This window comes from Lathyrus oleraceus, chromosome 2 (genome assembly GCF_024323335.1).
Source record: "Lathyrus oleraceus cultivar Zhongwan6 chromosome 2, CAAS_Psat_ZW6_1.0, whole genome shotgun sequence".
NCBI classification, from domain to species: Eukaryota; Viridiplantae; Streptophyta; class Magnoliopsida; order Fabales; family Fabaceae; genus Lathyrus; species Lathyrus oleraceus.
In genome coordinates, this window is record NC_066580.1 from 383,701,852 (window position 1) to 383,773,940 (window position 72,089).

The 72,089-nt window shown below is 39.8% G+C and overlaps 3 protein-coding genes across 6 annotated transcripts; all 3 read right to left on the minus strand.

Moving 5' to 3' along the window:
- Positions 1-9,287: 9,287 nt before the first annotated feature.
- Positions 9,288-14,659, minus strand: LOC127119622 (clp protease adapter protein ClpF, chloroplastic). 4 transcript variants are annotated; one of them, XM_051049889.1, is made up of 9 exons: positions 14,499-14,659; positions 13,800-14,214; positions 13,483-13,542; positions 11,864-11,958; positions 11,486-11,658; positions 10,794-10,906; positions 10,020-10,065; positions 9,840-9,880; positions 9,288-9,755 (listed from the first exon to the last, which is right to left on the minus strand). In XM_051049889.1, exons 2-9 carry the CDS (start codon positions 14,121-14,123, stop codon positions 9,612-9,614), a joined length of 996 nt encoding a protein of 331 aa, XP_050905846.1. In that variant the 5' UTR covers positions 14,124-14,214; positions 14,499-14,659; the 3' UTR covers positions 9,288-9,611. The 4 variants fall into 4 exon arrangements, with proteins under 4 accessions (XP_050905846.1, XP_050905845.1, XP_050905849.1 ...); XM_051049888.1 differs by having other exon boundaries at positions 13,474-13,542; XM_051049892.1 differs by having other exon boundaries at positions 9,958-10,065; positions 13,474-13,542.
- A 6,402-nt stretch (positions 14,660-21,061) lies between these two features.
- On the minus strand, positions 21,062-22,096 carry LOC127119624 (acidic endochitinase). The gene has a single exon (XM_051049894.1). The coding sequence runs from the start codon at positions 21,944-21,946 to the stop codon at positions 21,062-21,064; it is 885 nt and encodes a 294-aa protein (XP_050905851.1). The 5' UTR covers positions 21,947-22,096.
- A 178-nt stretch (positions 22,097-22,274) lies between these two features.
- LOC127119623 (uncharacterized) lies at positions 22,275-30,033 on the minus strand. Its single transcript, XM_051049893.1, has 15 exons — positions 29,845-30,033; positions 29,189-29,577; positions 28,782-28,859; positions 28,480-28,535; positions 27,463-27,582; positions 27,278-27,348; positions 26,543-26,636; positions 26,190-26,393; positions 25,212-25,463; positions 24,494-24,602; positions 24,270-24,337; positions 23,486-23,555; positions 23,328-23,402; positions 23,146-23,237; positions 22,275-22,628 (listed from the first exon to the last, which is right to left on the minus strand). Exons 2-15 carry the CDS (start codon positions 29,504-29,506, stop codon positions 22,553-22,555), a joined length of 1,683 nt encoding a protein of 560 aa, XP_050905850.1. The 5' UTR covers positions 29,507-29,577; positions 29,845-30,033; the 3' UTR covers positions 22,275-22,552.
- Between the last annotated feature and the right edge of the window lie 42,056 nt (positions 30,034-72,089).

Sequence of the window (72,089 nt, forward strand, 5' to 3'; positions counted from 1 at the left end):
AAGACACTAGGTAGATGCAGGTTACAAGGTAGTGGGTAGTTTGAAAGGTAATGGAATATAAATGCACACTTAATGATGATTTTTGAATGGAGATGCATTAAAAGATTTAAATTTTTCTGCAGAAAAACAAAATTTTTGAGTGATGCGTCGACCATACCTCTGCATGCGTCGACGCATACTGTTTGATTTTTGAGAAAATACAGAAAATATTAAGCGTGCGTCGACCATAGCCCTGCTGCGGTCGACTCATACAGTCAGAATTTCAGTTTTTCACTATTTTATACATGCGTTGACAGGTTTGATGCATAATTAACATGCCATACAGCAATAAACATCCAAAGAGATACATCATGCATATATATACGATATCATTATGAGGTATAACTATTTTAACCATGAGACTTTGCAGAGAGAAAGAGAGAGAGAGAAGGGAACAGTATCACCTCGATGCCGGAGTGACTTGGTGAACAATAAACTTGTGCTTGCAACAACATCAGCTTGTTAGAAGTACAAGATTATAGTCTTAAATGGAATAAGGTAAAACAATAGTTTATAGTGCCCGTTCCGAAATATCGAGAATACCAAGTTCTCGGCGGATATGAAAGAAAGGTTCAGTGGCTAGCGGCTTTGTGAAGATGTCCGCTAGTTGATTTTCAGTATTAACATGTTCAAATACAATGTCACCTTTCTCTACATGATCCCGAAGAAAGTGGTGTCGAATTTCGATATGTTTGGTGCGAGAATGCAGCACAGGATTCTTGGTCAGGTTAATGGCACTTGTATTGTCACAAAAAATGGGAATACGTTCAAGTTTGAGGTTAAAATCCAATAGTTGTTGTTTAATCCATAGGATTTGGGCACAACAACCACCGGCGGCAACGTATTCCGCTTCGGCGGTTGACAAAGCAACTGAAACCTGTTTCTTGCTATGCCAACTTACCAAAGAGTTTGAAAATAAGTGACAAGTGCCACTGGTGCTTTTCCTATCCGATTTGCAACCGGCAAAATCGGAATCGGAGAAACCTACCAATGAACAATCATTGCCTTTGGAATACCATAGTCCATACTTCGGAGTACCGGATAGGTATCGAAGTATTCGTTTGACAGCTTTTAGATGGGATTCCTTGGGACATGATTGATATCTTGCGCACATGCATACGCTAAACATAATATCGGGACGAGAAGCAGTAAGATAAAGGAGTGATCCAATCATACCTCTATACCGTTTTACATCTACTTCCTTACCGTCTTCATCTTTGTTCAAGTTTGTACAAGTAGGCATGGGGGTGTCTATGGCTTTAGCTTTTGCCATGTCAAATCTCTTGATAAGGTCCAAACAGTACTTTGTTTGGCTCACGAAAGTCCCTTCTTTGAGCTGTTTAATTTGCAAACCGAGAAAGTATGTGAGCTCCCCCATCATACTCATCTCGAATTCGCCCTGCATAAGGTCTGAAAATTCTCTCACAAGATTCATGTTAGTAGACCCAAATATAATATCATCTACATAAGTTTGCACTAATATCAAATGCTTTCCTTGACGTTTAATGAAGAGGGTTGTGTCAACCTTTCCTCTTGAGTAACCTTGATCGAGTAAGAATTTGCTTAGTCTCTCATACCAAGCTCTAGGAGCTTGTTTGAGGCCATACAAAGCCCTTTTCAGTTTATAAACATGATCAGGATACTCATGGGATTCGAAACCCGGAGGTTGTGCGACATAAACCTCTTCATTTATGTGACCGTTAAGGAACGCACTTTTAACATCCATTTGGAATAGCTTAAAGTCTTTCGCAAAAGCGAAAGCAAGGAGAAGGCGTATAGCCTCGAGTCGGGCAACCGGCGCATAAGTTTCCTCATAGTCGATGCCTTCCTCTTGGTTATACCCTTGCGCGACTAAACGCGCCTTATTACGGGTTATTACCCCGTTTTCGTCCAGCTTGTTCCTAAACACCCATCGGGTGCCGATTACTCGATGATCTCGCGGAGGAGGGACAAGGTCCCAAACCTCATTTCTGGTGAACTGATTAAGTTCCTCCTGTATTGACAAAAACCAGTGTTCATCGAGTAGGGCTTCTTTAGGGTTTTTAGGTTCCATTTGCGAAACGAACGCGAAGTGATAACAGAAATTACTTAGCTTAGATCGAGTTGTTACACCCTTTGAGATATCTCCGAGAATGTTGTCGATTGGGTGGTCTTTGGAAGACTTCCAAGCTTGAGGGAGATCATCGTTTGAAGGCGGATGAACTACCTCGGTTTCCTTATGGTGTACATCTTTGTCCTCCTCAATTTTGACTATGTCGGGTTGATCAATCCTCGGCTCGCCACCTTTGAGTATGTCTTCGGTAGATGTACCTGCACCATGAAAAACGCTACCCTTTCCGACGTTTCTCGGATTGGATTCATCAAACGTGACATGTACAGACTCTTCTACAGCAAGTAATCGTTTGTTATATATTCTATATGCTTTGCTAGATTGAGAGTATCCGAGGAAGATACCTTCGTCAGCCTTGGAATCGAATTTTCCCAAGTTTTCCTTTCCATTGTTCAATACAAAACATTTGCAACCAAAAACATGTAAGTGAGAAACATTTGGCTTCCGCCCTTTTAAAAGTTCATACGGTGTTTTGTTTAGAATGGGGCGAATGAACACCCTATTCAGAACATAACAAGCCGTACTAATGGCGTCGGCCCAAAAATATTTCGGTAAGCCACTTTCGTTGATCATTGTTCTTCCCAATTCTTCCAAAATTCGATTTTTACGCTCCACAACCCCATTTTGTTGAGGAGTACGTGGAGCAGAGAAGTTATGATCAATACCATGGTTACCGCAATATTCTTCAAATAAGTGATTTTCGAACTCACCCCCATGATCGCTTCTAATTGCAACAATGTTTGTATTTAGTTTATTTTGGGAAAGCTTAGCAAATCTTTCAAAGGCGGTGAACGTATCGCTCTTGCTTACTAAAAAAATAGTCCAACAAAATCGAGAGAAGTCGTCCACTATTACGAAACCGTAATAGTTTCCTCCTAGACTTTTAATCCTAGATGGCCCAAATAAATCCATATGAAGAAGCTCGAGAGGTCTCGTTGTTGAAACAATATTTTTGGATTTAAATGAGATCCTCGTTTGCTTCCCCTTTTGACAAGCATCACAAAGGTGATCCTTGGTGAACTTGATTTTGGGGAGACCTAGGACTAGATCTTTTGAGACTACTTTGTTTAGTAAGTCAAAGTTAACATGTGATAAACGCCTATGCCATAACCATGAATCTTCACTCATTGTTACAAGGCATTTGTCACTTGTTAACGATACTTCATTTAAGTCAAGCATATAAACATTGTTCACACGCAGGCCATTAAACATACTCTTCTTATCATCATTGTGTACAATTTTGCAACAGTCTTTTGAAAACGATACATTGTATCCTTTGTCACATAATTGACTGATGCTAAGTAGATTGTGTTTAAGACCTTCGACAAGCAATACGTCAGAAATAGTAGTAGAAGAGGGGTTACTTACACTACCTTTACCAAGTATTGCTCCACGGTTGTTGTCACCATAAGTTACATATCCCTTCTTCTTAGACACGAAGTCAATGAAGAGAGATATGTCTCCTGACATGTGCCTTGAGCATCCACTGTCGAGAACCCATCTTCTCTCGGTAGTCTCGAGGCATTGTACCTATGGCAATATAATTAACAAGGGAAGGTACCCAATGGCTTATTGGGTCCTGAATGGTGAGGAACGAAATGGTTGCATTTGGGCATCCATTGATAAATGCCTTTAGGAACTAAAAATATCCTAAACCTACATTTAGCAATGGAGTGGCCTTTCTTGCAACAATAAAGACAAGAGAGATTTACGTTTTGATTACTTTTGCTATCTTCATCCTTTATAACATATTTATATTTTTGATATGGATTAACCATACTTTTTCGAAAGTTTGATTTGTCGATAGCAAAGGTAATCTTGGGCTCAAGTGCCTTGTCAAGTTTGGCCTTTAGGTTTCTTACTTCACCTTGCCAAATGTAACAAGTATCACACCCAAAGTTCATCGTTCTACTTCTAAGGTCCTCATAACTTGTTTTTGTGCTTTCCACTATAGAAGCTTTAAGTGCCTCAAGTTTCCGTTCGGATTCTTGAATTTTATGTTCCAAATGAGAAAAAAAATTCTTATTTGAGGCAAGCCTTTTAAAGGCCTCTTTCGCTTCACAGTGTAAAGTATCAAAAGCAGTTTGCAATTCATGATGAGACATACTAGAGGATTTTTCATATTTAGCATGTCGTACCTGTTTCTTTTTGTTCTTTTGATGAGCAGAGAGACATAGGTTTGCATTTTCATCTTCATCACTAGAACTTTCATCATCGGAGGAGTCGCTATCGCTTTCCCAAGCTATGTATGCTCTCCTTGGCTTTGACGGTTTCTTGTGTGATTTGTATGATTCTTTTTCTTTTGTCTTCTTGTTCATCGGACAGTCCGGTTTGTAATGACTCGGCTTTCCACACTTGTAGCACGACCCTCTAGTCATTTTTCCTTTTGAGTCATCATTTTTAGAGTACCTAGATTGTTTCCGGAAGTTTACCAAGTTCTTCTCGGAATGTTGGATGCCGTTCTTTCTTACGTAACGGTTGTAGCGTTTAACGAACAGCCCCATATCTTCACTCTTGTCCTCTTCTTCTTCGTCGCTCGATGAATAATCACTTTGCTCTTTTGCTTGAGACTTTGAGGAGGAAGTCTTTAGAGCTATTGATTTCTTTTCACTCACCTTTGCTTTGTCCTTCTTATCTTTCTTTTCGTGTTGTTCCAGGCTCAAGAGAACTTGTTCGTGCTCTTGTAGTTTACCAAACAATGTTGTCAAGTCCAATGTGGTAAGATCATTTGCCTCTTTGATGGCGGTCACTTTCGGCTGCCATTCCCTGTTAAGACATCTCAAGATCTTATTAGTAGCAATATCATTGGAAACAGGCCTACCAAGTGAATGTAATCGATTGATGAGATGAGTGAATCTCTTTTGCATGTCAGCAATGGTTTCCCCTTGCTCCATGAAAAAGAGATCAAACTCTTGTGTTAGTGTATTGATTCTAGCCAACTTAACATCGTTCGTCCCCTCATGGGCAATTTGTAGTGAATCCCACATGGCCTTAGCAGTAGGACAATGGGATACACGATAGTATTCATCTACACCTAATGAGGAGATTAGGATATTTTTGGCTTTCCAATCATAATTGTATTTCTTTTCATCATCATCGGTCCATTGTGCTTCGGGCTTAGGCACCAATTCATTGTTCTCATTGGTCATGGTTATTTGAATTGGACCATTGAGAATAACGTTCCATATTTTTCTATCTATTGAATTTATGTGCACCCGCATACAGTCTTTCCAATAACTATAATTTTCACCATTGAAAACGGGAGCTCTATTATAAGCCCCTTTAGGTTCGTTAGCCATTTTCTATCAAAGTTATATTTTGAAGCACGAAGTGAACCGGAGCTCCTGATACCACTTGTTAGACTATGGCACGGATCTAGAAGGGGGGGTTGAATAGATCCCAATTAAAAACTTGAGTCGGCGCTACCAATTAAAAATTGGTTTTGAAAAAATTATTTTAAGTGCGGAAGCGGCCGAGGAAAATTTTAGTCTAAAACGAACCGTTATGGAAAACCGGATATGCGTTAAGCTAATGGATTAGAGATAAAGTGAAATACAAATCACTACACTAATTGCACAATCAATGATATGTTTCACTTACTCGGAATCCCAGTTCCAATGATCCAAAATACCAAATCAAACTAGTTACAAACTTAAGACAACTTTGGTTTAGGCAATTTCTCAAACACTTGGTGTGCATAAACACTCCAAGTGATATTTGTGTTGAGTAAGTAATTCAAATTTATCTAGTACAATATACTATTGTACTTTGGATTCAAACAGCAGTTTTAATTTCTTACTCAACTTATATCAACGTTTGGTAAAATAGCTTAAACTAAAATCACTTAATTTTTTAAGCTGAAAAACGATTATGCAGAAAATTAAAGAAGACAGAGATTTGATGAGGCAGTTCCCCCGCCGTCCTCGCTTCGGGGTACGTCTGCCCTCAATTCTAAACTTCGAATTGAGATGATTTAATTAGATATCACCTGTGAAATTTAACGGTTTATACAAGGATTGCAAAGCAAGTAAACAATAGAACTCCCAATGTGTTGAATGATGCTTCCTATCCTTGCTCCTTGATTCAAGATGAATCAAGACCTTCGATCGTTGTTGCTAGACCTCCGATTCCAGCCCCTTTGTTGAAGAATCTTCCGTTCTTCAAACCCTCGGCCCGACTGATCTCAAACACAACGAATCGAACCCGAATCCTTCACTTCAAGATCACCGAATCCGCTACTAGACTGATGAAGACTTCCTCTTCTCAATCACCTTCGCTCAGCTGAATATTGATGAAGCAATTCGTCCAAAAAACCCAAACACAAACCGGTATTGGAGGACAAAACCCTAACGGTTTTATTCAAGAAAGAACCTGCCACAAGCTTCAACCCGAACCGGATTCTCCAATCTTGGCTTCGAACCTTATCGCCTTTAACCGATCACGAAGCACACCAAAAATGGTTGTGTGTAGTTGATGTGTTGTGAAATGTTGAAGATGAAGATGATGAATCTTATACACCTTTTTCACTCTTTCTTGTTTCCTTGAACACTTGAATTCAAATATGCAAATTTTAGTTGATTAAAGTGTTTTGACTTCTATTTATAGTAACTAGCAAACCAACCAAAAATAACAGCTTTTCAAACAGTGGAAAGTACTCAGAAAACTGAGTTTACGCACGAGCGGTCGACCATAGGTCGGCGTGCGCTGACCCGTGGGAAATGCGCTGACCCCTATGGTCGACTCAAAGGTTTCATGCGCTGGCCCGTGGATAGCATCACTATGCCATGCGCCGACCTGTGGTCGACTCAAGGGTTTTATGCGCTAATCCGTGAGCTATGCGCCGACCCTTATGGTCGACTCAAGCACGCATGCGCTGACCAATCTCCAATTTGTCTGAGTTATGCGCTGACCCGTGAGCTATGCGCCGACCCTTATGGTCGACTCAAAGTCTTCAAATCTGCAGAAATTTGTGTTTTGTGATTTTCATGCATTTCGTCATGATCACACTTTGTCCACATATGTTTTTAATAATTATAAGGGATTTAGATAAGCATAGGAAAGGATATGATGGGTAATGTGTTGCATTTGTTTGTAGACGTGCATGGTGGTCATTTGTCATCATCGAAACTTGCGATCGTATGTTGTCTGACTCTTTGCCTTTACAAATGATGTTATTCCCATTGCATTAAGAAAAAGGAAGATAACTTGCACTCAATATCCCATTGAAAGATTTATGTCATATGAAAAATTATCACAAAAATACAGGGCATTTGTAGCAGCACTTGACAACACAAATATTCTAAAAAAATATTCAAGAAGCACTTCAACCGCTCGAGTGGACAACAACTATAACATAATAGGTTAAAGCATTTATTGAAAATAACACTTGGGAAATTATTGTTTTACCAGAAGGGAAGAAACAAGTTGGATGTAAGTGGATATTCTCAATCAAATACAATGTTGATGAGAGCATAAACCAATATAAGGCTCGATTGGTGGAAAAGGATTTCACCCAATCATATAGCATAGACTATGAAGAAACATTTGCTCCAATGGCCAAACTTAACTCAGTGCGAAGAGGAAGTATACATGAAAATTGTCTCGGGACTTGAATAATTCAGCACCTTAAACAAGGTGTGCAAGCTTCAAAAATCCTTGGATGGTCTCAAGCAATCCCATAAAAAGTGGTTTGAAAGACTAACTAGAGTTATAAAAAAGGAGGGATTCATACAAAGCCAATCAGATTACACTATGCATGTTAAACACTCGTTGGAAGCAGACCCTGCCTTTAGCACGAGCAAGAAGTGCTATAGCACTGGGCCCCAAATTTTGAGGGACTCACATATTTTTTTTAATTACTACAAATATATATTTTACACATGTTATTTTAAAAATAGATGTTAAATCATAATGTTTTCAAAATCTATTTTACATTTGTTTGTTAAAAATAGGTGTAAAAATATTTTTTTTCAAAATTTATGATTTTGTACGGTTTTTTTGAAAAAAAACGATATAAGTTCATATTCTTTTAGGCCAATTTTTTAAATTAGATCGAGGCCCCCGAATTGATTGAACCGACCCTGATTGAAAGAGGAGGTAACTTTATTCATTATGTATGTTGATGATATTGTTATCATAAGAGATGATCATGAATAAATTAAACACCGAAAAGAACTCTAAGCTAGAGAGTTTGAAGTGAACGACTTAGGGAAAGTATTTATTAGGTATGAAAGTAGCTGGTACAAAGGAGGAAATATATGTGTCTCAAAGGAAATACACCCTAGACTTACTCCAAGAAACCAAAATGCTTGGGTGTAAGACTGCCAACACTCCTAAGGAATCAATAAGCAGATGCAGCTCTAAAGAAAATCCTTAAGCTAACAAAGGTAAATACAAAGTCTAGTCGAGAAATTAATCTACTTAACTCATACTCGATCTGATATTAGATTTGTCGTGAGCATGACAAGTCCTGTTGAAGCTCACATGATACTTGTGAGCAGGATTCTACAATACCTTAGGGGTACACTAGGTAGAGGTCTTCATTTCAAGAAAAATTCAAATAGGGATATTGAAGTATACACTGACTCAGATTGGGTTGGTTGTATATCAGACAAAAAATCAAGTACTGGCTATTGCTCTTTTATGTGGAGAAACATGGTTACTTGGAGAAGCAAGAAACAACCTGGGGTAGCTAGAAGTGGTGCAGAAGTTGAGTTTAGGGTCATGGCACAAGGCATTTGTGAAGGAATATGGCCGAAGAAAATACTTGATGAAATTGGAATTCAAACCAATTACACCATAAGGTTATATTGTGACAACAAAGTTGCCATCTGCATCGCAAAAAATCCAGTTCACCATGAAGAACAAAACACGTGAAAATTGACTGACATTTCATAAAGGAGAAAATTAACAATGGTATTATAAGTATTGATCATGTATCATCGTGCAATCAAACAATAGACATCCTAACTAAAGCTCTCTCAATAAATATATATGAAAATATCCTAACTAGGCATGATAGATATCTACCACCCAGATTTAAGGGAGTGTTGATTCCGAAGTCAAAATTGGATCTTTAGGGTTCTAATTATCCAGCTATTAGTAGATAATAATTAGGATTAAAACTTTAAGCAAGATATGTTGGAACATTTGTGAATTATAAACACAACCTCTGTCATTTTATAATTACCATTATGTACAGACATGTGACGGAAGGCAGGCTTTAAGTAGTTAGTACCTTTCATTACTGATAAATCATACAGAATGAAATAACCTTAGACAGAGGTAGCCACTAGCCATCATTGTATGAACAACTCAAGGAAATGCTTTCTGGTCAATAAGTTGTCTACTTTTCTCCATTGCGGTTCGACTAATTCTTTCAATATATCGTAACAAAATTTTCAATCTCAAATCACCAGAAGCAGGCATGAGCATTGCATATAGTCCTCCTCATATTAGTAATTTAAGCTTTCTGTCCATCTTCATCAAAGGGTATTTCGTGGCGTGGTTTGTTGTACTTCTCCCGCAGTTGCTTTATAGGGATGAAATCTCCAGCTGAATCCATTCCATAGAACAGAAAAGACATGTAGGGGTGATCAAATCTTCCCTGAAAACAGCAAAAGCACCAATTCAATAACAGAAATAATACATATTTCGTTTTTTTTTATCAAGTATAGATCCATCCACTTACTTTGTCTGGTTTGTCAGGTATTAAAAGATTCTCCTCTGCAACTGAAAAAAATGGGAATAGTCAATCTACATTTTGTTTGTTTTCAGCAAGAAACCAAGAACATGGAATTGTAAAGTACTGAAAAGAAATTGTAGGTGAGAGTAACAAGATGTTTGTGAATGACGATAATTCCAGTTTTACCATACGCCACCAGTAGATCTGGTTCAGCACGTACGTCAACAAGTACCTGGACATTTCAAAATAGGGAAACCGATTAAAGCTCCGAACAATTCTTACTCAAAGGCATTCCGAATGTTAACACAATAAGAAAATTGATGAGGCAATATATCAAGAAACAATAGACACATTTACAATTAGATGTTCTTGTTTTCATATAAGCATGAAAATGATGTTTCATCTTAAAGTTTTAAATTTGGGTTGAGTTTAACTCATCCCTACAAAACCAGCTTGTAAGGTGAGGATTACCCACACTTATAAACACAACAAGCGTCATATCTCTAAGCAATGTGGGACTAAATCCACCCCTTCAAACCCAACACAATGAAGGTGTTGGGAGCTGCAATGAAGGCAAGTCAAAGTACCACAATTAAGACGACAAGTGGCGGACCGCAATTAAAGCGACAAGTGGCGGACCGTAATTAAGGCGGAAATTCTAACCGGTATAATAGAAAAAATAACATTAATGATTTCTTGGTATTGCAAAACGATTTATATTTTGATACAATTTTTTTCTCCAAAACGACTTATAAATAAAATGGAGGGAGCAGTAAAGTAGTACCTGTATTGTCTGATATATATGGCAGGTTGAAGTATTTTGAGTAATAATAAGAATTGAAGAATAGAAGACACATCAAATGCTTAGAAAGTTAAAATAATTTGATAAGAATTAAATTTGACCACATAGAAACAAAATAATTCATACAAATGCAATTTTTATCCTGAAGATTACCAAACCTGATAAAATGGTTGAGTGGAACCACGAGACAACTTTTTAACTTGTGCATTTTCCATCCATGAATTTGATTCACTGCATACTGGATCCATTCCTACAATTATAGCTCTATAGCCTGCAAGGTATATCGAGTAATAAACTATAAGGAGGGAAAAAAAAGTCATATTTTCTACTTTTATTAGATATTAAACATATCAATGTGTTGCCAATTAGATTTCCCCCCAGTTTTATAGAGATTCGAAACTCCCAAAACCAGTCCGGGTTTGTATTTGCAATTATAGCACCATAATTATAATTCTTGCTATTGGAAAGCTTCATAGTACAACCAAGAATCACCTTGTTGTTGTCGTGTTACATTGCACATTTGAGGTTTTCAAAAACCGAGCCAAACCAGCTGGTTCCAGCAGTTGAACTGGTAACCAGCCAGTTTGCGATTGGTTTGACTGTAGTAGTACTTTAGTCTGGTTGAATCGGATTTAACCTCTTGAATTGCATTTGGATCAACCAGTTCTTAATTTTTGCATTTTTTATACTCTTTTAATTATTTATTTGTTTTCTGGTTCAATCATGGTTGAATCGATTGAACCATGGCCAAAGGTCGCTCAGCCTCAAACTCAGGTCCAATTTCCGGTCCTATTTTAAAAGCATTTAAAAATAATTTGTTGTATTGATAGGAGAGATTTAAATTACTTACCAAATATTTTATGCTTTACTTTCTGCCCCAATCGAAACACATATTGTGCATTTTCATGTGCTAAGGCTTTAGCTGACACAGCCAGAGACTCTGCTTCGAGTTTGGAAATTTCATCACGTAATTTAGCAGCCAAGGCATAATCCTCATTCTCAATAGCACTCTGAAGGTCTGAACTGCAAGAGAAATAGGATTATTCTCTATCAATGTTCAAGCTGACCAACAGATTATGGGGATGAAAAACAAAAAATCAGCCGCCAATTAGAGTGTGCTTGTTTTCACATTATCGAAATTGGAATTCACACACACATACACACATGCACACACACGCTTTATCATTGAGAACAAGTAAGCTAAATACAAATGATGAAGAAATCTCACCGAAGACGTATAATACTTAGACCTTTATCTTGTGCATCACTTTTTGAAGACAATCCCCTTTTTGACTGTTGTTGCTTAATTACCTCTTCTTCAACCTTTCATAAATAATATATACCAAGTAAGTTTCTAGCCATTCAATGCTCCAATACCAGAAAAAATGGATGACTCGGAGACATATACACAGAGCGACATATTCTGACCGATAGACATACCATTGATTGAAGTTATCAATAGGCAAGAATCATACACACAATTCAAGGGTAACAAAACAGATATAGATAAATGAAATCACTGACAGAAACTGAGTAGTATAAGTGCATGTTCTGATACAAGGCGGGGATGTGAAAAGTAATTTTCCTCCGGGAAAACGTTATTTTATTATAATTGATTACTTTGTATAAGAATTGTTTTTGCTTCCAAACTTCGATTTGACTAGAATGCTAAAGAATAAATCTTAAATTAGGTTGAAAGTTTTACACCAAATTCTGCATCGTACTTGCATTTCAAGTAAAATTGTTATAAATCACTTCACTTCTAACTTGTTTTTAATGAAATCAATTTTACAAAATCGAGTTCATTGAAAATAACATCTGCTAATGCACACACGCGCGTAGGGGTGTTCGCGGTGCGGTTTGGGCGGTTTTTACGATAAAAATCATCCGAACCGCAAGAGAAAAAAGCATGCGGTTCGGTTTGGTTCGGTTGACTTTTAGAAATAAAACCAAACCAAACCAAACCAAACCAATGCGGTTTGGATTGGTTCGGTTGGTTCGGTTTTTTACAATATTTTTATTGAGTCATACATACACCGATAGAGAACAACGTAACTTTGTATTTAGTCATTCATACATTACTAAATAACATAAAAACTTATCATATTTAGACAAAAACTTCGCATTCAATATACACAAAATTAGATTAGACAAAAATGGAATAAAAAATATATATATAATAGTAGAATAAAATAATATCAAAGACATTATAATAAAACATAAAAAATATATGAGATGAGAGATTAGAGAAGATGAAAAAAAAAACATATGAGATGCGGGATTGAGAAGAAATGTGCGATAAAAACGTAATTGGAAGAGAAAATAGTAACATAAAAGATAAAAAAGAAAGAACATAAGAGATGAAATATTAGAGTAGAAAAAGCGAAACGTACATGGTAAAGAAGATGAGAAGAATGTGCGATACTACTGGGAGAGATTTAAGAAGGTTGAAATTGAAATCCTAAGTGTGAGTAAGAGAAAATCATTTTTAATTGTAAGGTTAAGGCATACTAAGTTTGAGTTTTGGATTGGATGTGGGATAATTGAAGTTTGAGTTGTAACATAATGCGGTTTGGTTTGGTTTAGTTCGGTTTGAAAAATACAAACCGCAAACCAAACCAAACCGTGCGGTTTTGTTAGAGAATGACCCAAACGGATCCGAACCAAATGCGGTTTTTTGCGGTTTTGGTTTGGTTTGGTTTGCGGTTTTCTATTGGTTTGGTTTGGTTTTGAACACCCCTACACGCGCGCACACACATAACCACTTCAAGTAGGTCTTGTAAACATAATAATCCACATAGCTTGGTATAGAATACTAGAACAGTATCAGTATCTTACTAATCTAACCTCAGTAAGTTTGTTTCGCAGCTGCTGTGCAATGTCATACTCTTCCATGTTTAAAGCACACTGACATTCAAAAGTTCCAAACAAACGAAACATTAAGAATTCTTCCACAAATATTTATCATTGTTTTAAATTTGCGGTCTGCAACTGCAATTGCGGCCGCGATATAAAAGGATTTTGAGGTATCCGCATCCGCATCGCAACCTCACTTTCAACCACACCGGACGCATTTTCCGGCAATACAAAGGTTCCTACCGCAACCATAACTGCAACTGCAATTTAAATAGATGCTATTTATAAATGATTAAAACCAGCTAAACCTGCACTCTAGTAGCTAAATCCAGCTGAAAGAAGAACATCAAGATATCCTCATTAGCACTTTCACTCTGCTCTACACTTGCATCCAACCCTTGTTCTCCTCCTCCTCTAAACATCCAACCCGCTTCAACCTTAAAACCACTTCTTCGTCTCGACACAAAAGGGTACCCAATGAAGACTAAGCTCTGCACACACTTGTTCCAAATCAAGTGTTTTCCAGCTGCAGACGCAACATGCGATCTTTTAAATGGCTCAAAAGGTGAAGAACCATAGATTCTGCTCTTTCCACATGTTGCTAGAGTGCTCAATGACACACCCTGCACCATTTTTATGACGCCAAAAATTGATGCTTCAGCCTCTTACCCTAAAAAGGGATATAGAGAAACACAAATTCACCCTTTTCTGAACACAATATTCCTGCATTATTGGCAATACATGAGTTCAAAATATGAAGCTTCAAATCATCAAATTATTTTTAAAAAAATCAACTTTAATTATAACTACGTTAATATCCACACATATTTGCAACATGGTTTATCAAATTAAACTAAAAAAATCAATTACCCCTTAAAATTACAAATTTTTATTGACAAATTAGAGGATTAGAAGCAAAAAATAACATGTGGGTATTGTATGAAAATTTTGATTAACAGAAATTCATTGATATGATTCAAGTGAAACAACTGTTCAAGAAAATTTACCAAAAGGTTAGCGGAAAAGGAAGTAGAAGCAGAAGATTCGATGGATTCCCAGTCACAGAAACAGAAGCGTGGAAAGGAAATGCGAAAATGTATTTGTATTTTCAATTATTCTTTTATATTTCTAAATTTTTCTAATAAAATCCTAAAATTATGATTGGTTAAGGTTTAGGGAGAAAATTTGAAGATTATTCTTTTATTTTAAGGATAATTGTGAATTGGATTTAATCATAAACCCATGTTTCCTAAGTTAATCTTTAATTTCTTTTGCTCTGATAATTTAATTGCTGAAATTTTACCCTTCTAATAATAGGTGGAACGATTGAGTTCAAAGATAATAATACTCTATGATATTAATGCACAATTATTAACTTAACTATTTTAATTGGATAAATTTTTAAATTAATCATTCAAGTATAAAAACACGTAAATATTTTTTTTCATTTTTAGAAAGTCAAACATAATTAAAAAAAAATTAAGTTATTTGAATATTTATTACCTTCATCTCTTTTCTTAAAGTAGAGTGAGTAAAATTTCAAGCACTTTGTTGGTCGATTTAGATAAATATAAATAAAATGTTCTTAGGAGAAGCTTTTATTTGGTTGAATCCATTGATTTGTGTGATTTTAGGCATAGATTTTAAGTCACTTTCCTCTTTTATAAATTATTACTCGTAGAATTGAGGATTCATTATACTCTTTCTATTAATATAAGTTTCACTTATAAAAGAAATCGAATTTTAAACTCTACAATAACTTTCACTTATAAAAGAAATCGAATTTTAAACTCTACAATAACTCTTAGGAGTTTCTAGTGAATTTGATTTTTTCAAACACATTCTTATATCGTGTTAATCTTGTATTTTACAACCTCTTAAACACAATTTATTGGACTAATAGGAACGGTCACTTAATTTATCAGACATATGATAGATATGGTAAAGTCTATGAGAGGACACGTAAGAGGAGTGAGAAGAGAATGACTCACACATAAAACAAATTCTGTTAAAGGCTGCACATGGGCCAGGACAGCTGGCAACAGCAAAGTGGTGAGAGAATGTAGGATCTGAGTGAATAAATGATGAGAGCAAATCTTAGATTTATTACGCATGAATTAAGTGGAGAAATCCCCCTAGGAGAGTCAGGCCTCTCGAAGTGCCTATTTTCAGCTTTTTACTTCATCTTTTCTGCACTTTTGTATTACTAGATTCCCATTTGAACATCTAGTATTGAATCACAATTATTCCTCATAATCATTCTGTGTACTTGTCTTTTATTTTTCCTAAATACTAAATTGATTCTATCAATTTGGTATCTAGAGCCTTGGTTACGTCTATTTGTGAATGGTCTGTACGCGAAGAATCATGGAAAACAGAGTAGACATGATAGAATAGAGGATGGACCGTTTTGAAGGAACGATGGAACAAATCCGCCAGCTGCTGATGGAGCAACAATCGACACCGCAAGTTACAGTGGAGCAGATTCGTCAGTTGATTCAAGAGCAATCGGGTCGGAATCACGGTAGAAATGGAAGACCACGGAGGAGAGGGGAGGACGACGACGAAGAAGAGGAAGAAAGCGACCGGAGTACGATTTCGCGAGAATTGCGACCAAGACATCACCGTCATGGTGGGGAAGCGGATCCCGTTTTTTCGGAAGCAGACGAAGGTTAGAGATCCCAATTTTCAAAGGAGAGGATGCGTATGGTTGACTCGTGCGTGTTGAGAGGTATTTTCAGTTGAATGGGGTGAGAGTACGAGACAAGCTAGAAGCGGCGGTGTTGGCTTTGGAAGACAAAGCTTTAAATTGGTACCAATGGTGGGAGGAACATGCACCATTGAAGACGTGGGAGGAATTTAAGCTGGCTGTGATGAGGAGGTTTCAACCGGGTCTCTTACACAACCCGATAGGACCATTGCTGAGTTTGAGGCAAAAGGGGACGGTGGTAGAATACATGGAGAAGTTTGAGATGATGGTAGCTCCGTTGCGAAGGGAAGAGATGGGTATGTTGGATTCCATTTTTTTAAATGGACTGAAGGAAGAGATTCAGGCAGAACTGAAGCTTTATGAGAATCAGAGTTTAGCTGAACTCATGGATAGAGCATTACTGATTGAGGAGAAAAATGAGGTTTTCATAAAAAAGGGAAGTTCATGGAGGGATTGAGGGGGGGACTCTGAGGATGAAGGATCCTGGAGATTTTGGAGGAGTTAAGAAAGAGAGTGAGAAGACTCATAGTGGGGGAAATGAGAAATTTAAGGGTAGAAGGCTGAACCCTGCTGAATTAGAGGAAAGGAGTAAGAAGAGGTTGTGTTTCAAATGTGGGGACAAGTGGAATAGAAAAAATGTGTGTAAATTCAAGCACATGAGTTTGAAATTGTGTGAAGATAGTAGTGAAGAAGAGGAAAAAGAAGAGAACTGAGGAATACAACAAGAGGAGACAGAGGAAAAGGTGGAAGAATTTCAGACTTTGCAGTTATCGATGCAAAGTAAGGAGGGTTTTACTTCCAACAAATCTTTCAAAATATGGGTGAATGTGAAAAATAGGGACCTGTTAACCTTGATTGATTCTGGAGCAACCAGCAACTTTATTGATTCTAGGTTGGTGAAGGAGTTAGGATTGAATGTTGTGGAGACCCCTACTTATGTGATTGAGGTGGGTAATGGAGAGAAAGTAAAAAATCAAGGGATTTGTAAAGGATTGACATTTCAGATGCAAGGAGTGGAATGTAATCAACATTTTTTCTTGATGGAATTGGGAGGGTCAGATATGGTGCTAGGAATGGATTGGTTAGCTAGCCTAGGAAACATTGAAGCTAACTTTGGAGAGTTATGTTTGAAGTGGGAACAGAAGGGCCAGGTATACAAGATACAAGGGGATCCTGCCTTGTGTACCAGACAAGCATCTTGGAAGTCTATAATTAAAGTTTTAAATGATGAAGGAGTGGGGTTTTACTTGCAGACCCTGAAAACTGACACAGGGGAGCTTCCACAGGAGTTAACAAAATGGGGAGATGTGTTGAATGGTTTTGAAGAGGTGTTCAATTTACCTGCAGGCTTACCTCCTATAAGGGAGCATGATCATGCTATTAGGCTTAAAGCTGACGCGGTTATACCTAATCTCAGGCCATATAGATATCCATTTTTCCAAAAAAATGAGATTGAGAAAATAGTAAGGGGTATGCTGCAAGCTGGCATCATAAGGAATAGCACCAGCCCATTTTCAAGTCCAGTTTTATTGGTGAAAAAGAAAGATGGAGGATGGAGGTTTTGCATTGATTATAGGGCTTTGAACAAGGTAACCATTCCTAACAAGTTCCATATACATGTAATTGAGGAGCTATTGGATGAGCTCGGAGGTGCTATTATTTTTTCTAAGCTGGATTTGAAATCGGGATATCATCAAATTAGGATCAAGGAGGAGGATATAGAGAAGACGTCTTTTAGAATCCATGAGGGTCACTATGAGTATCTAGTGATGCCGTTTGGTTTAACAAACACTCCCTCAACATTCCAAGCTTTAATGAATGAAGTCTTGAGGCCTTTTCTTAGAAAATTCTGCTTGGTTTTCTTTGATGACATATTAATATTCAGCAAGAGTAGAGAGGAACATAAGAGACATATAATCATGGTTCTAAAGGTGCTTCAGGATTAGAAACTATATGCCAACAAGAAAAAATGCTCTTTTGGCCAGAAAGAGGTTGAATATTTGGGACATATCATTTCTGGACAAGGAGTATCAGCTGATCCCAAGAAGATAGAGGACATGCTCAAATGGCCCAGACCTAATGAGTTAAAAGGATTAAGGGGATTCTTAGGCTTAACGGGATACTATCGGAAGTTTGTAAGAAATTATGGGAAAATTGCTTGGCCGTTAACACAATTACTCAAGAAGTATAGTTTCAAGTGGAGTGATGATGTTCAAGTAGCCTTTGAGGGATTAAAAGTAGCCATGACCACCATACCTGTTTTAGCTATGCCAGATTTTGAAAAAGAATTTGTGTTGGAAACTGATGCTTCGGGTAGAGGAATAGGAGCTGTCCTCATGCAGGAAGGAAGACCTATTTGTTATATGAGCCAGACTTTATCTGACAGGGCTCAACAGAAGTCAGTTTATGAAAGGGAACTTATGGCTATTGTGGTTGCCATTCAAAAATGGCGGCCCTACTTACTTGGCAGACATTTCAAGGTGCACACTAACCAGAAAAGTCTCAAATTCATCACTGAACAGAGGATTATGGGGGAAGAACAGCAGAAGTGGTTGTCCAAACTTATAGGTTTTGACTTTGAGGTTAAGTACAAACCAGGAAGGGAAACACAATGTTGCAGATTCTTTATCTAGGCAGATGCAGTATGCTCACATTACTACCATTCAATGTGAAGTTTGGGAAGGGTTGGAAGATGAAATTCAAAAGGATGATAAGCTGGAAACTATTATGCAGGCATTGGTTTCAGATCCTCATAGCCATAAAGGGTTTCAACTGAAAGGAGGGAGGTTGTATCATGAAGGTAGAGTAGTAATTCCAAAGAACTCACTAAGAGTAGCTTAGATTCAAAATGAATTTCATGATACAGCTGTAGGAGGACATTCAGGACACTTGAGGACTTACAAAAGGATTGCTAGTGTGGTATATTGGGAAGGAATGAGGAAGAAAATTCAGGAGTATGTACAGGCTTGTGAAGTGTGCCAGAGAAACAAATACCAGACATTTACACCTGGAGGATTGCTCCAGCCTTTACCAATACCAACACAGATATGGAGTGATATATCCATGGATTTTGTTGGGGGGTTGCCTAAAGTCCAAGGAGTAGATACAGTCATGGTAGTTGTCGATAGGCTGACAAAATATGCTCATTTTCTCCCTGTCAGACATCCTTATACAGCAAAGGACATTGCTGAGTTGTTCATTCAAGAAGTGGTCAGATTACATGGATTTCCTAGCTCTATAGTATCTGACAGAGATAAAGTATTTCTAAGCCAATTCAGGTCTGAATTGTTTAAACAGGCTGGTACCAAGCTAAAATATAGTAGTGCCTACCACCCTTAGTTAGATGGGTAAACTGAGGTGGTCAATAGATGCTTGGAGACTTATTTAAGGTGTGTAACTGGCCTTAAACCCAAGCAATGGCCTAAGTGGTTAGCTTGGGCAGAATATTGGTATAACACCAATTATCATGCTTCTCTAAAAACCACACCCTTTGAAGCTCTATATGGGAGAGCACCCCCTGTGTTAGTAAAAGGAGACACTCCATTTTCAGCAGTAGATGAGATCAATAAGTTGACTACTGAGAGAAATGTGATGCTAAAGGAATTACAAGAATAGTTGCTTAAGGCTCAGGATGTTATGAGGAGTCAAGCCAATAAGCACAGAAGGGAAGTGGAGTATGAGGTGGGAGAGATGGTTTTTTTGAAGATCCAACCCTATAAAATGAAGAAACTTGCCAAGAGGGTGAATCAGAAGTTGAGTCCTAGATACTATGGACCTTATGAGATACTGTAGAAGATTAGGGCAGTAGCCTACAAGCTAAAGTTGCCTGAAGATACTAGAGTACATCCTGTTTTTCATGCCTCTCTTCTAAAGAGAGCTGTCACACCTTCTTTGGAACCCCAGCCCCTACCAGCATGTATGAACGAGGAATGGCATCTTGAGCCTACTCCTGAGAAGATTATAGAGGCTAGGAGAAATGAACAAGGGGAATTAGAGGTTTTAGTGAAGTGGAAAAATCTCCCTGATTTTGAAAATTCTTGGGAATTAAGAAACAAGATGAAGACAGAATTTCCAACACATCTCCTTGAGGTCAAGGAGAGTTTTGAAGGGGGGGGGGGGGGGGGGGGGAGGGTATTGATAGATATGGTAAAGTCTATGAGAGGACACGTAAGAGGAGTGAGAAGAGAATGACTCACACATAAAACAAATTCTGTTAAAGGCTGCACATGGGCCAGGACAGCTGGCAACAGTAGAGTGGTGAGAGAATATAGGATCTGAGTGAATAAATGATGAGAGCAGATCTTAGATTTATTACGCATGAATTAAGTGGAGAAATTCCCCCTAGCAGAGTTAGGCCTCTCGAAGTGCCTATTTTCAGCTTTTTACTTCATCTTTTCTGCACTTTTGTATTACTAGATTCCCATTTGAACATCTAGTACGGAGTCACAATTATTCCTCATAATCATTATTCTGTGTACTTGTCTTTTATTTTTCCTAAATACTAAATTGATTCTATCAACGTAACACTTCAAAATTCCAACAAACCTAATATACATGATTTCAAAGAGTGTTTATTGTGTATTTGTCGCGTCGAGATTTTAGATTCGAAATTTAAAAATATTTTAAAAATTTTGCCAAAATATTTGAGTAAGCCATAAAGTGTATTGAAAATCCACTTATTTTTTCCAGGAACATAGACATTCATTAATAGTAAAATACATATCTAAATAAAAATAAAAACTTGTTTAGAATAGAAATTAGTAATATACTTCATAACAAAACATTAAATATTGATTAATTACACACACAAGCAAGAACATTACATAATACAACAAATATATATTCATAGGTGTTTACATTTTAGACATGATTCTTGATGGAAGAACTGTATCCACTCTGAGTATCATAGTACCTAGACCAAAGCATAACACCTCCATATTTTGAAGAATCCTTAATTGCTGGAAGCACTTTAGAAGTAAGATCAGTTGCAGATATGAATCCACTACCTGCTGCCTCAGGAGAAGCAGGCAGCCCCAAGAAGATCTTCTTTGCTGGAATATCAGATATCCATTGTTTCCATGCATCTTCAAGGTTGCTAATTGCACCTCCACTATATTGACAAGGAGGGTTGTTGTAGAATTGAACCCAAACACAATCGAAAAGACCTGTTTTTAGGGCATTTCCTATCCAAGCATCAGGAAAAGGGCATTGAGGAGCTGCTGTCAAGTACACATTTTTGCCGTATCCTTTAAGGTACCTTGCAAGATCATCCCAGTACAGGTTTGTTCCTCCTTCGATGTCGAAATCGATGCCATCAAGAACGGCGGGGCCGAGAGGACGAGACGGAGACTGTCCTCCTAAGAAGTTGTTCCAAAGGTAAGTTGCTACTTGTTTTGCGTCCTGAGAGGATGCGAGTGAGTAACTACCGGCGCCTCCTCCGATTGAGAGCAAGACCTTGATCCCTTTGGCTTGACAAGATTTAATGTCAGGGGTTAACTTTGTGCAAGCGTTACTGTATGGATCACAGTGTCCGGCTAGGTTTATCATTGGTTTTTGGCCATTTCCAAAGGATGGAAGAAAGGCTAAGATGACAAACTCATAGTTTCCTGTGGCGCATGTTTGTGCAAGGGTGCCTTCATTACCATTTTGACCCCAGTAGATTGCTATGCTCCCAGCATTAGAACCATATGTTAATGCTAATAGTATCATAGAGAAGAATGAAACTGAGTTAGCCAACTTAGCCATTTTCACAAAATCAAACGTTACTAAAATTAAGGTGTTTATAGTTTGAATAACTATTGATGTTAGAGGAGGCTATTTATAAAGTGACAATTAACATAACATGCTTCTAATCCTGAACATGTTTGTTTGTTTATGTGATTTGTTCTCATGCTTTAGTCCAAATTTGCATTAATTGATGTTGATGTTATATAAACAGCGTGCAAATTAGCCAGTATTTATTTATTCACTATTGTTTCTGATTTTTCTTCCACTCCACTCTTTGCTAATACAGTCAGCATACAAGTCAATACAACTTTAATCCGGTCGATATTTGTCAAACACTTTGGAGAGATTACAGAGATCAAAATAACATTGAATTTTATTCAGAACTCACTTAGGAGAGATTACAGAGAAAAAATTACAATATTATATTACTTACAGAGAAACTCATCAACGGTTGGGAAAAATATATATCAAAAGGTAAAACTTGATTCTTACATACACAGATATATAGATCCTCTTCTGCCTATAACAAGTGAGATTGTGAGAGTAATTGGCAAGGCAAGTAATGCAGAAACTACAATTAGTGATGCTCTTTATCAACTGATCTTAGATATGTGGATGAAATGCTCAAGGTCTTTGATAAACATATTTTGTTCTGGGATCCACAATAAGACCCTTTCCTCCATTCACTTCTAAGTCGTGCCTATAAAATATTAGCTCAAAACAAATTATAACCAATAATATAAACATAAAATTATATATTGACAAAAATATGATAACAAATTTCGACAATAATATAATGGTCAACACAGTTTAAATTAGGGATGGCAAACGGGGATGCTCGCCAAACAAAAGTCTGTAAAAAAACGGAGCGGGACAGACATAGTTAAGGGTGCGGGTGTAAAATCTTGGCCCGCCGCGCAAATATGCATGATATCTATTAATCCTAATTTGTGTTTAAAGATAACACCTGAAATTGTGGTTAATTATGTTTAATGGATGGTTAACAAGTTGTGACATCATGTTATATCCATTAATCATCACCTAAGCATAATTAACCATGTATTTTTTAACTGTGTTGACCATTCAAATTGTTAACGAAAATTGTTGTCGCATTTTGTGTCAAAATAAACAGTTCTAAATTAAACTACATTTAGAAACATTTCATGGAATAACTTTATGAGAAACAGAGACGACAAATGAAAACATTAAGACTCAACTGAAACACAAAATCTGGAATTGTCAACTGCTCACGCGGTACATATCTGAAGAGCTGCAGAAGTCTATCAACATATACCACTTTCTTCCAAACCTAGAAATCAAATACCATCGGATATAACACAATTAGGATGTTCTCAAATAGGGATAAATCAACTAAAGTAATTTGATTTTCCTATCATACCACATTGTTCACCAGTAACTGTAGAGCTAATACTGTAACTTTAAGTCCTAAAGTTGGGTGAAGAATATATATTGCCTGGAAATATCAGACTGTGAGATCAGAACAAAGACTACAAAGGTCTAACAGTACTACATCGGGAAAGCATAAATACTGCTTACATGTAGGTTTTGCTGGTGCTTCCGTCCAAGTATTTGTTGTAATCTTTTCATCCAACCTAGGTCTGGTTGCCTATGCATACAAAAATAGACAATTTATAAAAGTACAAAAATAGGGTGGAGAACGGTGACAGCTGATCTCTAGGAAACCATATTACTTAGCAAGCATTGCACAAAGTTTGAAGCTACCAATTATAGAAGCTACTTGTAAACCATTTAGCACGAGACTTTAGATTGATGATGTATCAAATGTCCAATATGTGTGTGTCAGTGTCAAACACCAACATATGTGGTTAGTTCAATCATTTATATTTTCTCAAATTTTATTACCGTTGTTTCCCTGTTAGTGTCGTGTTCGGTGTCTGTGTAAGTAGGTACTAGTGATACAGCAACTAACTCTCGATGTATGGGCATTGTTATATGTATTGTCCAGCAACTAAAAAAGGTACTAGTGATACAATTACATAAAAAAAGGTGAATTTAATTAATTTTAGAAGGTGTAAGTAGGTGTTTGACAATTACATAAAATGCCCATACATCGAGAGTTGAATTTCTAGTTCTCTTATATTTCTGATTGAATAAAAGGTGAATTTAATTAATTTTAGAAATGAAAATATTTTTTTATTTAAGTAACCGAACAATACATATAACAACTAAATCCCCTAATTAAGGTTTAGTGTTAGTCAATTTCTCTCAACCATCCAACGTACGCATATTTCATACCTTCATTTTTAGCATACGAGAGTAAACCAATCTTAAATCCTAAATATCCATTATTAACACTTACACTTGTAGAGATGCGGCAGAATGAGAGTATACAATAGTATAAGGCTTCTGTATTATTGGCTCGAACTCCTGAAATGTAACAATAAGAAATTTTCAATATATTTGAAAACATAACAGGGTGAGGGAAAAAATATGGATTCAAAGTTAATGATCTAATGAATGAGTCAGACTTATGCATGACAACAGTAAAAGATGCCAAGCTGAAGGGTGCAAAATATGAATCACCTTCACCACATAAAGCACAAATCGCTCCAGATCAAGACATCTAAGCAAAAAATGAGCCCCCACAACAACCATGACAGGACGACCCTCACTGTCCACCCCTCCACGATAGCTGAAAAACACAAACATTTTTTAAAATAAATGTAAATTTCATTCTGAATACATGCATGAAAACTTCATATCAATTGGTTAAGAAACAAAAAGATATTAAACTTTAAAGAGCATAAAACTTCATTATTTGCTTATCAACTATTAAAATATTTTATGTTCTCTTATGTGGAAGAACATCACTGGCCTCATTACAGGACTGCATTATAAAGTCTTTAAGATTTTGGTTATGAAGCCAACAAGAATTGAAGAATGTACGAACCATATGTCAGTTTATCTTGTATTGTCCAAACGGCAGAAAATTCCTAAACCCAGAAACCTTACATTTCATTAATTGCATTAGAATCAATCACATTTATGGTGAATGGTACTAGTATTACTGAATCATCGTTGATTAGTACTGATTAGCTCTAACTTACAAGATGATTTCCCTTATATGATTAATGATTAATACCACACATAAAAGATATACACATGTATAATGTTTAGTAACACATTTTTATTCTCGATTTCATGAATCCAAAAACAATGAAGTAGGCAAATATACCAAGTAATTTGGCTAAAAGTAATCAAAGTATTCAAAAGAAAGGCGATGAAATAGAAGGACCCTTACACAATCTTCATCTCTGCAATTTCAGATAGATTTAAGGATTTTGCTTTAGAAAGATATCTAGAGTGCAGAGAATATTCTTCAGCGGCAGACAATGTTGGTCCACCTAGGTCACCGAATCCAAGTAAATTAGCAAAATTCCAGCCTCGTTGTGCTTGAACAGTTTTCTCCCACTGTTCCAGACGTCTTTCATCAGGGTCTTTAATCAAAGACATGAAGGCAGGATCTAGAAATGAATCTAAATATGATGAAGTCCTATAAAAGCAACATTAATCAGGAATATTCATTAAGTAAAATTTTAATAATGGACATCCCTTCATTCAAATACAATGGAAAAACTAATGTTTGGGGAAACGATAAAATAACTTTCTATTATTTTTGTTGCAAAAGTGAAGCAGAAATCCTCATGGTCATTGATAATGCTGGAAATACTCTCTGACAAGATGAAGCACAGCAGCATTGTAAAGAACAAATAGAAATTTTTAAATTATAATGTAAAACCACATTTTGGTCTGACGTTTTCTTTTTCTCACTTCAGCCCTTGACATTTTTTTCCTTTTAGTCCCAGACATAAACAACCTTTCTTTATTTTATTTAGTCCTCTTGACCTTGTTATTTAATAAACGAAAAAATGTTCATGTGTCATGTTAGGATAATGTGGCATCATTCTCTGCTAATGTGACAATTTGATCTAAGATAACATGATGAATACATTATACAAGGTTGTCAAACTCAATAATCTAGGTAAACTTGTGGAGCATCTTTATACTATTTTTAAAAAAAATACCTATACATATATACAATCTTACAATATAATATAATCAGAAAAAAAGAATCATGCCAAGTTGAGATATATAAAATATGAAAAAATAAAGTAATCTTGAATGAAATATAAAATATCTTACTAAAATATAAAATATAAAAAGTAATCTAGAGTGAAATATAAAATAGGAAAAATTCTCTTACTAAAAATTTACTGACCTGCGAAACACACCAACATCACTAACAGGAAGATCAACTGGTTCTCGAGATGGTTTTGGACCCTTTTTTTTAGGCAAAGGCTTTATTCTGATTTTACGCTCATCTATGGTAGTCTCGCCATTCTCATCCCCAACATCCGCAGGAAGCTTTAACAAAGCCACCTCCTCCTCGTGTTTATCCCGAGGAAAGTAAAGTGTAAGCAACCTACATGGTAAAAATGCAAACTGTAACGGGAAAGAATGAATAAGTAATCCAGAGAGTATGCAGTGAAAAGCAAATAAAACAAACTGGCATAATTTATAAAGAAGTTCCTTTCATTTGAAACATTACAGGTAACGGCAATAGAGAAACACCTTTTATAGATGTCGTTATCAATTGTGCTGGTAGTACAAAATACAACAGCTGTTACATTGTTTTTCTGCTTCTCAAGAAACCGCCGCACAGTTCCTGAATAAAAAGACATAAGAAAATGTGAAAGGATAAGGCGTAGAAGACTAATAATAATGTATTATACATACATCAGGTATGAGAAAATACCTCTCTAATTGACAACATAAAAAACCATACACTATATGCTAGAGACACTCAACATTGCATGTTAAATACCCTAAGACTATGTTTTGATATATGATGATGGCTGCAATGGAATGGTATGAGATGGAAGGTATTTGGATTGAATGGATGTTTTGAAACTGTATAAAATGGTATAATCATGCATGCAAGGATGCAGCAACTAAACATACATGCATCTATTTTCCTTCTTATGCTGCTGCACCTTGTCGTTCCCTTTATCATTAATTTAAACAACACTTAGTTTTTCCCTCTCCCCCTCCCTTGACCAATGAAATTCTCTTCCTCTCTATCTAAGATAAAGCAAACACATTATTTTTCAGGTTTTTGGTATCAATGACTGATATGTTCAGTCCAGATGGAACAGAAACGAAGAAATATATCTCCAATATTTGGAACTGTGTAACTCATACTAGATAGCCAAAGTTAACCTATTTAATCTATCAAGTCAAGTTTTCAAAAAAATAATAATAATAAAGTCAATTTAGAAACTGAAAGCATGAGTGGAGAAAACTCACTTATAGCTACATGTGCAGCTGGTTCACGGGGATAGTTCTTTGCATCTGTATAAATACAGCCCATAGCAATGCTGCATTAACATATGCAGAAAAAAATAGCAAGTTTTAGATATTTGAGGTAACATGGGAGAAGCGCCAACTATTTCTAAAATAAAAAATAAAAAAAAATGACAACTTTTAAAAACCTTTGAAGCCCATTTTCAATTAGAAGCTCAAGGCAAGAACGATAACAGTGACTTAAAGCATTCTCTGCAGCAGTGTGGTACTTCATTGCATACTTTGGACCAACTGTATGGATAACTTTCCTGCCAGAATTTATCAAGGCATAGAGTATCATATTCTAGGTATCTAACTTCTAGCCAAGACAGCTGCATGCAACTAAGGAAGAAATATAGGTCAGTAAAAAAGGGGAAGAATACATTGTATAACTGGTAGAGCACGGTATATGAATAACCGATCTCACATGCTAAAACGAAGAAAAAGAGAAAACATGCCATAACATACAAAATGCATGCCAATATGATGAGTACCTCGAATTCAGAAGAAGAAATTAAGTAAACAAAATAAATCAAACAACGGAAAATAGAATGTACTTAATTGATGAAGGAAGAAAAACTGTAGAAGGGAAAGAATCCCAATCTACTCCGGAGCCAAGCTCCTCAGAGATGGAGAAAACTCTCTCTCTCTCTCTTTGCCTAACCATAGTGGTTCCCTCCAATATTCTTATGAAATAGTAGCCATCATCATCCCAACTCACTCACCTCACTATTTATACTACTAGCTTACTAAGGCATAACAAACCTACTAACTAAGTAGCCTACCCCACTCTTTATTTACCATACTCTTTGTTGGGGAATCCGGGGAGCACCGGAAGTGTCAATGGGCCAAACGTCCTTGACGCCATATATCCATCCAAAAACTTAAGGCATTAGGGGTATGGGTCATTTCTCTTATATATCCAACATTTCCTCCATTTCTAGTCGATATGGGACTTAACGACTCACACTTGAATCCCAACACTCTTTATTACAACAATGCAACAACATTAACTTCAATATATTACCAGTTTTCCTTTTTTCCAGACAGGAGCAAAAAAGTAAGCCCTTATTGCTAATTGGCATTGGGGCTTCCCAAATGGAAAATGAAGATAACTACTTTATGACTTTGAAAATGTAAATTTAAAGGGACCAATATATACAAACCTTGCTGGAAGGTCATAGGCATTGGAAACTTTAGCCATCCCTGTTCGACATCCACCCTATCAAGAATAAGATATACGATATCATCTAATTTATCATACTTATATATCATTAACAAAAATTGCTTCCCAGTTTGATGTATATTTAGCCCAATTTCCCAACACACCTCTTATTCCACGTATGAATTCCAATATTTTACAAAAATAAAAAAATAAATTATAATATAAATACTAAATTTACAAAATGTTATCAACATTGAGCTCATAACAATATACTACTGCAGAAGCAGATAATAAGAACTATACCAAAGTTGCACATTCTTCTGCAAGACCGGGTCCAGCTGCAGCATGCAACCCAGGGCTGCTGTGTGCTTCATCCATGACCTGTTGACAAGAAACGGAACCCCGATGAGAAATACAATTTATTAGCAGCACTATATTTACTGGAGGATTAGCTGTAACCTGACATGAAATATCATTATATTACATAATCACAACACAATGGCCTGAGATGCAAGATAATTGTCAAGAATTGAGAGTACCTCTTTCGAACTTGATTTACAAGTTCACAAGATTGCGACAAGTGAATTGTGATTAAGGGTGAACAAAAATTGGTTTTTTATCAAGTTTATTTAAAATACAGATCCTTCTTTAATAACGTTATGCAAGCATTCTATCACTTAATATAACACGAAGGGAGAATTATGACTAACCTCATTTGTTGAATTCACGACAGCATCCACCTCTAGGTTCCAAGGATTCCCAGTCCACAAATATATCCGCAAATTTATTTCATGGTCAACTGGAAACCTAGACACCGAACCACCTGCGCCACTTCCAGTTCCTGATTTGAATGCCAAAGGATCGGGGAAATACGGATTGGAAAACGATGAATCTCCATTTTCACTCTCTAACAAATGATCCACGTCAATCCACCTTGGAACTTGATCTAATGTCACAACAGAGTCGCCACTGTCATTAGTCAATCCGCCCAGGGATGTGGCTGACGAAGCCGCCACAGGCCTGTACATTTTCGGAACTCCTATGTACCAACCCTTGTCTTGTGGTTTTCTAAATTACCCCCTTCCAAGTTCCACAATCACTGTAACAATGTAGCAACACATAAACAAATTACCATAACCAACCTCAACAATAAATAACTAGGTATATATAAATTCCAAGAATTAACAATTATCATTTTCTGGCAGCAAGAAAGAAAATGTATCAACAAATTGAAACACACACGCATACACAAAATTTGAATGGTAAGATATGGTGAAGGAAAAACCTAATCCTAAACTAGAATTATCAATGTGATAGAAAACTATAGATATATCTATATAATTGAAAAGGGAAAAACATAAATTACCTGAAATTGAAATCTGGATTTCGAAAAAGAAGAGTTATTTTGTATAGTTTGTCGTTAAAGTTTGATATTTGGGATCAATGAGAAGGGGGTAAAAGTGCAAGTGCTGTTATTGCAGGTTCCGCGGGACGAGAGAAAGAAGAGAAAAATGAAATTATTGTTTTGTCTCGGGTCGCAAAATCTGAATAATAACTAACAATGATTAACTACCCATTAACGTTAATTATTACAAATTTTATTTTATTTTATTTTATTTTAATTTAATACTTTATGAAAGAGAGAAAATGTGGGGACTGATTTTAATTTAAATGATTTTATTCAGCAATTTTATCAGTGTTCACTTCATCACATGTATTGTTCACCATCCTCAAATTATGATTTCCAAACATCTTCCATAGATTTCAACATCTTTCGGAGTTGTTTAGTAACTAAACACATGATGGATCGCTCTTTTGGTCACTATGTCAGAGTGCGGGTAGATGTGGAAATCACTACCAAACTAGATACAAATTTTTGTTCAGAAAGGCTTTGCATTTTTCTATGATGTGAAGTATGAAAATCTCCCTCACTTTGTTCACATTGCATGAAAATAGGTCATGGGGTTGACAATTGTAGGTTTGTGGATGCACCCAAGTAGAATAAACCTAATCACAAACCTGTAAAAAAGTGTATATTCCGAATGAGAAAACTTTGCCTATGCTTGTAACTTCAGAGCATTCCAAAGGAACGAGCATTGTTGAACCAAAACCAGGTAACTTAAACAACATAACTCATTTGGAGCATCCTGAAACTAGTAGAGTTGTCTTAGAGTGTGTCTTGGTTGGTATTGAGCAACCTATTGTCAAAGTCAATGAGGATTATGAGGACAACAACTCACAAGATGAATATGTTGATGCAACTCAAATCAATAAAACTGAGGAAATCATTGAAAAATATGAACCTAATCATGAACAATGATATGTGGTTTCTTCATATCTCATGGGCAAATTTGGATGAAATCACATAATTGGAAGATGATATTGAAGATGAAGCTAATTTGGTTCAATAATAATTCTAAATGGTCTTGTCTAAATGTCATAAGAAGAAATTGAGGCAAAAAGCTAACGCTAAGAACTTTCCAACCAGATCTAAAGCTGGTAAACCTTCCTTGAAGTGTTTTTATTGGAACACTAGAGGTCTAGCCAATGGCCCCACTAGATTGGCTCCAAAAACCTTCTAAAGTTGCATAAACCAGATTTATGTTTCCTTTCAGAACCCTGGATATATCACTTGTCTTTTCCTCCAAGATTTCTTGATTCCTTGCACTTGAAGTTTTTTGCTTTGAACACTAGGAAACACTTATTTCCTAATCTTTGGTGCATTTTCACAAAAGACATTGATCTTATTGTGGTTAGTAGTTCAAATCAATATGTGGCCTACATTGTGGAGAAGGATAATAAGAATTTTGGCATAGCTTATGTTTATGCTTCTACATCTTACTTTGACAGGAGAGCTTTTTCGGCCTGACCTTTCCAAGTTAGTTGAGGATCATATCCTTCCATGAAGTTTTATTGGAGATTTTAACTGCATTACTGGAGCTCATGAGCACAGAGGTTCCCCTAATCCAAATAGAAATCCTATTTATGAGTTCAATTTTTTTCATATTCTAATAATCTAATTGACTGGCTAACAAAGGTGTTTTTTATACTTGGTCAAATGGTAGACATGGTTCTAGATTGGTTGAAAGAATATTAAAAAGGGTCTTATATACTCAAGATTGGTCGATTTTTTTTATGTTTCTTGCACAGTTTGTACTCTAACTAAGTTAAGGTCGGACCATTTTCCTATTTGATCTTACCTGATCAGGAGGGCCTTCCAAGGTCTTGGTGAATGGGCCGGAGAATGAAATGAGAGGGGGGTGTACCTGCAAGGTGCTCCAATGCTTAAGTCAGAAAAGGTACAGAATGAGGTTATCAGAGTGTGAGTTAGAATACCTGCCCCTTTGCCATGAAAGGGGTATTTATATTGAGCCCCCAGCGCTGGGCCAAGGCTCCTAATGGGCTGGATTAGCAAGGCCCAAGGAGGAGCTGCCAGGGGACGCGTAAGAAGCGTTAAGACCTAGACCAAGGTCTGCCCCCTGGTCCAACTGCCCCTATCCCTAAGGAGACAATATAGGGGAGTTGGGTGACGTGGTGAGTGGGATGCCGTTATGGCTCTGCCCGACACAACTTAGGTGTCCGCGGCGTGGGTTGACGATGAGTGGATGGAGATCGTATGGGGAGGACCCGCTCGTTGTCCGACACGTATTTAAGGGGCCGGGGAGACGTTCTTCGGGCGGACGGTCGTTCACCTGACGTGTCCTCGTGGTCGTTTGGACATGGTCGTTTGGACGTGGGCTTGGCGAGCATTGGGCCGTGCCGTGCCAAGTGTCATGGCCCAGTCCAGAACAGGAGCCCCCCAAGTCGAGTCTCTGAGCCAGAGAGATGACTTATGTTTCAACTAAGGGTTCCCCGAGACGATGGGGAAGCTTGATCGTTAGACAGGTGAGGTCGCAACAGACCTGTTCATGACCGACCCTTTCTCCGGTAATGACGGGGATGGAGGTGATCGGTTGGTCTGCACCTTCCTTGTGGTAAACGTGGGTATGACGTGGGGAGGTGGCGTCTTGGTGAGTCGAGGAGACGGATAGGCGCTCGGGTCGTTTCAGTTTCTTATCTTTGATAGACGTGTCTCAAAATTAGTGGGGTCGCTTCGTTTCGTGTGCAAAGACGGCGTAGGCAGGCTAGGCAATGATGACCTAGCGTGTTGGTCCACGTGCCAAGCCCTATAAAAAAGGGGTTGAGTAACTTCATTTCCACTTTTTTCGCTCACACGTTCGCCGGAGTTCTCCACATTCTCCCTCGTTTGCTCGCTCTACCGTCTGGACCGCCGTCTCCGCCCGTCCTCCTATCTGAACCACCGTCTTCTGCTCGGGCACCACCGTACCCCTTTCAACTTAACTATGTCAGGTACGATTTTCCACTGTGACCCACTGTTTTTCCTTGTTGTTTCCTGTCAAACGCATGCTATTTTTGTAGAAATGTGGTTAGGTTTAACTTAGGAACAGTGTAGTGGACTGTAGGTGTATATTAGATGGTAGAAAATAGGGTTGGGATCATGCTGTAACGGGCATAAATTTCATATGCCGGGCAATACTTGCATAGGCTGTATGAAGTTTATGCCCGGTCTCCACAGAATGCGCGCGTCACCGAGTTGAGCACGGTTAGTGTCCGTCGCCGCTACGCCCTTTCACTTGACCTGCGGTGGAAGGGTGGATTTGATATGACGTCGAATTCACTCTTTCTGTCTGCGTTTCAGGTGCTACCGGGCGCTTACGACCGAGGAGGGAAGATTCTGGGTCCTCCACCGAAGACGCGACAATCGCTCGTCTCCCCGTCGGGGATGGGAGTGTCCGATATGGTACCGAACACGCCTCCTCTTCCGGGCAGGTCGACTTCTCATGGGTTGCGGACGAGCCCTTGGAGGAGGGATCAGACTTCTGTGACGAGGCCATCATTGCTTACGCTATGGTCGAGACCATAAGCCGGGAGGATCCACCAAACTGGTATTGCTGCGCCCCCAAGGAAGAAGACCGCATTTGCCATCATTTCCCGGGGAAGCAGTTCACCATGTATGAATTTGCTTTCCGTGAGGCGGGGATTAGACTGCCCTTCAACTCCTTCCAGATGTCGGTCTTCAAGTGGCTCCGGCTGGCGCCGTCCCAACTACATCCTAATGCTCTCGCATTTATGCGGGCATTCGAGTTAGTTTGCCAGTTCCTCGGCATTGGTTGCACCCGGGCTCTCTTCTTCCACGTCTTCCATCTCCAGAGGTCCGGTTCCCGTGGTCGCCACAGTTGGGTTTCTTTCAAGCAGCCCGTGCGTCTGTTCAAGACGTACGAGGATTCTGTTCGCCATTTCAAAAACCGGTGGTACGTGGTGATGCCGATTACCCGGGCTGCCCTTCACTCTCTATACTACTATCAGCGGAAACCCAATGGGGAGGAGACGCTGATGTCGAAGATACCGCTGAGGTGGCAGCGTGATCATTTCGATCTCTCCACGGCGCATTACCGAGTCAAGTATGCGATGCTCGGCGAGGAGGATAGGCTCGCGTACAAGAAGCTGGTCGATTACGTGCAGAGCTTCAGCTTGGGGTTCTGGGCGAATCGACAGGGCGTGCCCTACCTGGATGAGGCCAGGGAACTAATCACCGAGGCGCGTTATATCAATACGAAGGCTCTGCTCGAGTGTGATACCGAGGAGGAAGCTCTGGCGTTATTGAGTAGGCAGACTTTGTTTAGCTTTTTATTTCTGTTTATGACTTCGCTCGCTAATGTTGGTGTGTAATTTATTTGCAGGTGCCATGCCCAATGCTCGTGATCGGGTGCTGAAGCTAGCGAATCAGGTCGGCGCTCCTGACCGGGTGCCCAAGAAGAAGAAGAAAACTGTGGCTCGTCCCTTGGAGACTGCTGGCGATGCCGGGGCTAGTCCCTCGCAGGCGGCGAGCGTGATTCCTTCCTCTCCTCCTCGATCTAACCCGATCAACATTCCTGATAGCAGTCCGTCGCCAGCGGCTTCTCCCCTCCATAAACGGAAGCGTCCGGCTGGGGCCCTTACCAGGTCGTCTCCAGGAAGTTCGAATGGACCGGGCAGCTATCTTCTACCTCCCTGCTATGTGGAACGGTCGTTCTTCAAGGCCGAGGAGTCGATTGCCGTGCCTGCGCCTGAGGCCAAGGCTATTCTGGACCAGGATGTTGCTGCCCGGAGGAAAGATCTGGCCAGGGATATTGCTGCCGTCATCCGGGTGATGGAGACGGCCATGGTTTTGACCGACACTTCGGTCTCCACCGCCTCGCTGGAGGATGCCCTTTTGCAGGTTCGGACGGAGAAGGAAAGACTATCTAAAGATCTGTCGGACTACAAAGAAGAGCATCAGCTGCAGGAAGGGCTGAGCCAGAAGCTGGAGGAGGTGGAGAAGGAGAGGGACCAGTTGAAGGCTGCTAAGGCGAGCTTGGAAGAGCAGGTGGTCGACCATCAGAAGCTGACCGAGGACAACGCTGGCCTACGGGCTCAGGTTGAGTCTCTCGAGGGAAAGGTCCGTCCTCTGGCAGATGAGACCGAGGAGGAACGCGCCCTTGGTTCGCGCGGTGAGCTGCTAGGGCATATTCGGACTCTCAACCAAGATCTCGTGGCCTGCTTCAAAGAGGGTTTCGACAATGCTGTCGAGCAGCTCGGGCTTCTGAACCCTGAGTTGGTGACAGTAGGGTCGGCCTATAACTGCTGCGTCCGGGATGGTGAGATTATCTGTCCGTTTGAAGCGGAGGAGGAGCTGGGGGGAGAAGAAGAAGAAGAGGATGGAGAGGTGCTCCGAGCGGAGTCTTAGTTTATTTGTTTTTCTTTGATTTTAGTTATCATGGCCTGCGTGCCTTATGTATTTGGCCTTCGGGCGTTGTAATATGGCCTTCGGGCGTACTTGGCTTCGGCCGCTCTTATCGTTTTTAATGTATGAATATTTACGTTATCATTCATTGTGCTCGTTTGTGTTTGATACTTGTTTGTATGAGTTCGTACTCTGCTCGACTTTGTTAATCTCCTCGGTTTAGGGAACCGACGAAGTGTCGGGCTTTGTGCCCGTGGGTATCGAAGCCCGGGTCCGTTGTTCGAACCCTGGTCCCGAGGCTTGGGTCCTCCCATCGCGAGCTGGGTGCCCTGCCAGTCCTGGTACTTCGACGTTGAGTCTTGGTCAAGATCCCAACCGTCGGGGAGGGTTGTGTTTGTTATGTGACCCCGGATCGTTCCCAGGTCTCGTGGTTCCTCCCTGGGGTTTTGGGGACGAAGAGCGTGGTCGTACCTGCCACGTCTCCCCGTGGTGTATTTAGCTGTAATATTGTCTAAGTTTTTCTGCGTTCCATGGTCGAGCGAGTTGTTCTCCTTGTAGGTTTTCTAGGTAATAGGCCCCGTTGCTCGTTTTGTCGCGGACGCGGTAAGGGCCTTCCCAGTTGGCCGCCAGTTTGCCCTCTCTCGGGTTTTTCTGGTTTCTTCTGAGGACCAGGGTGCCGACCTGGAACTCTCTTTTTATGACTTTCGCGTCATGGCGTAGTGCTATTTTTTGTTTGAGGGTTGTTTCCCTGAGAGCTGCTTCGGAACGTATCTCCTCGACTAGGTCGAGCTCGGCTCTAAGGGTTTCATCGTTCATTTCCTCGTCTAGGGGCTCCTCTGTCCTCCTCGTTGGCGTCCGTATCTCCACCGGGATGACTGCCTCGGTGCCGTAAGTTAGTCGGAACGGGGTTTCCCCGGTGGTAGAATGTGGTGTCGTGCGGTAGGCCCATAGGACGCTATGTAGCTCCTCGACCCATGCCCTCTTTGCCTCACCGAGTCTGCGTTTGAGGCCACGTAAGATTACCCTGTTGGCCGCCTCTGCTTGCCCGTTCGTCTGCGGATGCTCGACAGACGTGAAATGCTGTGTGGTGCCCAGGCTGGCGATGAAGTCCTGGAATCCTCCGTCCGTGAATTGTGTCCCGTTGTCTGTGACAAGTGCCTGGGGTATACCGAACCGAGCGAGGATGTTGCGTTTGAAGAACCGGAGAATGTTCTGCGCGGTTATTTTAGCCAGTGCCTCCGCCTCGATCCATTTGGTGAAGTAATCCACCCCGACGATGAGGTATTTATTCTGATATGATCCGGTGACGAAGGGTCCGAGGATGTCCATGCCCCACCACGCGAAGGGCCATGGGGAAGACAGTGATTTGAGGTCGTTCGGGGGTGCGAGGTGCATGTCGGCATGTCGTTGGCATTTGTCACATCTTTTGACGTGCTCTTTCGAATCGTTTTGCATGGTCGGCCAGTAGTAGCCTGCTCGAAGGGCTTTTCGTGCGAGCGATCGTCCGCCGAGGTGTTGAGCGTTAATTCCCCGGTGTATCTCTCCAAGTATGTCGGGGACTTTCTCTTCCTCGACGCATTTGAGTAGTGGGATGGAGAATCCTCTCCGGTAGAGTTTGCCTTCGAGGAGTACGTACGAGCATGCGCGTCGTTTGACAGTGGTCGCCTCTTTCGGGTCAGCCGGGAGTTTGTCTCGTGTGAGGTAATTGTAGATGGGTGTCATCCAACAGTGGGCATCTCCAATAGCGTTGACCTCGAGTGGAGGCGGTAGTTTGTCGATGCTGGGCCGAGGGAGAATTTCTTGGATTACTGATTTATTCCCACCCTTTTTCCTCGTGCTGGCTAGTTTCGAGAGAACGTCTGCCCGTGTGTTGTGCTCGCGGGGTATGTGTTGAACTTCCCATTTTTCAAATCTATCAAGTTTTTCTTTGACGAGGGACAAGTACTCGAGGAGGTTGTCGTTCTTGGTTTGGTATTCTCCTCGCACTTGTGAGGCCACGAGCTGGGAGTCGGTGGATATTTTTACCTCTTTTGCTCCCAGGTCCTCGGCTAACCTCAGGCCTGCGAGGAAGGCTTCGTATTCGGCTTGGTTGTTTGATGTTGGGAACGCTAGCGCTAATGATACCTCTATCAGGATCCCTTCTTCATTTTCGAGGATGATCCCGGCCCCGCTGCCTGATGTGCTAGAGGCGCCATCGACGAAGATCGTCCATTTGTGGGCACTTTCTGCTGGGGTCGGGCAGTGGGTCATCTCCGCGACGAAGTCGGCCAGTGCCTGAGCTTTCAAGGCTTTCCTACTTTCGTATTGTATGTCGAATTCGGACTGATCTTACCTGATCAGGAGGGCCTTCCAAGGTCTTGGTGAATGGGCCGGAGAATGAAATGAGAGGGGGGTGTACCTGCAAGGTGCTCCAATGCTTAAGTCAGAAAAGGTACAGAATGAGGTTATCAGAGTGTGAGTTAGAATACCTGCCCCTTTGCCATGAAAGGGGTATTTATATTGAGCCCCCAGCGCTGGGCCAAGGCTCCTAATGGGCTGGATTAGCAAGGCCCAAGGAGGAGCTGCCAGGGGACGCGTAAGAAGCGTTAAGACCTAGACCAAGGTCTGCCCCCTGGTCCAACTGCCCCTATCCCTAAGGAGACAATATAGGGGAGTTGGGTGACGTGGTGAGTGGGATGCCGTTATGGCTCTGCCCGACACAACTTAGGTGTCCGCGGCGTGGGTTGACGATGAGTGGATGGAGATCGTATGGGGAGGACCCGCTCGTTGTCCGACACGTATTTAAGGGGCCGGGGAGACGTTCTTCGGGCGGACGGTCGTTCACCTGACGTGTCCTCGTGGTCGTTTGGACATGGTCGTTTGGACGTGGGCTTGGCGAGCATTGGGCCGTGCCGTGCCAAGTGTCATGGCCCAGTCCAGAACAGGAGCCCCCCAAGTCGAGTCTCTGAGCCAGAGAGATGACTTATGTTTCAACTAAGGGTTCCCCGAGACGATGGGGAAGCTTGATCGTTAGACAGGTGAGGTCGCAACAGACCTGTTCATGACCGACCCTTTCTCCGGTAATGACGGGGATGGAGGTGATCGGTTGGTCTGCACCTTCCTTGTGGTAAACGTGGGTATGACGTGGGGAGGTGGCGTCTTGGTGAGTCGAGGAGACGGATAGGCGCTCGGGTCGTTTCAGTTTCTTATCTTTGATAGACGTGTCTCAAAATTAGTGGGGTCGCTTCGTTTCGTGTGCAAAGACGGCGTAGGCAGGCTAGGCAATGATGACCTAGCGTGTTGGTCCACGTGCCAAGCCCTATAAAAAAGGGGTTGAGTAACTTCATTTCCACTTTTTTCGCTCACACGTTCGCCGGAGTTCTCCACATTCTCCCTCGTTTGCTCGCTCTACCGTCTGGACCGCCGTCTCCGCCCGTCCTCCTATCTGAACCACCGTCTTCTGCTCGGGCACCACCGTACCCCTTTCAACTTAACTATGTCAGGTACGATTTTCCACTGTGACCCACTGTTTTTCCTTGTTGTTTCCTGTCAAACGCATGCTATTTTTGTAGAAATGTGGTTAGGTTTAACTTAGGAACAGTGTAGTGGACTGTAGGTGTATATTAGATGGTAGAAAATAGGGTTGGGATCATGCTGTAACGGGCATAAATTTCATATGCCGGGCAATACTTGCATAGGCTGTATGAAGTTTATGCCCGGTCTCCACAGAATGCGCGCGTCACCGAGTTGAGCACGGTTAGTGTCCGTCGCCGCTACGCCCTTTCACTTGACCTGCGGTGGAAGGGTGGATTTGATATGACGTCGAATTCACTCTTTCTGTCTGCGTTTCAGGTGCTACCGGGCGCTTACGACCGAGGAGGGAAGATTCTGGGTCCTCCACCGAAGACGCGACAATCGCTCGTCTCCCCGTCGGGGATGGGAGTGTCCGATATGGTACCGAACACGCCTCCTCTTCCGGGCAGGTCGACTTCTCATGGGTTGCGGACGAGCCCTTGGAGGAGGGATCAGACTTCTGTGACGAGGCCATCATTGCTTACGCTATGGTCGAGACCATAAGCCGGGAGGATCCACCAAACTGGTATTGCTGCGCCCCCAAGGAAGAAGACCGCATTTGCCATCATTTCCCGGGGAAGCAGTTCACCATGTATGAATTTGCTTTCCGTGAGGCGGGGATTAGACTGCCCTTCAACTCCTTCCAGATGTCGGTCTTCAAGTGGCTCCGGCTGGCGCCGTCCCAACTACATCCTAATGCTCTCGCATTTATGCGGGCATTCGAGTTAGTTTGCCAGTTCCTCGGCATTGGTTGCACCCGGGCTCTCTTCTTCCACGTCTTCCATCTCCAGAGGTCCGGTTCCCGTGGTCGCCACAGTTGGGTTTCTTTCAAGCAGCCCGTGCGTCTGTTCAAGACGTACGAGGATTCTGTTCGCCATTTCAAAAACCGGTGGTACGTGGTGATGCCGTGCGGTAGGCCCATAGGACGCTATGTAGCTCCTCGACCCATGCCCTCTTTGCCTCACCGAGTCTGCGTTTGAGGCCACGTAAGATTACCCTGTTGGCCGCCTCTGCTTGCCCGTTCGTCTGCGGATGCTCGACAGACGTGAAATGCTGTGTGGTGCCCAGGCTGGCGATGAAGTCCTGGAATCCTCCGTCCGTGAATTGTGTCCCGTTGTCTGTGACAAGTGCCTGGGGTATACCGAACCGAGCGAGGATGTTGCGTTTGAAGAACCGGAGAATGTTCTGCGCGGTTATTTTAGCCAGTGCCTCCGCCTCGATCCATTTGGTGAAGTAATCCACCCCGACGATGAGGTATTTATTCTGATATGATCCGGTGACGAAGGGTCCGAGGATGTCCATGCCCCACCACGCGAAGGGCCATGGGGATGACAGTGATTTGAGGTCGTTCGGGGGTGCGAGGTGCATGTCGGCATGTCGTTGGCATTTGTCACATCTTTTGACGTGCTCTTTCGAATCGTTTTGCATGGTCGGCCAGTAGTAGCCTGCTCGAAGGGCTTTTCGTGCGAGCGATCGTCCGCCGAGGTGTTGAGCGTTAATTCCCCGGTGTATCTCTCCAAGTATGTCGGGGACTTTCTCTTCCTCGACGCATTTGAGTAGTGGGATGGAGAATCCTCTCCGGTAGAGTTTGCCTTCGAGGAGTACGTACGAGCATGCGCGTCGTTTGACAGTGGTCGCCTCTTTCGGGTCAGCCGGGAGTTCGTCTCGTGTGAGGTAATTGTAGATGGGTGTCATCCAACAGTGGGCATCTCCAATAGCGTTGACCTCGAGTGGAGGCGGTAGTTTGTCGATGCTGGGCCGAGGGAGAATTTCTTGGATTACTGATTTATTCCCACCCTTTTTCCTCGTGCTGGCTAGTTTCGAGAGAACGTCTGCCCGTGTGTTGTGCTCGCAGGGTATGTGTTGAACTTCCCATTTTTCAAATCTATCAAGTTTTTCTTTGACGAGGGACAAGTACTCGAGGAGGTTGTCGTTCTTGGTTTGGTATTCTCCTCGCACTTGTGAGGCCACGAGCTGGGAGTCGGTGGATATTTTTACCTCTTTTGCTCCCAGGTCCTCGGCTAACCTCAGGCCTGCGAGGAAGGCTTCGTATTCGGCTTGGTTGTTTGATGTTGGGAACGCTAGCGCTAATGATACCTCTATCAGGATCCCTTCTTCATTTTCGAGGATGATCCCGGCCCCGCTGCCTGATGTGCTAGAGGCGCCATCGACGAAGATCGTCCATTTGTGGGCGCTTTCTGCTGGGGTCGGGCAGTGGGTCATCTCCGCGACGAAGTCGGCCAGTGCCTGAGCTTTCAAGGCTTTCCTACTTTCGTATTGTATGTCGAATTCGGAGAGTTCTAGTGACCACTTGAGCATCCTCCCGGCCATATCCGGGCGCCCGAGCAGCTGTTTGATTGGCTGGTCGGTCCTCACCTTTATCGTGTGTGCGAGGAAGTAATATCGTAGTCTCCTCGCTGTGTTGATGAGGGCCAGGGCGACCTTTTCGATTTGCTGATATCGGAGCTCGGGACCTTGGAGTGTTTTACTCGTAAAATAGATGGGCTTTTGTCCTTCGTCGGTTTCTCTTATTAGAACGGCGCTGACGGCCTCGGTTGCCACGGATAGGTATAAGTATAGGGTTTCCTTTTCTGATGGCCGTGATAAGACCGGGGGTTGGGACAGAACCTTCTTTAGATGGAGTAGCGCTTGCTCGCATTCATCGGTCCAGTCGAAGGTAGCCTCTTTGCGAAGGAGTCTGAAGAATGGCAATGCGTGCTGGGCGGACTTGGCGATGAAACGGGAGAGTGAGGCGAGCACTCCATTGAGTGACTGGATCGATTTTTTGGTTTTCGGGGTCGGAAACTCCGAGAATGCCCGGCATTTGTCGGGGTTGGCCTCGATCCCTCTTTCGGTGAGATAGAAACCGAGGAACTTGCCTGCCCGGACTCCGAACGTGCATTTTTCGGGGTTGAACCTCATTTTACACTGTCTCGCCTGCTCGAATACCTTCGCAAGGTGTCGAGCATGGGTTGTCTCCTCGTGTGATTTGACGATCATGTCGTCCATGTACACTTCGAGCATGTCCCCTATTTCGTCCTTGAAGACTTTGTTCATCATGCGTTGGTATGTAGCGCCAGCGTTCTTGAGCCCGAACGGCATCACGTTGTAATAGTAATTGCCCGTTGGGGTCATGAAGGCTGTGTGTTTCTTGTCTGCGGGCGACATAGGGATCTGGTTGTATCCACTATATGCGTCCATGAAGGACAAGAGTTTAAAACCTGCAGAGTTGTCAACGAGCAAGTCTATATTAGGGAGGGGGAAAGCATCTTTCGGGCAAGCCCTATTAAGATCAGTATAATCAACACACATACGCCATTTTCCATTATTTTTCTTAACGAGGACTACATTAGAGAGCCAGGTTGTGTACTGGGCTTCAGAAATAAAATTTGCCTCTAAGAGGTCTTTTACAGCTCGCTCGGCAGCCCCTGCCTTTTCGGGCGATTGCTTGCGTCTACGCTGTGCTATGGGCTTGGCTGCCCGGTCTAAAGCTAGCTTATGACACGCGATCTCGGGGTCCAGCCCGGGCATTTCTGCGGCATTCCACGCGAAGAGGTCGGAGTTCTCTTTGAGGCATGCTACTAGCTCTTCTCTTGTTTCCTCGGGTAGTCCCTTACCTATCTTCACCGTCCTTTCCGGATCGTCCCCAAGAGGAATGAGTTCGAACTCCCCGTCGGGGATTGGTCGGACCGGGTGTTCGAGAGAGCGTTCCTTGGGGAACCTCCCCTCTTCGGTCTCGTCCAGCCCGATGCGACAGTCGAGGTCGATGGCGTTGACTCCTCGGGCAGGATCCTCGGTCTTGAGTTTTTTGTTGTCGCAGTTGCTCTTCGTGCTGACTACGGCCTGTCCTTTTACTGCGGCGTCGTAGCATCGCCGGGCTGCTTCGATGTCACCATGGATGGTGACCACACGTCCCAATTTGGTGTAGTATTTCATCTTCAGGTGGACGGTGGATGGGACCGCGGTGAGTTCGGCCAGTGTCGGGCGTCCAAAGATGCAATTGTAGAGAGACGGACAGTCTACGACCAGGAATTGGATTTTGACTTCCCTGGCCGTTTCTTGTTCGCCGAAGGTGACGAGGAGCTCAACATATCCCCACGGTCTGGTTGTTGCTCCGTTGAATCCTTGGAGATCTGATCCGACGTAGGGGGCTAAGTTGGTCTTGTCTAGCTTCAGAGTCTTGAAGAGGTGGACGTACATGATATCCACTGAGCTGCCTTGGTCGACCAGGATGCGTCGTACGTCGAATTGGGCCATCTTTGCCCTTATCAATAGTGGGATGCCCGAGTTCGGGGATCCGCCCGGGAGTTCCTCCAAGAAGAAGGATATTGGGTTGGATTTTCCCCGGTATTTTGTCAATGTCGCTTTCTGCTCGGGGGCAGTCAGTAGGAGTTCGTCGAACTTACGTTTGACGGAGAGGGCCGCGGATTCCCCGTTAGTTCCTCCTCCTGATATCACCAGTGTGGTAGGGAAGTTTTCCCAGGGGCTGAGTGCAGTGATCTTGCCCTCGGGCAATGGTTCGGGGAGGAAGAAATCTTCCGGTCGTGACACGCAGAGGGCCACTTGATAGGGAGAGTTGTCAGGGGGTGTGTCTTCCCGGGGTCTCTTCTTCTCTGGCTCGTCGTGTCTGGGAGCTTCGTTCTTCCTCGTATACTGCTTCAGGTGCCCCTCTTGGATTAAAATTTCTATCGCATCCTTCAGGTGGACGCAGTCTTCGGTCACGTGCCCGTGACTTCTGTGGAACCGGCAGTACTTTGATTTGTCGGTGTGGGGCTTTGGTGCAGACGGTTTTGGGAACCTGACCCTGCCCCGCTTAAATTCAGAGTTGATACATTCTGCGAGGATGCGCTCTCGAGGAGCTGTCAGTAAGGTGTACTCGCTATATCTGCCCGCGGGGCCTCTTCCTTCCCGGAGCTCGCGAGGTCTTTCTTCTCTTCGTTTGTCTCCGTTGCGACGGGAAATGCTCGTGTCCTCGCGTTTTGAGTGCTCGGTCTCCCCAGCGTTACGTCCGCTGCGGGCATTGTGTGCCACCTGCTTTTCCTCGTATCTGATGTAGGCCTGGGCTTTATGCAGGAGCTCGTTTAAGGTGCGGGGAGGCTCGATCCCTACGGCTCTGCTAAGTTCACTGCCGGGCAAGAGACCTCTCTCGAGGAGATACTTCTTCATGTGCTCGGTGGTATCTACCTCGACAGCTTCCTGGTTGAATCGCTCGATGTATGAGCGCAGTGTTTCATTCTTCTTCTGCACTATGGCTTCAAGGGTCGCCTCAGTCTTGGGGTGACGACGGGAAGCTGTAAAGTGCCTGGTGAACATGGACCTCATGACTCTCCATGACGTAATGGACTCAGGGGCCAAGCTTTTGTACCAAGCCATGGCCCCTTTCCTGAGGGTCGTTGAGAACAGTCGGCATTTGAGGTGCCCGGTTATATCATTGCGGTAGTCGAGCATCGCGTTGACGTTGTCGACGTGATCGTCGGGATCTGTAGTCCCGTCGTACACAGCTAGATTTGGTGGTTTCTCCATGCCTTTGGGGAGCGGGGCTTCCATTATTGCCCGAGATAGGGGGCAATGCAAATCTTCCTCGTCGCTCCTTAAGGGAGACAGTTCGTCGTTGTCGGGGCTGTGTCCGCGCCTTGGTGATGTTCCCGCTCGACCACCGTCACGACGGGCGCGTGCCCTGCTGACGTGGGGTTCTGGAGAGCGACGTCCTCGCTTCTTCGTTGGCTCCGAACGTTGTTGTATCCTACTCACCGGCTGGGGCCGGGCCTCTTGTCGTTCGGCTTCGAGGGCCATGATTCGTTCGTGCTGCTGGTGGAGCATAGAACCGGCCTGATTGAGGGCATTCACCATGGCAATCATTACGGCGTCTCCTTCAACGGGAACGGGAATGGGATGAAATGTCTCTGCCCCTAAATTGTGGGCGTGAGAGGCATCCCCGTTGTTTTGGGGCTCTGGAGACGGGGTGGATGGATGACCGTCCCGAGCGTCCGTTTCATGGGATGGCGGGCCGTCGTCCATATTGTAGTTGACGAGGGGACGGCTGTGATCGCTATGTTGTTCTCCGGCCATGTTGGAAGGACAGAAATAAATGAGCTTTTGATCCTCGTTTGATGAAGATGGGGATAGCTATTTCCCACAGACGGCGCCACTGATCTTACCTGATCAGGAGGGCCTTCCAAGGTCTTGGTGAATGGGCCGGAGAATGAAATGAGAGGGGGGTGTACCTGCAAGGTGCTCCAATGCTTAAGTCAGAAAAGGTACAGAATGAGGTTATCAGAGTGTGAGTTAGAATACCTGCCCCTTTGCCATGAAAGGGGTATTTATATTGAGCCCCCAGCGCTGGGCCAAGGCTCCTAATGGGCTGGATTAGCAAGGCCCAAGGAGGAGCTGCCAGGGGACGCGTAAGAAGCGTTAAGACCTAGACCAAGGTCTGCCCCCTGGTCCAACTGCCCCTATCCCTAAGGAGACAATATAGGGGAGTTGGGTGACGTGGTGAGTGGGATGCCGTTATGGCTCTGCCCGACACAACTTAGGTGTCCGCGGCGTGGGTTGACGATGAGTGGATGGAGATCGTATGGGGAGGACCCGCTCGTTGTCCGACACGTATTTAAGGGGCCGGGGAGACGTTCTTCGGGCGGACGGTCGTTCACCTGACGTGTCCTCGTGGTCGTTTGGACATGGTCGTTTGGACGTGGGCTTGGCGAGCATTGGGCCGTGCCGTGCCAAGTGTCATGGCCCAGTCCAGAACACTATTCTTTTTGAAAATGTTATATCAAATGTATCAATGAGATCTTTGTTGGGTGTGAATATGGAAGTAGAAAAACGGTTTAGAGGGGGTGTAACACCCCAAATTTGATTAATTATTTTAATTGAATTATTTAGAATTTTATTTGATTATTTAGTGTTTTAATTAAAATAAACTTATGTGGTATGGGGGTGTAATGGTATTGGTAGGGTGTGGTGAGAAATAAGTGTTTGGTAGAATGGTTAGAAAATAACTAGAATATTGGTATTTTAATTAATAATAGAATATAGTCATTTTATTTATTTAATTAGAAAAAAATAGAGAATGAGATTTTGATGGAAATAAAAAAAATAGAAAATAATAGTATTAATATTTTATTTATTAAAATAAAATTAGAGATAAGGAGAGCATGTTGGTAAATAAGAGGATAAGTGAGGGTAGTGTTGGAAGTCTCTAATTGAGGGAGATTAGGTTACTAATAAAAAGGGTAGTAAGAGGTTTTTAGGAAAATTTCTATGTAAAACATAATTTATGGTGAGAAGAGGCAAGAGTTATGTCTAAAGGAAACTCCATTGTTAGAGCTTGAAGTTTGCATCTTGCTGAAAAATCTAAGATATAGGGTTACTCCTAATAGGGTGTATATTGCATGTTAGGTAGATCAATACCCTTAATCTCAATAGATTTTTCTTTACTTCTATTTCTTTGATGAATTATGTATGAACATATGAAATCAATTATGTAATATCATGATTGTATGTTGTGTGAATTTCGTACATTATTTTACCATGAGATTTGGGTGTTCATGATTCATGATGTTTGTGTTGGTGTAAGCCCTAGAGGCCAATACTTTTTGGTACTTGTATCGAATTATTTATTAATAATAAAAAGTATTTTCTTTATTATGGTTGATTAATAAAGTCCCTGGAATAGATAGTCCGTTTAATGTATTAAGTGTGACTTAATCATGAGAACACATTAAACATAAGGACACTATTCTTAAAGTATCCGTAGTCGAGCTTTGGTGTGAAGTGGGATAACATTAAAGCATTAAGACTATTATGTTTGTAGACTGATGATCACATCTCATGGATCATGGATAAAGAGTTATCAAGTCTTAAACATAGGTATGAATATTAGGAGTAATATTTATACCGGATTGACCCGCTATGAGAATACTATATAGAAAGTTATGCAAAGTGTCATAAGTTATTCTCATGGTGATAATGGTGTCTACCACTCTTCGACCTGAAACCACTATGGATCCTAGATGTAGAGTCGAGTGCTTTATTGCTGATCCAACGTTATCCGTAACTGGATAACCATAAAGACAGTTGATGGGTACTCCACAAAGCATGCTGAGGGACATAAGTGTCCTAGATGGAATTTGCCCGTCCTGCATAACAGGATAAATGTCTATGGGCCCAATATTGAACTGGACAAGGATGACACGGTCTATGCCTTGTGTTCAATATAGACATAAGGGCAAAAGGGTAATTATACACATAATTATTATCACATGAGGTTTTGTCAGATCACATGACATTTTTGTGTCTTGGGTAGCAGTGATGTGTTGCTAGATACCGCTCACTGTTTATTATGTTAAATGCGTGATTTAATATAATTGTCAACGTCACGAAAACCTACAAGGTCACACACAAAGGACAGATTGATGAGAGATAGAGTAACTAAGGAATACCGTAAGGTACGGTGCCCTTAAGTGAATTATAGAACATCGTAAGGTACGGTGCACTTGAGTAGAATACGAAATATGGTAAGGTACCATGGGCTTAAGTGATTTTGGGCATATTATAAGATATGGGCCAAAATACACTTAAGTGGGCTTTTTAGCTTGAAGCCCACACAAGTGGTTCTATAAATAGAACCCTTGTGCAGAAGCATTAATGGCGGTTGCATTATTTTCGTTTTCTCTCTCTCTCTCTCTCTCACTCAAAGCCTTCATTCGTACCAGCTAGCACTGAGATTGAAGGAATCCGTTCGTGTGGACTGAGTAGAGATGTTGTCATCGTTCAACGTTCGTGATCGCTTCGTGGATCTGCATCAAAGGTTTTGATCGTCACAAGAGATCTGCACCAAAGGTTTCAATCGTCATAAGAGGTAAATATTCTATCACTGATCATGACCATTCATAAGGATCTCTAAAGGAGAAAATTTTAATTTCCGTTGCGTTTTGGACCGCAATTCTCCTTCAGTGGTATCAGAGCCACTTACGAAACCATGAATCGGATAGCTGTTTAATTTCTGTATTAATATGATTAAAAGACAGAATGAATCAATTAATTAAACGGGTAATTAAATTTGGCATCATGAGTGTACGAGTTGGATGATTGATGTTGACTATGCTTCGGTACCGACATTAGTATGGTGAAGCAGCGATACATCGATCATCCATAGGTTACGCAATTGAGACCGATCAACTTATATATGATATAAGTAATCCTAATGCAAAGTACGGTATATGTGATATACTGTTTCTGTTTCGTTCATTCAAACATTAAGTGGTTGTTTTCCTTGAGCGATCAATGGTCATTTGCTTCAGAATCCGACATTAGTATAGTGAAGCAATGACTTGTTGATCAATCATACTGAATCAACAATCGAGGTGTATTTGACGGTCTGAAATTGGTGCATTAGGGTTGATGACGGCACAAGGGTTGTGCCGTCAAGGAGTTGTGAATTTAGGGCTTTTTGGAAGAGGTATGTAGACTGTTTCAAAGTTCTGTTATTTTGGCCGCGTGAAGCTCGTGACGAGCGTAACAAACTGGGTGTGACGGTCATAATGGACGTGTGACGAGCGTAACAAGTTGGACGTGACGGTCGTCACATGCCTTGTGACGGTCGTCACACTCACATATCCAAAATTCTAGGCATTTCTGTTTTTGGCCGCGTGACGGTCGTAACATGCCTGTGACGGTCGTAACAAGCTTGTGACGGTCGTAACATGCTTGTGACGGTCGTCACACTCACGGGGTCAGAATTTTTTGGGGTTTTCAGTTTTGTGACTGCGCAAGAGTTGTGTTGATGCAAAACAATGTCCATTTCAAATGAATTATTCATTAAAAATTTTGGACAGGGGCGCTGCCCCCTTGACCCCCGTCCGCTGATCGGTCAACGGAACTACCGTCCGCTGACCGGGCAGCGGAACCCCCGGCTAACTCTGCGTAGTGTGATCGGTCGCCGAAATTTAATTTGGTTTTAATTAATTAAAGGAATTAAAAATTAATAATAATAATAATAATGTGTTTGTTATTATTGCCTTGTGGTGATCAGTTATGGCCTTAGTTGTCCTTTATTTTGTTTTGGGTTTTAAATACGACCTGCGTGTCGTGCCTCTCCTTTTAATCTCTTAATGTAACTTCTTTTCTCATCTCAATCCCTCGTATGTAAAACGAGTTTCTTCTGTAATGTAATGAAGAAAGAAAAGAAGACAATGTTATGAAGAAAGAGAGGAATTCAATATCAAAGAAGGACAACCTTGAAGATCTTGCTTGGAGAAGCTTAGAGAAGAATTCAATATCAAAGGAGGACAACCTTGAAGATATTGCTTGGAGAAGCTTAGATCGTTATTAGGTTAACTTAGGTTCTCTCATTGGCTTGGGAGAACAATTGCGCTAGGGGCCATAACTGTTTCATTATGTATGTTGATGCATGTGTATGTATGTTGATGCATGTGAATATATGTTGATGCATGTGAGAGACGATTTATATGATAAATAAGCCGGTGAGATCAGAACAATTGCAATTCCCTCAAATTAAATATTAAGTTTATGCTTTCCAAGTTTTAACACTCATCAAGACTAATATCGGATAATGTAGGTTTCGCCTACGCGAGGTGCATGATCTATATATTAGTAAGGTGCGATGGGATAATTGTAATATCCAACTGTTAAAACAATGGGTCAAACTTAACTAAACAAATTATAATAATATTATATATGTTTGCTTTCCAAGTTTTAGCACTCATCAAGACTGGTATCGAATAATGTAGGTTTCGCCTACGCGAGGTGCATGTTTTGTATTAGTTAAGGTGCGATGGGATAATTGTAATATCCAACTGCTAAAACGATGAGTCAAACTTAATTATAATTTTATTATATATGTTTAGAAGCAAGAGTTGGGAATAATCCATATGATGGATTGGAATAAGGAGTTATTCACCCAACTGAAATTTTCGAGAGTTATATGAGATACAACTGGAAGGAGTTCCTACCTAAATAACCTAGTTTTGTGTAATCCGCCTACGCGGACTTAGAACGAAGTGAAATATGGATCTCGACCCACTAGAAAATCTTCCAACGGGATTTTCCGAATCAAATGATGAGGGTCATTTGTTTTGAGTAAAATAGTGAGAGCATATTTGATTAAAGGCCTAATTAAATATGTCAATGATACTTATATTTTCTTAATCCTTATGTAGATAACCATGACAGCAAACACCTCTAACAACATCTTGCGATCAATCCTTGACAAGGAAAAATTGTCTGGGACAAATTTTCTGGATTGACACCGAAACCTGAGGATTGTCCTCAAACATGATAAAAAGTTGTATGTCTTGGAGACACCTATTCCTGAAGAGGAACCTCCTAGTTCTGCACCTAAGGCATAAAGAGATGCTTATAAGAAGCATGTCGATGATGCCAATGAAACTGCTTGTCTCATGTTGGCTACCATGAACTCAGAATTGCAAAAGCAACATGAGAACATGTCAGCGTTCGATATGATCGAACACTTGAAGATGCTCTATCAAGAGCAAGCAAGGCATGAGAGGTTTGAAGTTTCAAAAGCCCTTTTTCAAAGCAAGTTAGCTGAGGGAGCCCCTGTAGGTCCCCATGTACTCAAGATGATTGGGTATGTGGAAAACCTTGAGAGATTGGGTTTTCCCCTCGAAAAGGAACTTGCGACTGATTTGATCTTGCAATCGTTGTCAGATAGTTTCAGTCAATTTGTCCTCAATTTCAATATGATTGATATGGACAAATCTCTTTCTGAACTGCTCGCCATGTTAAGAACTGCCGAGCAGAATCTGAAGTCAAAAGGGAAGTCCATTCTGATGATCGGAAATGGAAAGAGACAGAACAAAAGGCCCACTAAGCAGGGTGATAAAGGGAAAGGCAAGGAAGTTGCCAAACCCAAACCCACCGTTGCTGCTTTGAAGCCTAGTGGAGGCATAGCAAAGGCAGACACCTGCTTCCATTGCGGTAAGACCGGTCACTGGAAGAGAAACTGCCCAAAGTACCTGGAAGATACGAAGAATGGAGTAGAGACTTCAACTTCAGGTATTTTTGTTATTAAAATAAATTTTTCTACTTCTGCATCATGGGTATTAGATACTGGATGCGGTTCTCACATTTGTACAAATGTGCAGGGGCTGAAAAGGAGTAGAGATTTGGCAAAAGGTGAAGTTGACCTACGAGTTGGCAATGGAGCAAAGGTTGCTACTTTAGCCGTAGGATCTTATGTATTGACTTTACCCAGTGGTTTTATAATTCAGTTAGAGAACTGTTATTATGTACCTGCAATTAGCGGGAATATTATTTCCATTTCTTGTTTGGACAAGTTTGGTTTTTCATTTATAATAAAGAACAATTGTTGCTCAATTTATTTGAATGATATATTCTATGCTACTGCACAAATGAGCAATGGACTATATGTCCTTGATCTCGAAATGCCTATTAATAACATTAATACTAAAAGGGTGAAACCTAACGAGTTAAAACCAACTAGGTAAGAATATTAAAACTCTTCGATCAGATCGAGGTGGTGAGTATTTAAGCCTAGAGTTTGATGACCATCTGAAAGAGTGTGGGATCCTATCCCAGCTTACTCCTCCTGGAACACCCCAATGGAATGGTGTATCTGAGAGAAGAAATCGAACCCTGTTAGACATGGTACGATCCATGATGAGTCACGCCGATCTTCCAAACTTCTTTTGGGGATATGCACTATTGACAGCAGCTTACACACTTAACCATGTTCCATCCAAAAGGGTTGAGAAGACACCATATGAGATATGGAGTGGTAAGAAACCACATATGTCTTACATAAAGATTTGGGGTTGCGAGGTTTATGTGAAACGACAAATTTCAACTAAGCTTGAGCCCAAATCTGACAAATGCTTATTTATGGGGTATCCTAAAGAAACAAGAGGGTATTACTTCTACAATCCTTCTGAGGGCAAAGTGTTTGTCGCTCGAACTGGAGTTTTCCTAGAAAAGGATTTTATTTCCAAAGGAACCAGTGGGAGGAAAGTAGAGCTTGAAGAAATTCAAGAATCACAAAGCATCGACACACCTATGGAGGAATTGGAGCAGGAAACACAAGTAGTTGTGTAAGAGCAACCTGCTCAAGTAGAACAAGACCAGCGTAGGTCAGGTAGGATACGTCACCTACCTGAGATATATGGATCAAGGTGATGTGTTACTCATGGATCAAGATGAGCCTGTGACCTACTCATAGAATCTTCGTTTTGATGAAACAGTAAAATAATATGGATTCATCAAGAACGAAGATGAGCCTTGTGTCTACAAGAAGGTTAGTGGGAGCATGATCGAATTCCTGGTATTATATGTAGATGACATATTACTTATTGGAAACGATATCCCTACCCTACAACAAGTAAAGTCTTGGGTGGGGAAATGATTTTCTACGAAGGACCTAGGTGAAACAGCCTATATATTAGGAATCAGAATCTATAGAGATAGATCATAAAATGCTTGGCCTAAGTCAGAGTACATAGACAAGGTGCTGAGACGCTTTAAGATGAATGATTCCAATGGTCATGTGTTTTGCTGAAATGGTGGCGCTGTGAGCTTGAAAAGATTCAAAGCAAGATACAGTTGTTGATCTACAACTGAGGCCGAGTATATTACTGCCTCAAATGCAGAAAAGGGAGTTGTTTGGATCAAAAAGTTCATTAGTGAACTTGGCATAGTCCCTAGCATTGTGGATCCCATTGGTCTCTACTGTGATAACAATGGTGCTATCGCACAAGCCAAGGAGCCTAGATCTCACCAACGATCCAAACACATACTTAGGCGTTATCATCTCATTCGAGAGATAATAGATAGAGGAGATGTGAAAATATGTAAAGTACCTACACTTGACAATATAGCTGACCCACTGACAAAGCCTCTTGCGCAGCAGAAGCATGATGGCCATACTAGATCAATGGGCATACGGGGTATGCCTGATTGGCTCTAGTGCTAGTGGGAGATTGTTGGTGTAAGCCCTAGAGGCCAATACTTTTTGGTACTTGTATCGAATTATTTATTAATAATAAAAGGCATTTTCTTTATTATGGTTGATTAATAAAGTCCCTGGAATAGATAGTCCGTTTAATGTATTAAGTGTGACTTAATCATGAGAACACATTAAACATAAGGACACTATTCTTAAAGTATCCGTAGTCGAGCTTTGGTGTGAAGTGGGATAACATTAAAGCATTAAGACTATTATGTTTGTAGACTGATGATCACATCTCATGGATCATGGATAAAGAGTTATCAAGCCTTAAACATAGGTATGAATATTATGAGTAATATTTATACCGGATTGACCCACTATGAGAATACTATATAGAAAGTTATGCAAAGTGTCATAAGTTATTCTCATGGTGATAATGGTGTATACCACTCTTCGACCTGAAACCACTATGGATCCTAGATGTAGAGTCGAGTGCTTTATTGTTGATCCAACGTTATCCGTAACTGGATAACCATAAAGACAGTTGATGGGTACTCCACAAAGCATGCTGAGGGACATGAGTGTCCTAGATGGAATTTGCCCATCCTGCATAACAGGATAAATGTCTATGGGCCCAATATTGAACTGGACAAGGATGACACGGTCTATGCCTTGTGTTCAATATAGACATAAGGGCAAAAGGGTAATTATACACATAATTATTATCACATGAGGTTTTGTCAGATCACATGACATTTTTGTGTCTTGGGTAGCAGTGATGTGTTGCTAGATACCGCTCACTGTTTATTATGTTAAATGCGTGATTTAATATAATTGCCAACGTCACGAAAACCTACAGGGTCACACACAAAGGACGGATTGATGAGAGATAGAGTAACTAAGGAATACCGTAAGGTACGGTGCCCTTAAGTGAATTATAGAACATCGTAAGGTACGGTGCACTTGAGTAGAATACGAAATATGGTAAGATACCATGGGCTTAAGTGATTTTGGGCATATTATAAGATATGGGCCAAAATACACTTAAGTGGGCTTTTTAGCTTGAAGCCCACACAAGTGGTTCTATAAATAGAACCCTTGTGCAGAAGCATTAATGGAGGTTGCATTATTTTCGTTTTCTCTCTCTCTCTCTCTCACTCAAAGCCTTCATTCGTACCAGCTAACACTGAGATTGAAGGAATCCGTTCGTGTGGACTGAGTAGAGACGTTGTCATCGTTCAACATTCGTGATCGCTTTGTGGATCTGCATCAAAGGTTTTGATCGTCACAAGAGATCTGCACCAAAGGTTTCAATCGTCATAAGAGGTAAATAGTCTATCACTGATCATGACCATTCGTAAGGATCTCTAAAGGAGAAAATTTTAATTTCCGCTGCGTTTTGGACCGCAATTCTCCTTCAGTTTGTATGTTGAGTGTTCATATGTGAGTGATGAACTTGATGAATAAAGTATGCAAATCTATATTAATTAAGTGAAATTGCATGTTAATTGATGTTTAGATGTTAGATGTTATTTCCCTTGCTGTTGTGATTCAATTTGGGGTTAGGGAATGAAAAATCGGAGTTTATTTTGAACTATATTGTAGAAAACACTATTCTTCCTTCTGGTTCAGGGTGACGGGCATCCCCCTGATGATGCCTTAGTCGTCGTCGATTTGGAGGCACTGATGGGTGTCAGTTGCCTGACGGGTAGACCTTCATGGTCCTCAGACGTGTTTGATTGGGACGGTCATCACATGTGTGACGTATGTGGTGATGTGGAAGGTGACGGGTAACTCGTCACAGAGTCAAAATGGGTGTTCTTTGCTCTGTTGCATGGAGTGGACTTGTCATTTTTATTTTTGTCATGCTGCTGTGTATAGGTTGTTGTTGGCCACTGTTGGAGATAAATGATGTTGTTAATATGTTGTTACATATTTAATCCACTTGTTTGGCATGGTGATTATGTTTTTGTTATTATGGTGATTATATGGTGAACATTTTGGTGATATTGCATGTTATGGAGAATCATGCATCATGGCATACGGACTTCGGTCCAGTTTCGGTGTGCTCTGGTCCTATGATGGGGATTCGGAAGCGAGTAGCTGGTTCCAGATGAGAATCAGTGAAGCGTTACCTATGGTGATGATAGAGATTTTGTGTGCTCTGGTCCTATGGTGGGAATTCAAGAGCGAGATGAATTTGTGTTATCTATAATGGTATCGCATGCATTGTTGGGTCTTAATGTCGAGCACATTTGCATTTATTATTTGCATATATCTTGAATGATTATGTTTTTATTAGTGAATGAGAATGCTTTGGTGAAGTATGTGATTGAATTGTGTTGAATAATTTTTGTTATTTGTTTAGGCTACCCTTGCATACTTTTGCATCGCGAATTATAATAAGTGTATTCTCACCCTTTTGTTGTTTGTGTGGTTTTGTGCTCCTTCTTTGAGTACAAATGAACAGGTAACTGAGTAACTGCTTAAAGGCTGAAGGATGTCATAGAGGTTGTTCTTCCTTTTCTTGTTTTATGCGTTTATTTAGTATTTCACTGCTCTGATCTGTAACATTTGGCGGGTGAACAATTCGTTTGATTTTGTAATTTTTGCAATGTTGTTGATGTTGAAGGCATTTGCCATGAGACTTATTTAATTTTTGAATTGTTTCCGATTAATTGATTTTGTTACGATGAGCCTATGTTAAGGAGAGCATGTGATAATAGGTGTTTAAATTGATGCATGTTTTGTATAACCCGTGTTACGGAGCAGGTTTTGTTGTATGTGAGTGACGCCTGATCCGATGTCACACACAGGTCAAAAACAAGTTTAAAAGTGTAGTAAAACGGAAGCGACACTCGAATGTCGTATCACAAGGACTCTTGAATGTTATAACCAAACGAATGAAAAGAAGGGGGGTTTTAAGGTTCAAAACTTAAATCAAAGATGATTAAAGTTAAAAGCAAAATTGCTAAATAAGCCAATCTATTGTATCGATTTGCGACTTATCATCTATTCTTATAATTTCAATTCCCTAGCGGATTCAATCCCATTCGATTACAATACGCACTGACAAGCGCAATTGGTATTATATAATGTATGTTCCTAATTTCTGAATTAAGCAAACGGATTTAAGCAGACGTGACTTAATCAAACACGATAACGAAAAAGCTACGCTGATGTGATTATAGTTAAGGATCATACAAATAATCAAATTTAATCAACTATATCCTATAAGAAACAATCGAATTAAGCAAACAAAAGTAATCGAATTAAGCAAACGAGTTTATAGGAAGAATTGAAAAGAAATCGAAATTAAACTGAAATTAATAAAAATCTCAAAGTGGAATTCGAATACAGCAGATCAACTCTTTGGGAATTAGGTCTTTATGGTATTCCTATTCTCTATTTCATGAATTTTGAATTCCCCCAATCCTAAAACTACTAAGTTGTTTAAATAAAGCAAGGGAATTTGGGCCTAATAGCAACCAACCCGAAAAAATACATAATCGGTCCAAAAACTAAGTATTTTCTTAAGTATGGAAATAAAACGAATTATTCGACTCTTTTTCACTCCGAATCAGATTCTAACTTTAACATGAAACTTTTAGCTTATCCTTTCAGCTTTCCAACTCATATTAGAACCCATCAATCTGATCCTCGTAGCTCAAGTTATGATTTGTATAGTAACAAGGTATCAAATAACTATTTATGCTGAAAATAAAATACGAAAATAAAATAAAACCAAAAATAAACTTAAATATAAAAACACACTAAAATAGTAAAAATAATATAATAAATTATAGAGTTGCCTAATTAGAATAGTAGAAGAATGTGCATCAAAATACACTGATCAACACCCTTGTTGTGTAATTGTTTTATTTTTGTATTATTTCGTGTATTGAGGTTTAGGATATTACATAGTGGTATCAGAGCAGGTCGGTCCGTCCGACCAGGTTCTGTGATGTTGTTTATTCCCTAGTATATGACATGTATGTGTATATTGTTGATGCATTGTTTCTTCTAATGTCTATTTGATGATGTGCATAATGGCTGGAAGAAACGATTGTGCTATTGCAGAAGCTTTGGAGTCAGGGGCTTAGGTATTACAGGGTCAGTAGAATCAGGTTGGTGATGAGTTTCATGGTTTGGGAAATTTTCAGAGGAATAATCTGCCAACGTTTAAGGGTAGGTATGATCCGGAGGATGCTCAGGTGTGGCTCAGAGAAATCGAGAAAATTTTCAGAGTGATGGCATGTACCGAGGAACAGAAAGTATTGTTTGGGACTTATATGTTGTTTGAGGAGCTGAAGACTAGTGGGACAATGTGCACCAGAGACTATAGGGTGTGGGCGCTGAGATCACTTGGGTCATGTTTATGGTATAATTCCTTGAGAAATACTTTCCTAAGGATGTGTGTGGTAAGAAAGAGATAGAATTCCTTGAGCTTACGCAAGGAAACATGGTTGTTGTTGAGTATGCTACCAAGTTCGAGAAACTTGTGAAGTTTTGTCAATACTACAATGGTGCAGCCGTGGAGGGGTCAAAGTGCATTAAATTTGAAAATAAACTACGACCTGAGATTAAGCGAGGCATTGACTATCAGGAGATTCACAGGTTCCCTATGCTAGTGAATAAGTGTAGGATTTATGATGAGGAATGCATGGCTCGTTCTGCTTACTATAAGAGCATTAGTGAGAGGAAGGGAAAGAATCAATATCGAGGTAAGCCATGTAGTGCTCCAACTGGCAGAGGGGAGCAAAGAGCTGCAGATGAGAAAAAGCCAAGGGGGGAGAGATTCCCGCTTCTGTCTCGTGCTTCAAGTGTGGCGAGTTGGGTCGTCGTGCTAATGAGTGCATGAATAATGTTTTGAGGTACTTCAAATGTGGAAAGACAGGTCATCGTGTTACATATTGCAAGAGTGTTGAACCTACAAGGTTAGAACTCCAAAGCCTAAGTCAGTATATGAAGAAGAAGAAGAAGAAGAAGAGAGAGAGAGAGAGAGAGAGAGAGAGAGGTTAAATGAGAAAATAATTATTTAAAATTGAACTTTGGTGTGCAAAATAGTGAGTGGACGCCCTCCTTATGTAGAATAAAATGTTTCTTGAAAAGGAAATGATTGATGGACTTTTTAATACTCATAATCGATTATGTGGTGTTAAAAAGGAAAATTTTAAATTGCACTGCTACTAATCAACTATAAACCATAATAATATATTATAAGGCATTAGAATTGAGATAACCAACTACGCATATTAGATAATTGATTATTCCGTGTAATTTACACTCATAATTGATTATCTGGACTTATAATCAATTATCTATATGTGAAAAACATTTTTTGGTGATTTTATCAAAGATAGAGGATCCGTAAAAACACTTTGTGAGAGTGTGAGAGTTGTCTTAGAAACTTATGAGTTACCCTAACAATTTTTTAATCCTCTGGTCACTCACACATTATACTAAGCCCACGATCAGTCATGCGAGATTTCACACTTCCTCTATTTCATAAATTTGAACCTTCAAGATCCTTGCTACATTATCTTTGACTTTAGCATTTCACTTGAATCATGAATCTTCTATCTGATGAGGTTTGAGATAATTTCAGGATGAGCAACATCATTAGATACCACTAGGATCAATATGATCAAGCAAATGATCAACCAACATGATTCCACTAAATATTAGATTCATCGTCAAAATCGTTATGATCACTCAAGGGATAAAAATATCATCAACCACGGTCCCTGCAAGCATATAGATCCATAGATATTCCATTATCTTTTCTTGTGGAAGAATTTGTACTTGCACATGAGACAAACTAGGAGTGGCAGGAAAGAATGGAGGTTGAACAACATGGACAAATCCAAGTGTTATATGGCCTGAATGAGATGATGAAGACCTTATTGAAATACCATGTTTCATAGAGGCACTTCCTTCAGCATCCATGATTTTGTGATTTTCTATTTCCCTCTCTCTTAAGTTGTTCGCATTTGAGACAATGTTTAATTCAAGCATGAGGAAGTTTTCTTGTTTTTATTGCATTAGTTTGTGTGTTTTCTATTTTACCTCGTATGAATAAAATGATTAAACTTTCCAGTTTCTTGAAGTTGTTTTGAATCAATATTATATGCACATATATGGTAAAAATGAAACTTTAGCACGATAACATATCCTAAGTTAGAAAAATGAAAATCTAATTTATTAATATGTTATTGTCCTAACAACTAGTCCATTTTGAATGTATGTTTGGTTTAAATTTTGGAAGAGCAAAATACAATTCTAGAGGTGTAAAATAGATTTTGGAATTACTTTTAGGTGTTTTTTATTCTTCTAAAATATAATTGACCTTTCCTTTACAATTGATTCTAGTTGAAATTAGAATTTGTAACTTTTGAATTTAAATGTGATTTTTACATTGAAGCTTATTGTTCAACTCCATTTTCCTTAAATTTATCCAAATACAAATCACCTTACATTCAACTCACGTTTAACCATAATCAATTTTAGAGAATCAATTTACTCAAAAGCAATTATTTTTCATCGAAGAACCAAACATACACTAATTAGATTATGTTTTTGCTAGAACTTGATATGTAACCTTCGTTCTCATTAATTTTATGTTAAAGCATGAATGGTGTAGCATGGCATTACAAAATTATGTTTGTGTTTCTTGTATGAATTTGTGTATTCTATCTTGAGCTGAAAATAACAAAATGGAATATGAATAAAAGCACTAAAAGACGGTTGAACTTATTAAATAGGATAAGTCTCGCCCAATTATTCAACCAATAGTCAATTGATCCCTAATGTCTATGAAAAATAAAGGGAGATTAAAGGAGTAAGTAGGGTAACCATCATCTGGTTTGTCTTCCCAAAAGTTGATTGGTCCCTAAACAAGAGAAAAATATATATCTTGCTAAGAAAGATACTACAAAAGGTTATAATTATGGTCCAATGTCTTAGATAAAAGTGTCATTTAAAAAAATTATAATTGTGTTCATGAAGAGAAACGGTAGGCACGAAAGGTTATGGTCAAATCTATGGCAGGAATTTAGTCTTTGAGGATCAATCTCTTGAAAAGTTTTTATAAGAACCTTTAAACTAAACGAACTTTAAAATACTTTGACCCAAAACCTAGGTTAGTGGCCCTATGAATTTTGAATTAGTCCCCGTACTTGTATATGTGTTTAAATTCTTCGAAAAATTGTTTTGTCCCAATACTTTCTTATTTATAAAAATTGTTTGAGGACAAACAATGATCCAGACATGAGGGAGTTTGATAAGTATGATTTTTATCATTTTCACCTGGACTTGGTCAATCTATCATATAAGAAGATAATATGCTATACAAATTACTTATTTGTCTGTCTGCTTCCACAACCCTCCATGTCAGCTCCTTTAATCCATCACATGCGTCGTTTCATTTTCTAGAGCTCCCTCATACTTATCTATTTCCAAAGTCAGAACTGCTTCTTTGGTCCATCAAACTCTCTCATTCTCTTTCCTAAATTTACAACTATTTCTCTTTTTTTCTCACATCTCTCTCTCTCTCTCTCTCTCTCTCTCTCTCTCTCTCTCTCTCTTCTCTCTCTCTCTCTCTCTCTCTCTCTCTCTCTCTCTCTCTCTCTCTCTCTCTCTCTCTCTCTCTCTCTCTCTCTCTCTCTCTCTCTCTCTCTCTCTCTCTCTCTCTCTCTCTCTCTCTCTCTCTCTCTCTCTCTCTCTCTCTCTCTCTCTCTCTCTCTCTCTCTCTCTCTCTCTCTCTCTCTTCTCTCTCTCTCTCTCTCTCTCTCTCTCTCTCTCCTCTCTCTCTCTCTCTCTCTCTCTCTCTCTCTCTCTCTCTCTCTCTCTCTCTCTCTCTCTCTCTCTCTCTCTCTCTCTCTCTCTCTCTCTCTCTCTCTCTCTCTCTCTCTCTCTCTCTCTCTCTCTCTCTCTCTCTCTCTCTCTCTCTCTCTCTCTCTCTCTCTCTCTCACTCACTCATATCCTCAAATTAGTCTTCTTGAACCCTAATCTGTATCATATCTCTTGAATTTCAAAATATTAACAGATGTATAAGCTATTGAAAATCCATATTTGGATGTGAAGGAAATAACAAATATAAGGTATATCATCAAACTCATTTAATTTTGTATTTGATTTTTTAACTTTTGTTATTTGGTTTATACTTTTTTTTTTTAAATCTTTTCTTTTATGCGGAAATGTTTATCTTAGGAATGTTTATGTATTATACGTTTTTGTTATCTCCATTATTTTTTAGGTTAAATATCCTCTTTGATTTTTATTTTTTATGTTTTTAGTTTGATTTTCTTTTTTTGTTTTTGGTTTGATTTTCTAGATTTTCTTGATGAAGTTGATGCATGTTCTTCATGTTTTGGAATTTTGAATGAAAAATTTCTTAGCAATAAAGGTGGAGATGGATTTTTGGAAAAAGATGAGGAAAGTTATTGGAATGAAGTTGTTGTGTGTTTGTAGTATTATGGATTTTGGGACATATAGTCAAACTCATTTAATTTTGTATTTGATTTTTTTTAACTTTTGTGATTTGGTTTATACTCTTTTTTTTTATTTAAATCTTTTCTTTTTTACAGGAATGTTTATCTAAGAAATGTTTATGTACGGTAAGTTTTTGTTATCTATTTTATTTTTTGGGTTAAATATCCTCTTTGATTTTTTTTTTTTATGTTTTTATTTTGGTTTTGTTTTTTTGTTTTTGATTTGATTTTTTAGGTATTCTTGATGAAGATGATATGTGTTCTCGATGTTTTGGAGTTTTAAATGAAAAAGTTTTTAGCAATAAACACCAAGATGAATTTTTGGAAAAAGATGAGGAAAGTTTTTTGAGTTATTGAGATGAAGTTGGTGTGTGTTTGTAATATTATGGATTTTTGGATGATTTTTTAGAAAAAATGAAGGATTTTCGGGTATCATTATGAAATTTGTTGCATTTTTGTGTGTATTTTATTTGTTCACAATATTACATTTTTTTTTGTGTTTGTTCACAATATTGCATAGTTCGAATGCTGCAAATCGAAGAAGTTTGTTAGTGTATTTATAAAGGATGATAAGAATAGAGGTGGATGATGAATATAGAGGAGGAGATAAATATACTTTTGAACATGAAATCCAAAGAAGTGTGTTGGTGTATTTAAATAGATAGTAAAATAGTGGAAGTTAAACTATAATTGAATAAAATAAAGGGTAATGATAACTTGTGCATTAATTTTAATAAAGGTATAAAATTAATTTTATAATTATTTTTTCAATATAAATTTTCTACGAATGAGTGTCTTATCTTGTGTCCCTAGGACACAAGTTAGCATTACTCTAAATTCAGTAGATAGATGAATGTTTTCTTTAAAATAGTAATCTATTTTTTAAAGTCTATGTTCCATGATATTTGTTCATTTAAAAAAAATTAACTATAATTACAAATATTAATATATATTAAAATATAATAAATAACATTAAATTATATATATATATATATATATATATATATATATATATATATATATATATATATATTATATATATATATATATATTTAAAATTATAACTATTTAGATATTTTTATTTTTTCTGTAATCAACAATTTTTTTAAATGATTTTTTTATATAGACAAGTGGTAATTTTAAAATGGTTTTTCTTAAATCAATAATTTCTTAAAATGATTTTCTATATAGAAATAACGACTCAATGAGAAAGACATTAGCTACATTTTTGAATATGTGTGAAATTAATAATAAATTTGTAATTTAACACAAATTAAATATTCATCTTGATCTTTAAAATGATTAAATAGTCTATTTAATTGCTTATAAAAATAGAAGTTAAGTTAATTCATAATTTGTTATTAATAAAATCTATTTAATTAATAATAAAAATCACTAAAGATATACTACATTTAAAGTTATACTCCTTTTGTCCCATTTTAATAAAAACTATATTGCTTTTATTTTAAATGTTAAAATAAATTACACTTAAATCTGTATAATCAATATTTTGAAGATTTTTTTTTAAATAATCATATTTTTAAAAAAAATTACAAAAATAACCATAATTTAAAAAAAATTACAAAAATGAGCAGTTTTTTGCCCTAAATTACACATGGGCGCCACCCTAGATGGCGCCTACCCTTTAATAGGAGGGCAAGTCACCACTAGGAGTGACACCTACTCCTAAATGTTTTTTTTTAATTTTTTTTTAATTTTTTTAATATGTTTTTAATTATTTTTTTTAATTTTTTTAAATCTTTTTTAACTAATTTTAAATTTATTAATTTATGTTTATTATAAATTATATTAATTTATATTAATACATATATATAAATAATATTATTTACAAGATATATATATATATATATATATATATATATATTAATTTATATATCTTAATTTAATTTATAACTAAAGAATATTATTTATAAATTTTTGGGAGAATTAGGGTTAATCATGTTAAGGTGAATTAATCAATTATAATTAGGGTTTATTGATCGGTTATAATTAGAGTTTGGTAGTTATGACCTAATTCAAACCCTAATTCTCCCTAAGACTAATTAATCAAGTGCGACACTAATTAGGGTTAAGTACATTGGTGTACAAGTTGAGTTATTTCCTTGCATTTTCTTCACCATTTTTTCCTATCACTTTCTCTATCAAGTTGAGTTCATGGCATCCCCCAGACCGTCATCATGGCAGCAAACATCATCAAGGCGGCCGGATCCTGAACCAGTAATCTTAAAAAGGGATGGGCATGTTATTTTCTCGCCTGTCAAACCCCCAATGGAGATGAAATTTTGGAACATCCGTTCGTTGGACCAACTAAAAAGGTCCTTGATGTCTTGGTTAGAGGGAGATTACCAACCTGGTGAAGTCATCAGAAGGATTCAGAGGCTTAGAACAATGTTCTCATTTGAAACTGGAGAAACGGTACGTTGGTGGGTTGAAGTTGAAAGCGACATTGATTGCATCCAAATGATGCATGGATCAAATGACATAGTGTTAACTGTTGTAATTTCCTAGATTTTAATGGTTGTTTGTGTTGTTGTTCTTGTATTTGTTATTGTTCTAGTACTTGTTCTTGTTTTAGTACTTGTTCTTGTTCCAGTATTTGTTTTTGTTTTAGTATTTGTTGTTCTAATGTTAGATGTTTGTGTTTGTTGTTCCAATGTCATCTTCTATTTGGAATAAAAAGTAAACTTTATTGATAAATAGCATTGGTACACAAAGTTATGAATATGAAAACTATGTTGTGGAACTAGATCCACGATATGGACATTTGTTCTTATTATGCCCCCGTTGTCGACATATGCTACACTTCCTCTGCATTCTCTCTACGACGTCCATTTCAGTTCTAATGCGCCTGCTGTCTGGGCGACCACTTTTATTCCGCCGCATCAAATCGTTGTGCCAAACAATTTCCCCGTCATACTCTGACCGATATGCCTCCAATGCTACCACCGGAAAGGGATTGTTGTATACATTTAGCAATGTTGCAACTTTGTAGATGGGAGACACTAGCGACAATGCATCGAAGTGGGTGTGTGAACACCCTGCAATGACATGGGAACAAGGCATACGATAGGCCTGAAATTGACCACAGTCGCACCAACAGTCTGGTATTATGACCCTATACTCTTGTCTGGGCAGCCCCTGGTTGTGGTCAATTGTTTCCTTGACACTAAAAGTGTGGCCATGACTGTCGAATTCCGTAACCCGATGGCTGCTGGCTTTGGCAGATTCCTGCCTCATAAACTTCATGCAGGCATCACTATACACTTGACTCGTCTGTAACACTGCATGCCAGCGCTTGCCTCTTGTTACGAACAACGTTGCCATCCGAAAATAGGTCGCACTCACCAAAGCGGTTATCGGGAGGTTACGTATGCCCTTAAAGACGTCGTTCATTGATTCCACGAGATTTGTTGTCATGTGGCCCCACCTCACCCCATCGTCGTATGACCTAGTCCACTTTGCTCTGTCAATATTATCGATCCACCTCCCTGCATCAGAATTTGCCAACACTATTTCCCGGCGGTAGTATTGGAATCCAGGTTGGTTTAATGCATACCCCGCGTTTATCAAATTTTGCTTCAAGAATTTATCTTTGAACTCCCGCACAAAATTTTGAGCAATATGCTGGATTATTGTATGCACTGTCTATAGAAGCGTGTCTGTCAGAAATCACACAGATGTCAGCTTGTGGAGTCACGTGCGTTCGGAGATTCTTAAGAAAGAAACTCCAAGCAGCAGCCGTTTCTCCTTCTACCAATGCAAAGGCTATTGGGAAAATATTAGAATTTCCATCTTGTGCGACCGCCATCAGTAACGATCCTTTGTATTTCCCATACAACCAAGTTCCGTAGACTTGAATAAGCGGCTTGCAGAATGTGAAACCGATGATGCAGGGACGGAATGCCCAGAAAAGTCTATGGAATATTCCATTACCTTCTAGACGAGTTCCGTCAGGGGATTGTGTCGGTAAGGTCTCCATTATAGAAACCGTCCCAGGTGAATACAAATGTAGTGCAGCCAGGTAGCGCGGAAGTTGTTTGTATGATTCCTCCCAATTACCGTATACCAGTTCAATTACCTTAGATTTTGCTAACCAAGCCTTTATGTACGACGATGTATATTTGAAAACAGCAACACAATGGGAGATAATAGTTTTGACCTTGAGTGACGGATCAACTTCAACAAGACGTATTATGGAATGACAGATCATATCATGGCTAAGTTTGCGATGATCCTGTGCCATGTTTGTGTTGACGCAAGTGTGAGCTTGAGAAATGGACCCTATCACCCATGCATTATGTTTCTTCTTGTACGATGCCATCAACCTATACTCACACTCCGGGTTTTTGCATAAAATAACGTATCTTTCCGGGTTTGATTTGTTAACATCGTAGTCAACACAGTTTTTCAAGTGCCAGTTTTTTATTGCTAACAGACACTCTTCCTTGGTCTGAAATTGGTCACCCTTCTTTAACTCCTCATCAGACCTCATATATGGGTTATAGAACATATTCTTGCTTTGTGTGAACGTTGGAGACCAGAGACACATATTTTTCACCTACCGACTGATGAATGTACCGTCACACTAGAGGACATGTACATGCTTTTGGGTCTTCGAATAGATGGTAAGCCTGTGACTGGAAATTTTTAACAGCCCAACGAACTATGTGTTCAAATGTTGGGCGTAGATCTAGTCGAAGGGGAGGGATCTGCGAAAGCAAGGGGCCAGGGTATTAAACTATCGAGCCTCCAATTCTACCACGACGCTATAATTTTGACCGAGGATTCGTCCGAACAAGAAAAAATAATAAAAACAAGGTTTTACATTATGTTATTATTTGGGAACTTGCTATTTCCCGAAGGCACGGGAAATAGCATAAACTTTATGTACTTGAGTTTGCTCGAGGACATAGATAGAATAAGCACGTATAGTTGGGGTTCTGCTGTATTGGCTTTTCTATATAGCTCTTTGTGTAAAAATGCACAAAATGACCACTTTATATTTTCTGGATGTGCTTTTTTGCTCCAAACATGGGGGTAGTGGAGATTGCCGAGGCTAGCCCCCAAAAATCCTAACGTCTACTCCTTCCCCTACTGTCGCATCCGCGAAAAACAACCGGCGGGCTAAAACAAAAACAAACAGAGCCGCCACCGTGCGTTATTTATCCCAAAAGAGGGAAAGGAAACGCTCGAAGTAAATCTGGGAAAAGCATGGTCTCGCGACCAAAGAGAATGGGATCGGGAGTCGGTTATACGAAGGGAAGGTATTACCACCCCTACGCATCCGTCGTACTCGACGGGATCCACGCTCAAACGATAGAAAAAGGTTGCTAAAACAAACATCATACACACACACTGAAGACAACACAGATGGGGAAAGAGGGGAGAGGGCTCGATAGGATATCGCATCCTATGCCTACGTATCTCGTCTGGAACGAGAATCAGAGCTGCCGCAGTTCGGCTCACGCACGCCGAAACAAACACACGCACAAAAAGGCAAATATGGAACCCGAACGCCAATCGCTGGACTTACATCAGCTTCCTAACCAAACAAACCCACACTGGAAACCAGATGCCACTTGATGGACTTATACCGGACTCCAAGCACACAACAAGAGGATACGGAATGCCAATGGCTGGGCTTACATCCATCTCTTACACACACAAGAACAAACAAGCAACAAGCTACTAAGGAGTCGGGAACTCGAGCCTAGCAACTGTCAAGCAAACACACACAAAAAGAAAAAGGGTGCCCGGAGAGACCTCGCACAGCCTCCTGCCTATGTACCTCATCTGGTATGAGGATCAGGGCGACGTAGTTCCCCTTAACAGGGAAAGAAATTCTAACCAGATACAAAGGGAGACACACTACTAGGGAGCTGGACTCGAGCCTAGATGTTATCATGCATATCATCCCTAAGTTATGGTTTCTATCCTAACTTGCACAGGCAGCAAGCTAATCCTAAACAGGCAAAGCAATCAAAGCAAACAATCACAAATAGCACACACTATATCCAGACAAAGTGGGCTCACACAAGGGGTTAGGCTGCAAAAGCAAGCCGACTGTATCAGGTGATGTTAGCTCTTAACCCTGACATTGAGAGTCAGGGTGAAGCCAAATGAAGTGGAAGTGAGGGGTGTGCCTCACAGCTCTTATCCCTGGCCAGGGAGAGCTTCAGACAAAGGAAGTGTGGGTCCAGAAAGTGGGAACCCTTCTACACTTATGACACTGACTCAACTGTACAACTGTACATGGATATTGGGTTAGGGTCCACAAGGCATCAACATGTAATGTGAGCCAAGGGACGACTCAACAGATTAGCAGGAGGTGGACTACACACCTCTTGTGTCTGCCAATTGCCTTAACAAAGGTCTTTTCCTGCTTGGGGACAAAGATAAACAAGCACAAGCATTGCCTCTTAAGGAGGACTTCAGACAGGTGCCTGGCCAAGTAACAGGCCAGGTCTTCCAGACTACATGGAGTTAGTGATTCTACCTCAATTGGTTAACACAACCAAGCAGCAGCACAAGCAAGTTCAAAATGAACTATATCAACTAAGGCACCTGAAATCAATCCAACATACTCAGTACACCAGACAAACAAAAGCCAAACAGAAAATTACAAGTCCACAGCACAGACAGATAACAAGCATCAATGCACATAGGTGCAAGCCACAAGGCCTAAGCATAAGTCTCAATGCCTAAAAAACAAACTCAAGTTAGTCATAAACAAGCAATAAACCAATCCCAATTGAGTGCACATCATCAAGTATAAGCAATTGTGCTCTTTGACCTGAAACAAAGCTCAAATGTGAGAACACAAACCACTAGTACAAGACTAGGGTCAAAATAGGATCAATAAGTCAAAACAGAACATGAAACTTATCCAAAATCAAGATCAATCAAATAAGAATCAAATCCAGGTGGTCTCACATTCATATCATCAACCATTATCATTTCATGAAAGAAATAGTGCAAAGCATGCAATTTAGAACCTCATAGGACCAAACAGAAAGATCCAATTCAAATCAATTCACAAACATTTCAATAAATTCCCAAAAAATTCATGTCTAAACAGCATTAACAACATGATCTACACACAAAATTTCAACTCATTTGGACCAAGGGAAGCAAGTTAATTAAATTCATGAAGTCAACACAAGTTTAAACAAGCTTATACAAGGCACCAAATCATGCATCAACTTCAAGCAAGCACAAAACAGAGTAGGAACATGATAAATGCACCAAATCAAAGCCATGGCAAACTTTAAAGTGTCTATAATACACATGCCAAATTTCAAGTCCATCCAATACATATCCAGAATTTCACAAAACATTTAAGATCATGACTCACAAAAGGTCCACATTTGGTCAAACAGAAAGGAAATTCTCAATCAAATTGGAAATGCATCCAAAAATTCTACAAAAATTCACATGTGAACCTAACATCCAGAAATATCAACATGAAAAATTTCAGCTCATTTCAAGTTCATATGGCATGGTAACAAAAATCAAGAAGTCAAGCAAGAAATGGTGTGACACAAATTGTCACACCTAGGTTCAAATGATCATATCTCACAATCCAGGAATGATAAAATATCAAGCTCAAAGCCAAAATGTCCATTAAGGTCTCTAGAATAAGCATGCAAAGTTTCAAGAATTTCCAATTAAGCATCATCATTTCATGATCAAAATACCAAGCAATGTGCAAGCAAACACATGTTCATACAAACCCTAGGCCATATTAAAAACCACACGTGCACAATTTCAATAAAAATAACCAAAAAATAGTAGAGATTACAAGGATCATGGCACAAAAAATTTCAGTCAATTTGGACTAATGGTTATGAAGTTATGAATTATTGAATGAGGAAAAAAATTAAAAAAATACAATGAAACAAGCATGTGAACTCATGAAGCATATGAAGAAAAAATGGAAAAAGCCAAAAGAGAATTGTCCTAGTGGAGAATCGAAGCAGGTAGGTATTTAAAAAACACGCGCGCTACAGTGCTAACACCACCGGCCAGGCAAAAACGCGAACATGAAGATCAAACATCAAATTCTGGAAACTTTTCAACATTCATACACGTGTTCTTCCATGTTCATCACTTCAAGAACAAATGTTCACCAAATCACACAAACCTTATATCAATGGAAAGGTCTCACAACGTACATCAACAATATCACATTCATTAAGCCTAATTCATCCTAATTTAAGAGAATCGAATCAAAACATATTTGAGCACAAAACTTCAAATCAACATAACTTGTTCGTTTCTCAATCAAATTTAATGGAACAAAGTGCAGAATAATCTACTAAGAAAGATCTACAAGAAGCATCAAACAATTTCATGAATTATCAAACTCGAAATCTGACCTTCTTTGAAGCACAGGTGTTGAATCGCGCGTATCAAGCCTTGGAATGTGAAAACAGAACTTCTATGATGCTTGGATAGGTGAGTGGAACAAGGTTTGTTGCTCAATTACGCACGATCTTGATGAAATCTCCATTTGCCATTGTTGCACCTCACTTTAACAGTCCACGATTTGGCTTGATAGTGATGAAATCTTGCTTCAATTAGCTTCCAAAATGCATGTAGATGATGAATGGATGAAGATCTTGGCAAGGCTTGTGAAGAAATTGCAAAAAAAAATGAAAGAAAAAGTTGAAGAATTTTGGAGATTTTCAGATCTAGATCTTGATTCTGTTGTTGCTAATCAGAAAACAGTTACAATTTAGTTTATATATGCATTGTTAAACATGTTAGTAATCATGATTAGTGTAATTACAATGGATTAGTGAAAATCAAGTTTTCATGCTAAATGGCAATTTGGTCAATTCACCCACACATGTGCAATGCAATGTAACAGTGCCAATTTCTGGTTTGAGCAAGTTTTAAAACATGTTTGTGAGCTGATGCAAGTGGAATCATGTGAAAACAAGGCTTATTTCTCAAAAACACCTTTTTCCCTCCAAATTTCAAAATTGGTTCACTTGAAAAATGGACTTTTTATGTGATGAGTTTTCATGACAGGTAATGCTTGTTTTGGATAGAGGGGATCAAAAGAATTTTGCTCAAAAAAGTCTCACTCCATTTGGCCTTGTGAATCAAAAGTTATGCACTTTTGAAATTCAACTTTTTTTGGACAATGATCAATCCATAACTTGCCAACCACAAATGAGAAATTCATGTTCTTGGACTTTTTGGAAAGGTGAGAGCAAGATCTGCAACTTTCATGTTGGACAAAATTTCATTTGAAGCATTTTTGGACATGTAATTTTGAGGTGAAAAACTTTCCATTTTTGGCAATTTTCAATTACAAGTCACTTTCTATTTTTGGAAAGTTTTCATCTGACTTTATTTTCTTCATTGTTGATGTTTGAAATGTCAAATGAAACTTGTTTGGACATGAATGAAGTGTCTCTAACCCTCTCCCACCTCCAAATCCTTGATCTCAGGCACAGTTGACCACAATTGACTTTTTCTGACTGATAGATGAATTGGCTGTGCATTGATGATCTTGAGCCTCAAACTCCTGATGAAATGGATCAACCATGAAACCCTAGCTTCCATAAGCTCAATATAATAAATAAATGATCTCCCATCTCAATATAGACCCCATCTCCTTAACAAGCCCTGATTGGCACAATGCAGATGATTAGGGTTGACCAGAGGTCAAAACCCTAATCTCAAGGAATCTGATCAGGCTCAATGAATCTCTTGGTGATGACAAGACCATGATGATGATGATGTACCATTTCAACCAAGATAAAGCTCAAACCCTTTGAGGAATCAGAAAACCCTAATTTGAAGCACAAACCCTCAGATGGCTAGTGATCAATCCATGAAACCCTAGCTTGCACCTCAACCTCTTTATCTTCTGATCAAGACCTAGGAGGATGACTTTCTTGTTGTGGCCATATGATGTGCAAATATGCAATGCTTAATGACCTAAAAATGAAATGCAATATGCTAAGCTAGTCCCAAGAGAGGAGGGCAAATTTTGAGGTGTTACACCTACGCAACTAGGTAAATTTATGATGTTATTTCATTTTGTATATTTATTCTATAAATATTTGTAAATAATATTATTTATCTTTTTTGTTTAGGTTCATTGCAACTGGACTAGATTACAGTCTTACCCCGAAAAATAAAATAATATTTTATCGTCAACTCTTGGATCGTCTCCGAGCACAAGATGTATTTGAAGGAGAATTGCGACCCAAAGCGCAGCGGAAATTAAAAAATTTCTCCTTTAGAGATCCTTACGAATGGTCATGATCAGTGATAGAATATTTACCTCTTGTGACGACTGAAACCTTTGGTGCAGATCTCTTGTGACGATCAAAACCTTTGATGCAGATCCACGAAGCGATCACGAACGTTGAACGATGACAACGTCTCTACTCAGTCCACACGAACGGGTTCCTTCAATCTCAGTGCTAGCTGGTACGAATGAAGGCTTTGAGTGAGAGAGAGAGAGAGTGATAGAAAACGAAAATAATGCAACCGCCATTTTTGCTTCTGCACAAGGGTTCTATTTATAGAACCACTTGTGTGGGCTTCAAGCTAAAAAGCCCACTTAAGTGTATTTTGGCCCATATCTTATAATATGCCCAAAATCACTTAAGCCCATGGTACCTTACCATATTTCGTATTCTACTCAAGTACACCGTACCTTACGATGTTCTATAATTCACTTAAGGGTACCGTACCTTACGATATTCCTTAGTTACTCTATCTCTCATCAATCCGTCCTTTGTGTGTGACCCTGTAGGTTTTCGCGGCGTTGGCAATTATATTAAATCATGTATTTAACATAATAAACAGTGAG

Bases quoted from the DNA above. Each gene is read 5' to 3' on its own strand.
- LOC127119623 (XM_051049893.1), bottom strand. From the start codon at position 29,506: ATGTACAGGCCTGTGGCGGCTTCGTCAGCCACATCCCTGGGCGGATTG. The intron at 26,394-26,542 runs GTGTTTCTCTAT...TTTACCATGTAG, and splicing joins GATAACGACATCTATAAAAG to GTTGCTTACACTTTACTTTC. The intron at 22,629-23,145 runs GTTGAGTCTTAA...AATATTTTATAG, and splicing joins ATTCCAGATTTTGTGTTTCA to GCACGACTTAGAAGTGAATG.
- LOC127119624 (XM_051049894.1), bottom strand. From the start codon at position 21,946: ATGGCTAAGTTGGCTAACTCAGTTTCATTCTTCTCTATGATACTATTA.
- LOC127119622 (XM_051049888.1), bottom strand. From the start codon at position 14,123: ATGGTGCAGGGTGTGTCATTGAGCACTCTAGCAACATGTGGAAAGAGC. The intron at 11,959-13,473 runs GTAAGATACTGA...TATTTATGAAAG, and splicing joins AACTTACTGAGGTTAGATTA to GTTGAAGAAGAGGTAATTAA. The intron at 9,756-9,839 runs GTAAGTGGATGG...TGCTGTTTTCAG, and splicing joins TACCTGACAAACCAGACAAA to GGAAGATTTGATCACCCCTA.